The following is a 72,089-nucleotide window of genomic DNA, read 5'->3' as shown; positions in this document are numbered from 1 at the left end:
ACATAGAATATAGACTCTCTCATCATCTGAGGTCAGGATTAACTCATAGAGATGTATAAAAAGAGGAGTGGTACTACTTGACGTAATCCTACAAGAACATATCAACTAATTAGTGCCCCACAGGAGAAGAAGAAGAAGAATCTGAAGAAGAAGAAGAAGAAGAAGAAGAAGAAGAAGAAGAAGAAGAGATGGGTTCGAATACCAGATTGAACATTACAATTCCAATGGGTGAACCTGATCATCAATCCCTCAACTTCACCAAAGATGAATGGAGAGACTACATGAAGGAGAAGATCAATCTGCATGTTCATGATGCATTGGTGTCCAACAAAAGCTGGATGATTTCGAAGCCAAGTTGGATGATTTCGAAGCCTCCCGAAGCATTGTTGGAAGTGAAGCCAGAGGCGTATTACCCTAAATCAGTGACCATCGGTCCATTGTATCAAAATCTTAAGCCTTCCCCCATTAATAATTATAAGGCAATATGTGTGAAGGGAATTCATGGAAAGACATGGTATATCAGCTGTTGGAAAGCTCATTCAATACCTCACCCCTGATCAATCAGATGAACTTGGCCGCATCTATAATCTCAACCTCTCCCAATCTGAGTTTGAGTTGCTCCAATTTCAGGTCACTGTCGATACCGTCTTCATTCATGAGTTCTTACTGTTTCTACTCCAACCTATGGAAAGTGTCTGCAGATACTTTGCCACTTTCCACTTTCTACTCTAATGACCTTACACTCCAAGTGCGAATAAAGAGGAACTTGCTGTTGATAGGCAACCAAATTCCCATGTCATGTCTAAAGAAGATTCCTAACATTCCGGACTGCTCATTGGCTGATCTAGAGGGAACCATGAGGAAGTTTATTGTCCGCAGTAATCCATTCTTCTCTAGTGAAGCTGTAAGGAGTAGATTTTTAGAATTTCTTGATTCAGAATAAAAAAAGATAGCATTGGTCTATACTTGCGAGCATCTACTTGATTCCCTCTACAATTCGTGCACTGTGGAAGAAGAAGAATCCACAAAAAAATCTGCTCATTCATGTTTTTCTTTCCTGAGGAAATTGAGGATGTGCAAAAAGACCAAAAAACAAGAAACTCAGAAAAAGGAATTTGTTAGTCTGCCAACAATGTCCCAACTCAATAAAGCCGGCATTTCATTCAAGGCTTGTGAAGGTAACATATCAGTGATGAAGTATGACAAGAGGAAACTTCAGCTCCATCTTCCACGCCATGTAGTGGATGACAACACAGAGGATGTGCTGAGGAACCTCATTGCACACGAAATAACTTCCAAAAAACGGGGTGAGTTTGCTATGTATGTTATCATCATGGACATGCTCATCGACACTCCAGAGGATCTCGCAAGCTTGACAAAGGCCAAAGTCATAGAGAGAACCACATGGGGAATGATGAGAGGTTCGTCGACATGTGGAACAACATGCCCTACAATGACAAATCCAAAAAAATGGGAGCAGATGATCCATGATATAGTGGCCCACCATTCCTCCCGTAAGCGCCACTGGTATGCAGAGTTTCGTGAAAAGTTCTGTTCTCGGCCATGGTTAACGACATCATTCATTGTGGCGTTTCTACTTCCCTCACCTACAATATACCAGGCAGCCTATTCAGCTATAGGTTATTTACAAACCCAAAATTTAACCTAACCATAAACCCTAGGGTTAAAATGAAGAAGCACAACACAATCGAGTATGGAGCTTTATTATTCATTTGAGATTTCGGTTTGATTTATTAATTTAATTATTTCCTGTTATTTATGTACATATTTATAATCCACATTGCCTTATGAAATTGTGAAGGATTATGTACATATGGTGAATCGTTTGATGATTGATGGATTCATGGAGATAGATATTGTGGGAGTTAAATTAATTGATTGTCGCAATGAAGTACTGAAGCACAATTTATTTTTCTTCTTCATCATCGTCTCCTTCCTGATCCTATGTTCATCAAATTACCTACAAGTTGAACACATTGCAAACATAAACAAAATATCCATAGCATTGAAAATAAGTGACTTGATACATTTGCTGTTTCAATAGCCATTAGAACTTGGTAGAATATGAAACTTTAGTCTTCACGACAAGAAATGGCATCTTCATTGCTTTAGCAAACTCCATTTTACCCTGGCTTACTCACTCTTTTGACTCAATCCAACTTCTAGTCACCATTGATAGCGTCCTCTAATTTCACGAGTGTTAAAACTTCTTCTCACAAATTCTAGCTTTTCATAAGGAATCATTGAGCATCCAAAACCTAAATTTTGCTACGTCTCAATTCCTGGTTTTTTTCCCTGAAAGGTAGCTAGACAGAATCACCTCATCCTGTGAACCCAACAAATGGGTGGTTGGTTGAAACATTTCCAATACAGTATCCCTCCGATTTTTCTCTCTACTAGTTGATAAATAGATAAGAACCAAGAGGCAGCAACTACCATGCATTGTTGTCAGTTTGACCCAAGGGCTAATATGCAGCAGGTTTTATTTGATTATGAAAATATGGTCGGCCATGCTACGTTTGATCCAATATTGCGCTTAAGATAAATCCTCTAGTGATTCATGTATTATTGAGTAATCTGTTACAAGTATCAGATGCAAAAAAGAGGTGAAGACGACAACGACATTCACATGCAAAAAAGAGACATGGAAATCAGTAATTTAAAAGATAAGTATTAACAGGAAACAGAGCACGGCAGTCCAGAAACCCTACTAGCTGGACAAAACAAATCCTAGCTTTCCATCAGAGCTGGACCAGATCAAACCCTAATTGATTGCGTTAGAAGGGCAAACAAAGCCTAATTAACCATAGGTCAAAAGAGCACTTTGGAAAGAGAAGGCCAAAAAAATAGAATTAGATATCTGAAGGATAGACAAGAAGGCGAAGGTAAAGGGCATTTGACGGATGTATGGAACTGTGGCCTTTATTCTCTTCTTGCTTCTGCCTTCCATATAAAGCTATGGCTTTTCTTCCTGTAAATGTACAAGAAGAGTCCGTTATTTTCATACTTAGTTGCTCTCAAACAATTACACCATACAAATCATTGAGGAGCCATTTCATCCCCATTTCTTCTCAAATTATTCTTGCTAATAACTGAGACATAATTCATATCACCCTACAATATGAGTGCAAGAAGGCATGGATGCGTGAAATGCGGAGAGATACTTAATGTGAACAACCTTAATCTACAAGAAAGTATCAAGTTAGTACATACAGAAGATGAAAAAGGCAAAGAGATAGGGTGAGAATTGCACTTGAGATAAACCTTCTAGTGATTCATGTATTACTGAGTAATTTGTTACAAGTATCAGAAATAAATGTAAGCGTTACAAGTACAAGACCTGTTTGTGAATGAAACAGGCGTTAATGCCATGGTTATTAAGATAATGGGGGGTTAAGGAATGAGGAGTGACTCATGGGGATTGACATATTAGATCTTCATTCTCTAATATTAATAGTAAAACTTTTAAGGTCAATTGCAAATAAACTTGAAACACATTTGCACTTTTATCATTGCCGATATGCACGTATTGTTGCAATTTGAACATATATATGCACATGTGTCAAAGAACTACATTAGCCTTTGTGTCCTTTGGACTCCAATAGCTTGTTTTGGTTTTGTGTTATTCCCCCAAACACCTGTGGTCAATTTCTCCCTTTCCCTCTCTAAATGAAACCCCTTTGTCTTCTCTATGGTGAATTTATATAATAAGCTCACCATAACAGAGGGATGATAGTAAAACCCTACATGAGCTCCTATAGTAACCTGATCACTATTCACGCCACATCTAGCTTCTTGGTATATATTTTATACTACGGCCAATGGGTGCATTAAACTAATACAACAAGGAGAACTCAATGATTTAATGGGGAAATCATAAAACACTAGATACATATTGGTCGGGTATTTTAGAATTCTTCAAAGTATGATTTAAAAATCCGGCCATATTTAAATACTTGCACCTTATATCAATGAAAGTACCCTAGGCAAAATGCATACATAAAAATAATAATAATTCAGTAATCAATCAATAAATGTTTTTATTCTAACTGGATTGGCAATTCCATATTAGGAAATATGGTACATAGGTAAAGAAAAAACTTGATCTATTGCTTTATAAGTCTAATATGTAGAAAGTTGAAAGTAAGCTAGCATTGAAATATTGGCCCAAAAGGAATCTATAATATATATCACTAGCCTAGGAATGAAAAGTCATAGAAAAAAACTTCATGCCATAAAATCATGATTTGAGATTACATCTAGGAATGAGAACCGGTAACAAGATCTACATGCCACACATAGATCTTAATTTGGGAAGATGAAAGTTGAAATATTGGAAACACAAGAACAACGAAGAACTACACTAAACAAATTGTTCAAATTCTCATTTGATTTATCCCAATCATTGGTCATTTCTAACTCTATACATGGATGTTCATTTCTATTTAATTCTGAAGATAGGTGATATTATGAAGCTATATCCTTAGGTAGTTTAAAGACGGAGAATCATATCCACAGAAAACATGATGCACACAGTCTCGTTGCAATGCATATGTACTATGATGAATTGAAGCTTAAACAATGTGAATAAGTTTTTTGCAAAGGATAAATATAAGAATCTGTGTTTTATATTGCTTAAATAGATCTTTATATCGTTCTTGTCCATCTAAGTGCTTGTGAGCATTGGGTTAGTTTGATTATGGCCAACATTAGCCTGTTCTTTGCCGAGATTGTGCTCATATAGTTTATTCTCGAGTCTAGTGAAATGTTAAAACTAGGAATAACCAAGACGTTAAAAAAACATAAACATAAATGCATTATGATACATGATTTCTTTCTTATTCAAAACATTACTGTCGATAATGTTTTTTTTTTTCAAAAAAGGAGCTACTTTCCCATTAGTTAAGAGAGATTTGTTCAGAAAGGCCATACAAGGTGGCTTATACAGAAAGGCTACATTGTTGTTAATGTTAGTAAAATTTATAGGATTTACTGTTTCCTTACATTGTTTATGGGTTTTAATTGACACTTGTAATGGCATTGAGTAGTAATTAGAGCTCATAACATGATAAGTAATAGGTATTTCTCTAGTATTTAATGCAACATCCACCAAGAAACCGAACACCGAATTTAATGCCCCCAAAGTCTCTATTATTCTCATACTTATTTCAACTATACCATGTAAATAATCGAGTCGTCATTTCATCTCCTTTTCCTTTTTAGCTAGTTCATACACACACACACATGCTATGCATCAACATGAACCTATCACTCATAGCCATACAAACTCCCCACTTATAACTTCATCACCCCAACTTCCCCGAACATGAGTATTGAAAACAAAGATCAATATTGCTGCTAGTATTTGCAAATACCCCTAGGTTAGAGGAAAGTTCAATGATTTCAAAGCCTCCCCAAAGCATTCTTGGATGTCAACCAAAAATTATATGCCCTTGAAAGTACTTATGTGCACCACGATGCTATCACCATCTATGTACTTTAGCCTTACTATTTTCCTCATTAGGGAAGTCTTGTTCAGGGCATTTTTCCTTTCGTACGAGACAGAGAGTTTATGCCACAACTCATAGGCATTTGTATCACTTGCTACATGTTGTAGGACGCTAATGTCTACACACTATCTCATAGTTGCCACTGCCTTTCTATGTAGAGTTTTTCACTCAGATTCTATTACCCCTACTCGTATATCCTTCCTCTCTATGGGTTCATACAGATCTTTGACAATTAGAAGATCTTCCATTTTAATATTCTAGTCTGAGTAGTTTTGTGAGTTCAGGACAATCATCCCCGGAAAGCCACTCACACTCCCTTCCATCTAGAACCTATGCTCTAATACTAGTTTGATAGATTTAGCACTCAGACGTAAGCCACAAATATACATAGACACAATCAGAATAAAGCAAGTAACACATGATTTACGTGGAAAACCCTGACTTCAGGGAAAAACCACGGTGAACAAAGATTTCCACTATGAGACGAGAAAATACAAGCATAGAATGATAGAACCTGATTAGGTATGGATGTACTCCCAGGTTATTATTTGAAACCACAGTTTTAGCCGAGTGCACCAAAACCTAACTCGTTGGTATCTATCTCTTTTGAAGCTCTCAAAGCTTCTCTGTTCTATCTCTCTCTTTCTTCTCTGTTTCACTCTTCTTTCTTTGCTTCCTCTCACACTCAACTATAGAGCTATGTCTCTCACACAACCACTACTGTGTTAGCTCTCTATCGCTCTCTCACACAACCACTACTGTGTTAGCACTCTCGTGCTCTTCACTGTCAACGTTTTTTTCTCCCGTGCTCACCCACAACACAAGTATTACTTTCGTGCTTTTCTCACTGTTATATTCTCAGTGAGTTATCTCACATACACCCGCAGGCAATACCACTATATATATATATATATATATATATATATATATACTAACCTAACTCATACACATGTATGTGTGTGTATATATATATATTCGTCCATTTGGCCGAGTCTTGTTTCGGCCATCCGACTCTCATTTCGGTTTCTCAGCCGATTTTAGCTTTCCAACCGACTCTCTCGTAAGGAGGGACAACCTTACATAACATAAGAGTCTAGAGGATTTCCTCCAACTACAGAAAGGGGGTCAAGTTTGGTTTTGGCTTGTAACACTAGTAAAAAAGCTAATGGAAAGTTTGTAAGGGTAGGATATCACAAGATCACCCTCATATAACTTATATGCAACAAGGTCCTCCAACAAAACTTTTGGGTGGGTTGTCCGATTCTAGTCATAGGTAATCTTATGCCAAAGATCATAGAACTCTTGACTGTGGTCAACAGAGTGGATGATTGAGAAGGTAATGCATTAGCTATGGTTAGCCATTAGAAAAGGTAATGTATACAAGCAAGAACAAACTGAGTGGAGCAAACTATTGTATCATCTCTCTGTTGCTATCATGCTTAGACACTCTCCTATGTAAATAACATATCGTGCATCCATTGTGCCTCAGTATCATTGTCTACTGATGCTAAATCTTTCATGATGCATTCAAATTCCAAAAATGGCCTACTTATCAAATAAGATTTTTTTGAAGGAAATGATAACAGGTAATAGGAGTTGAAATTGAGATTCATGATTCCTATTGAACACAAACGTGTAATGCTACAAGATTTCACAATGCACTCAAATTCTAAAGTTGGCCTACCTATTTCTGTGTATAGGGGGGTAATTCAAGCTATATAAATCTGGTCCTTGGGGTTTTCCTATTCATTTCTCAAACAAAAACATAGATCAACCTGAAATCTAATTGGAGCCGTTGTATGAAACATGAAAAAGATAACATGATGCTCAACATCTCATAAATCTGGCTTCCACACCAATTGTCCTACAATAGATCGATGTTCATCATCAATCTGCGGAGCTATTGTCATAAATATGTATTTCAAGTCCTACTCTAGATTGATCAATTTGGCTTCCCCGGACATGGAGACAAAGCTCGGAAACGAAGCTGAAAGTTGCTAAGTCTTGAGGCCACAGAAAGAGGTCCGTGCATGTCTTCTTGCAGCGATAATCCCTAATACGATATGGAGAGAAAACCCTAAATCGACCGATTAATTGGTAGATCTCCTCAGTGTTGTAAGAATATATTTCATTTCACTATGATCGTTCTTCAGTTTAGAAAGCCATTAAGATGTCAAAGAACGTACAAAATTCTCCACCAAAAGTAGCAGCTATGGATGTGTGCCGTGATAATACGAAAATTTCCACCAAAAGTAGCTATGGATGTGTGCCGAGATAATACAAAAATTTCCCCAAAAAGTAGCTATGGTTGTATGTCGTGATAATACAAAATTTTCCACCAAAAGTAGCAACTATGGATGGCCATCGAAAAGTAGCTATGGAAATAAAAAATTTAGACAATATATAATTTTAATTTCCAATGATAAACCTCATTCCTAGGACATTGATATAGATTCCTTGTGGGCCAATACTGCAATGCTAGATTACTTTCAACTTAATATATTTTTGTCAATGGTTAAGTTAACTTATTTTCATTGTTTTTAGCTATGATTTCTTTTTCCAATTGTGAGTGCAACTTGTTATACTATAATCACTAGAAATAAAGACTACACCATTATGTGATACACTTTATGTCTTGTCCAGGATGATTCACGTTAATTTGAAGATGTATATGTTTGTTGTGAGAATTTATGCTATTCTCACATAGCTAGAAGAGTAGTAGGCCACTTGTAATTCATAATATATGTTTAGTTGGTGATAGAAACTAAAATATCATGAGACATAAGTAGAAATTCATGTAATTGGACAAGCATATACATAAAATAGATTATATTAGAAGAAGATTATTGCTTATACATGAGCATGAATAGCTTAGATGATATAGGAGAGAAGAGGAATAACATAAGCTAACTCTAGCTTGTGGAGGGTCCTTCTCTATTTTTAGCACACAACTTACATCTATGCATTGCCTTTTATATAGGAGAGGTTATGTCTTTCTAGTTGCATGTCTAATTTGAGTGGTTCTTCTTTTTCATATATTTTTTACTAGTGCTTTGCTCTTTTTCTTCCTTTATGCACAATTCTTTGCTCCACCATAGAATTACTCTTTTACTTTTTATCTTGCTCACTACTTTTAGAGTAAATATATGTTTCTCTTAGCCTGAAACACTGGATTGTTAGCTAAATAAATGCTTGACATGTTATCACAATAGATTATGATTTGTAAATTCTCAATGCATAAATCTTTCATAAGCTTTTTTATCCACATTGCTTCACATATTGCATTTGTCATAGCTCTATATTCTGCTTCTGTTGAGGAAAGAGCTACAGTTGGTTGCTTCTTTGAATTCCATGAAATAGTTGTTGTACCCAACAAGAAAACATACCCCGATGTGCTTCTTCTATCATTCACTGAACCTGTCCAATCTGCATCACTAAATGCACTAATTGTTAAATCATTCACCTTGTCATAAAATAAACCATGATTAATTGTCCCTTTCAAGTATTGTAAAACCTTTCTTCCTACATTCAGATGAACACATGTAGGTGATTGCATAAATTGTGCGAAAACACCTACTACATGAGATATATCTAGTCTTGTTATAGTTGCATACAATAGTGAACCAATTAAGCTTCTATAGTTGAACATTTTCAACTTTCTCACCATTATCTTTTTCTAATTTCACATTGGGCTCCATAGGTTGGCTTAATGGTTTGCATCCAATCATGCCATACTTCTTTAATAAATCTAGAATATATTTTCGTTGTATTAAGTATATACCTTCATTTGTTTTGATTACTTCTATACCCAAGAAATATTTAAGTTCTCCAAGATCTGAAATTTTGAACTCTTCTTTCAACTTTTCCTTTATATCTTGGATATCTTTTCCACAACTACCTCTAAGTATTAAATCATCCACATATATGCATAATAAAACTATATGTTTTCCATTATGCTTTATATATAAAGATGAATCAGAATTCGAAACTATAAAATCACACTTCACCAAATATTCTACCAATTTATTATTCCATGCTCTTGGAGCTTGTTTCAAACCATATAATGCTTTCTTTAATTTGGATATATAATTAGGATATTGTTGATGCATATACCCTTGTGGTTGCTCCATGTACACTTCCTCTTCAAGTTCTCCATTGAGGAATGCATTTTTAACATCAAGTTGATATAAGTTCCACCTTTTGACACTGCAAGTGCTATCAATACTCTAATTGTAGTCATTCAACCCATTGGACTAAATGTTTCTTCATAATCAAAACCATATTTTTGAGCATACCCTTTAGCAACAATTCTAGCTTTATATCTTGCAATAGAACCATCAACATTCCTTTTAATTTTATAAATCCACTTACATCCAATTGGTTGTTTTCCTTCTACCCTTGGAACAAGACTCCATGTGTTATTTTCTATCAATGCTTGCATTTCTTCATCCGTTGCACTTTGCCATTTTTATCTAAGTTTGCTTCTTCAAAACTTAGAGGTTCTTTATCCTTTATTATCTCTATCATATATGCATAATGTTTTGCAACAAAAGAATCATAAGTTAAATGTTCAACAAGATACTTAACTCTACTTGATTGCCTTACACCCGGGGTCTGAATTTCTTAAAACTCATTTCGAGTTAATTCTTCAATCCACAATTGTTTTTCATCTTCTATTAAATTCTCTTTACCTTTTGTTTTGATTGTTTTCTCATCTTGGGATGTTTAGTCTCTTAGTCTTCCCAACCATGGACTCACTTCTTTCTTTGATGAACTAATTGGTGTTTTGCTTTCACTGTGCTCCTTTTTCACTTGTATTTCATCCTCTTGCTCCACTTCTTCTTGAACATACTTTGATTTTCCATACCAAGGAATAAGCTCATCAAAAACAACATCTCTACTCACTTTTAAATCTTTTGTATTAGGATTATAACATCTATATCCGTTTTGTTCTATAGCATAACCAATAAAAACACGTTTTTTAAACTTTGAATCCAACTTTGTTCTTAGTTCATCTGGAACATGCTCATCAAACACATCCAAATATTTTCAAATGTGAGAGATTTGGTTTTCTCTCACTCCATGCTTCTTTTGGAGTTTTCGAGTGAACACTTGCAATTTGACATCTATTACAAATGTACATTGCAGTGTAAACAACATTGGCCCAAAAATATAATGGTAAATTCATTTCATTTAGCATAGCTCGTGCAATTTCTACTATGTGTCTATTTTTCCTTTCTGCTACACCATTTTGTTGTGGTGTATATCTACATGTAAATTGATGTCTAACTCCACAATCATTCAAATAATTAGAGACCTCATGGGAGTAATATTCTCCCCGTCCATTTGACCTTAGAACTTTAATATGTCTATTACATTCATTTTCAACTTGATTCTTGAACTTCTTAAAATTATAAAATACATCAGCTTTACTTTTTATAAAATACACCCATACTTTTCTTGAATAATCTTCTATGAATGTGACAAAATATCTATTACCTCCTATGGAACTTTCTTTTGTAGGTCCCCATACAACATTGTGTACTATCTCAAGTGGATACTGGCTTACATATTTCTCACGTTTAAACAACAATCTAGATTGTTTACCAAATTGACATGCTTCACATAATTGATGGGGATCACCTCCTTTGAAATTTGGTAATCCATGAACAACATTTCCATATTGCATTTGCTTAAGCTTTTGAACATTTACATGACCTAACCTTTTATGCCACAAATCCAATTGCACAATAGATTTAGGAAAGCGCTATTTGCCCCCCCATTTTGGCTATTTGCCCCCCTAAATAGTTAAAACCGCCCGATCAGGTGAAGATTGTAGCCAAGGTTGTTGCTTGGAGGCTAGTACATTCTCTCTAGTCAAAACCTAGAGAATCTGTACTCAGTTGTATTCACTATTGTGTAACTAAGGCTGTTGCCTTGAGGTTTGTACGTTCCTCTAGTCAAAACCTAGAGAGGTCGTACTCAGTTTGTAATATTTGTTATTCTATCCACCCGATTGGGTGAAGGTTGTAACCGAGGCCATTGCCTTGAGGTAGATACACTCCTCTAATGAGGTCGTATTCCATTGTACTCAAAATTATAGTGAAGTTGTTTGGAACCTACGGTTCCCGTAGTTTTTTCCCTACTTTGGGTTTTCCACGTTAAAATTTTTGGTGTACTCTCATTTTCGGCTTGTGGTTTCATCTAGTGCTAATTGTGTTTGAAGTTTAAATATTCCCGATTCAGTCACATATTCCCATCACTTTGCACCTTTATTAAGTGGCGTGGTTCTGTAGTGAGTAGAGGGAGCTGAGGCTCGAGTGATGATGTGTTGTGGTGACCATAAACAAGGATTATTTGAGAAGATGGAAGGAGGAGATGGTTGGTCATATTCGCCTTGCTCCTCCCATGGTGATGGAGGATTTTGGACGTGATTTTCCGAGGTGAGTTTCTGATTTCTGTAGTCATAACTGTTTTCTTGATGTAAAGGGGAAAATTTTGGACTATGTAATGGTTTAGAGGTGGCGCTCGAGTGTGTGGAACTGTACTCAGCATCAGAGAATGTGTGATTTGAGGGGGCTGTTAGGGTGAAGGAGACAGAGGATGGTGTAGGATCAGTGGTAATGGGAACTTGGTGCATATCATGTGAGGAGGGTTCATTGAGGTGTAGCCGCCATTGAGTGACTACCTCCTGATTGTGCTGAATCCTGATTATTTTCTGTTGTTGGTGAAAGTGTTGTAGAACATTTTTGTTGTTGAAGAATTATATCTTCATCAAAGAGGACACTTCCACTAAAAAAGTTCGAACATTTTTGTTGTTGAAGAATTATATCTTCATCAAAGAGGACACTTCCACTAAAAAAGTTCAATGTGTTTGTGTCTGGGTCACATAAGCGGAAGGCTTTATAGCCATGGGCATCACCATAGCCAACAAAAATGGCTTTCTTAGCTTTTGGATCAAGTTTCTTTCTTTTCATATCTGATATGTGAGGAAATGTAGGACAACCAAATATTTTGAAATTTTGGAGATGAGGTTTATGTCTATTCCAAAGTTCAAACGGAGTAAGGAAGCCTTGGGAGTGGTGGTAGATTCGATTTTGAATGTAGCAGGCTGTCGCAATGGCTTCTTCCCAGAACTTCGATTCTAGTTTTGCAGCATGTAACATGCTGTGAGCAGCGTTTAACAGGCTTCTGTTTTTTCTTTCTGCAGTACCGTTTTGTTGAGGTGTGTGTGGAACAGGCCTTCGATGGTGGATTCCTTGTGATTTGCAGAAATTTATGAATTCGTTTGAGTGGTACTCCCCTCCATCCATTTGTAAGAATTGAAGTTTTTGGTTTGTTAGATTTTCAGCAAGAGAGTGATAATTCTTGAATGCAGATAGAGCTTGGGTTTTAGCTTTTAGGAAGGTGATAACGGTGAATTTACTATAGTCATCAATAAAACTTACGAAGTATACTGATCCACTAATTGATTTTGTAGGAAAGGGGCCACAGAGATCGCTATGGACAAGTTGCAGTGGTCGACTGCTTGTGGTTTGTTGGCTTGGAAAAGTATGTTGGGGCATTTTTCCAAGAATGCACCCTTCACAGGTTTTCAGATTTGTGAGATGGGCTTTTGGAAGGCCTAATGCCATGTTATGTAGTTGCATATTTTTTATTGCTTGTAAATGTGTGTGTGCGAGTCGATGGTGCCACAAATTTGTTAAACAAAATTGTTCGTTTGTCGATGTATAGTATGCTTTTAGTGTAGTAGTCGTGGGTGTGCATGGAATGCGGTATAGCCCTTCATCTAGGTGTTTACAAATGTATTTTGTTGTCTGTCCACCAGGAGTTTTATGCTTAAGTTGTGCATATGTTTCTTCGAATTTTATGGATGTACCTTTTTTATTCCAAGAACAAAATAGACATTTTCTATAGTGAGGAGCTGATTTTCTTGTAGGAGAAGGTTGACATCCCCTTTTCCTAACGCATTTAGGCTTCCATTGTTGCCAAATACAACAGGAATTGGTTTTTGTAAGGGTTTATAATTTATAATAGATTGTTTATTATTTGTCATATGATGGGTGGCACCGGTATTGAAGTACCAAGTGTTGTCTAATTTCTGTTTAGCATTGATTCTTGCAGTTAAAGCTTTTGCAAGAAAAGCTTGCATGAGGTTGTCATAGCCATCATTATTTTTTTCATTGTTTGTTTCGGTTGGGTATGAGTCATCTTCCGAAACTTCTTTAGCTAGATGGACTTCTACTCGAGATGATTTAGGTCTTTAATATGATTGTTTATTTCTGATTTGTCTAAACCTACATTGATTGTTTGTGTCCAGATTTCTTGCAGACGGTGCAGAAAAGTTGTGAGAACCTGAGGCCTCCGATTTGTGGTCTAGAGTTTTCAAGATAGCTTCTAGGCCTATATTCTATTCTTTGGTTTTGATAGGGTTGTTTGCTACGATATGCTATCATTGCTGATGTGTGTTGTGTCTGTTCAGGATGGCGTGCCTTTTTCATGGCTTCTTCTTGTCGTGTACAATTAATCAAGTCAATGAGAGTTGTGTTTGTATTGATGTTTTGGGTGGTCACAAAAGTGCTCCAAGATGGTGGTAGTGCACCTAATAAAAGGAGCCTTTGCAACTTCGATTGATTTCTACTCCGGACATGAGATAGTCATCTAATTTGCATTTCCATGAGTTTATAAATGCATTCATTTCATCTTCCTCTTGCATTTTTAAAACGACTAATGAGTTTAGAGTCATGACCTGGTTTTCATCTGTAGTTGGTTCGTATTCGTTCTTCAAGTCGATCTACATGGCGTTTGCAGTGGCACAATTTCTGATCGCGTAGGCTTGCTGGTCTTCCAAATTCGACATGATTTCTAGCTTTGCTGCTAGATCTTTTTCTTCCCATGCAGGGTAGTTTGGGTCTAACGTGTTGGGTTGTATCTCCATGCCCTCAACTACTGCCCATAATTTCAGTTGTTTGAAAAGGAGAGTCAATTTGCTACTCCAAACTCGATAATTTGTGTTATTCAATTTGCTAAAGGCTGTTTTTCTATACAGGAAGTTTTGGGATGAAGATGTTGACTGAGCCATTCGGTACAAAAGATTATTTGTTCAAGAAAAACAGGAGTGTGCAGGCCTTAGAAGGGGTAAAAGGTTTTGGCCTATTCTGAGATATATTATTATTTTGTGCAGAAAGTTTTATCTACAGGTTGTTCTCTGATCATCTCTGATTTGTTGTTGTTTTTGTGTAGAAAGTTTGATCTGCAGGCTCTGATTTTTTCTATGGTAAGAATAGGGAACCTGTTTTGATACCATGTAAAATAACAGAGGCAGAGAGAGAGAGAGAGAGAGAGAGAGAGAGAGAGAGAGAGAGAGATAAAATTGTTTTAATTCAGAAATTGATTCTTTTATCTTCTAATCTGTAGAGAGGCGTGCATGTCTCTTTATAGGACAAGTATGTCCTTTAATTGTTCAGTTGTAACTGTTCGTGGTATGACTATTCATATCATACCACTATTCTTACAATTTATTTATTTTATAATATTATTTTCCTTATATTTTCCAACATTATGGAGGTTTGCTCATTAGATAATTGTAGATAGCAGCAATTTATGATGCAAGTTAAGGAAGTAATTAGTGCAATTTAAGCAAGAGAAGGAATGAAATCCCTGTTTCAAATCTTAAGTGTCTTGTACCGGTAATGGTTAAATCTATTTCTGATACATGTAACAAAGTACTCAATAATACATGCATCACTAGACGATTTATCTTAATAAGCGTCTTGTATTGGTAATGGTTTAGGTTATTTCTGATAGTTGTAACAAAGTACTCAATATTATATAAAACACTAGATGATTTATCTTAAGCGCAAGCAATATTGAATCAGAGCTTTGGATAAAAACTACGCTCAGGATTACAATGATTTCTTATGAGTTAGTTTGCTTTAACAACTTGATCTTCCACAATTACAAGCTCGAGTCATTTATAAATCCCGACATCAAGATCAAAAAGCTCAAAATAAGGAAATAAAGTAAAATGGAGTCTCAAATCCATAAAAGAAAACTCAACACCTTGAGATTGTTTTAATCTTCCTTATTTTTGTGCTGGGAGAACATAACATAAGATTGAAAACAGCGTCTGCAATAATGAAAAGATGAGCAAGAGAATCGCAGCCATGGCTAAGAAAAATACTTCTCATGAAACTCCGCATACAAGTAATGCCAATGGGTCGTAACGCAGTGTTCATGTAGAGCGTCTACGAGGTAGAACCAGCTGCTGTTTTTGATGAAAATGCTGGTGCTCGAGATAGTTCCTTAATACTTTGGCCTGAGTTAAGATTTCGATATCTTCTTGCGCAACAATGAGCATATGCACTTACCTCATCTTCTTTGGAGATTTGTGCATGTTATTGCTCACGATAATGCATGGAAGGTAAAGCTGTTGTTTCCTCCTATTATACTTGATTGATATGCTACCTTCACCCCTGTTTTAGAGAGGTTAGATGCTGTCGGGGGGTGGTCACCGTGTTTCTTCCTCTTTCTCAATCCTTGCTAAAACCAGTCGCAGAAGTTACATGTCGTTGGAAGGGAATCATTTTGCTCCTTGCTCTTTTTGCAGCCCCATAGAAGGTTCAGGAGTTGCATGCATCTACTTGGATTCTTAGATTTTTGCAGCTCCCTAGAATGTTCAAGTGATTCTTTTTGTGTGCACGAAACATATAGGCAATCGAGTAGATGCTCACACTCGAGAAGCTTCGCATTCTCCTCCCAGCTGACGAAGAATGGACCTTTTACCAAAACAAAATAATCCAAGCAATCCAGGAAATCCATAATTGTGAAGTCGGGTGATTCCTTTGGGATGTTTATAAATTTCCTTTAGGAATGACATGGGAATCTGGTTGCCTATTAGTAGCAAGTCCCTCCATATTTGGGATATTGTGATTTCATTGTTGATGAAGGTGTACAAGTACCCACTCTTCTTCTCTTCGGAGTTAGGCCAATCCTCGCTCAGGAACAGAAAGAATTCATGAATGAAGATGGTATCAACGGTGACCAGAAGTCTCAAGGAATCAAAGTTTTAAGCCCTGGTTAGGCCGAAATAGTTGTCACTAAGTTCCTGGGGCTCGGGGATGAATTTTGTGGTGATCTCTCCCACATGTGATATCTTATGGCTTTCCATGAATTTCTGCACACATACGGCCTTGCATCTATCCATAGGGGAAGGCTCGAAGTTATGACACAATATGAGTATGGCTTCGCCTGGAACAGTGCAGGCGGGATAAATCCGATCACTTTAGGTTTTTGGGACGTAGATGTGTGTTCAGCCATAAGCCATACTATCTATCAATAGGCTTAAGAGCAGCAAATTAGATTTCTTTCTCCATGTAGTTTTTCCATTCTTCTGGTTTTTGATTGAGTGGATTAGATTGCTCGACGGACAATTTATAGATAGTAGGGATGGGATTATGTGGATGTAGATGTTCGGCCATTTGTTTCCCATTGGAAGCATTCATCATCATCATCATCTTCTTCTTCTTTTGTTGTTGTTGTTGTTGTTGTTTGATACTTAAAAAATGGTTTAATAGTATGTGAATGGACTTTCCTTTAGGGAGAAGATAGTTCTTAGAGTATGTTTATTATTCATGATCTATTCGTTGGTCTTTATAGGTGCTTTGAAGTGTAGGAAACTCCATGTCTGTGTATGACTAAAAAAGAGCGAAATGCTTTGAAGTATCCCATGATTTTTTGTCTTAACACACACACACACACACACACACACACACAGTTAGGTCACATTTTCGAGCACAATAATAAAATCTACCTATCTAGCTACCCAATCATAGAAGCCACTCAAAATATATATAAACATATGTGTGTCTCATAGAAACTGAGAATTTTTGTTGGTGAGAGGTTCTAAACTATGGCAATATATACATATATGAAGGGATGAAAAAAGAAAAGAAAGTGGGGTAAGAAAGGAAAGAAACAAATAGTTTTTCGGTTACCTTTCTTTTGAACTAAAATGGACAGTTTTTATAGTCATAGAAGAACAGTCATAAGAGAAACAGAATAGGATAGATAGACAGAGAGAGACAAAGACTGTATTTTTTTTTTTTGCTTCAAAGAGACACTTAAGTGATGAAAGGCTATACTTGTAATTAACATAAAGTGAGAGAAAATATGAGCAAAATTTAAAATTATCCAAAACTCTCTCCATACATCAACTTCAACTCCAGAGTCCATCCCTTCATCTTTCCTCTCAAAACCTAATCAAAAACCAAATTCTAGTACTTGTGTGAAAAACAAAAACAAAACTATTTATCAAACATTTATACCTCATCATCTTACATTACATTACCACATTGACATTCATTATGGAGTGATAACTTTTGGGTGCTAAGCATGCTTTTCCCTCAAGTAATAATAGTGAGTTAAGTGTCAGTTGGAACTGCGCTTGAATTGGATTTGCGAAAAACGAATTGCTAATCTAGTAACACGTTTGCGCATTCCACTTTTAGATTCCATTTGTAGTTACACAATTTTAGTCTGTTGTGAAATTGGACGTGCACCAGTATCACATGATCAACCAAAGATGTAGAATTTACTGATTTATTAATACGAAACATCTCTCTACATAGATAACATGCTATTTTGGTGAAAATATATAAATGTATGATATTTATTTTTGCAATGTTTACAAATTTAAGAAGGGTTTAAACACGCTTTCATTTGATACAAATTAATTATTTGAGGCAAGCATTAATAAATGGGGAATCCATTTTCGCAAGGTGTAAAGTGCATGAGGTTTACGATGGTTTAACTATCCCAGAGAGGTATATATGCTATTCGAGAAATTGATATTTACATATTATTGATTACAATAAACTCAAATGAATCCTTAGTAAAGATCTTGTAGGATATAACACCAAATGTATATGTTCGTGAGAACACAAGAAAATTAGAATTATAAAGAGTATTCATAACTATTAGTTTACATGACATTTATCATAAAATAATATACCAAAACATATATGACAATTATTAAGCCATAGACATGCTAAATATTTGGGTACCAAAATAGAGACAACACTCCATTAGTAATGTTGAAGCATGCATTAAAATGTTCATGTGACTATATACCCATAAACCCTAAAACAAGAGGTTAAACACATATATACAAAAGGAGTACTAATAATCTATATAGAACACACATTGAATAGCCCTCCATACTTTCAGTCTAGACAACCATCAACCATAGAAACATGATTGTTGTTGTATATTCCCCTCCGATAAAGCAAATATGTCCCAATATCTATAAATGCCTCGTTCAGTCCCACTATATGTTATTTATCATAGTTATTCTATAAGTATAATAAATATAAAAAGTGAGTTACAATAAACAAACTAGGTAAAAGTTCTACTAACACAATTGGTGGGTAAATATGAAGTCATGTTTATATTATAAATATATATTAAATGGTGACCAGATGTATATTACTATTACCGTTAAGGATGAATATACATTGTATTTGATTTTAGCTACAAAGAAAGATGATAGTCCAACAAATTTAATAAATATGTGCAACAAGAAATAAACATATCAATGAAATAATCAAAACATAATATAGCACCATATAAACAAATAAATTGGATCATATTAACGAATAGAATTGATTAAAAGATAGAACCTCCAATTTCACAAAAAAAATTCATTAGACATCAACAATATATGTCGTAAATACATCAAAAGTAGTTATACGAAATCTATCTACATGGCTAGGAGGGTATCCACATTGTTGGTTTCATTGTCTTTCGGTGAACTATCATCCACATTCAGCGCACTGCTATCCACTCTCGATAGGCTAGCTACTGTGGGGTCCTCCGTTAACTCATCGTCAAGCTCTATGAGCTCCCCAGGTTCACCAACCAAAGGAGGGATGGGTTCATGGGAGACAGGCTGGAAACGTTTGGTATCCGCTATGTTCTTGGCACCTACCTCCTCATCTTGATTGGGGCATTCCCAAAGTGCTCTAAGCCAGGTCTAAGCCTCATGTTGATGAAGTTCACCTGCTCTTCATCCTTCTCCAAGGCAACAGATGTTATTCTCTGACCGGACAAGGCCTAACACAAGGTGTCACGGAGACACTTCACCAAAGGGTGATTACGGCATAGGATTAAGATTCCACGCTTACACCGACTTACGTAGGTTACACAATTAGAGTGCTTTGGTTAATTACACGCGTAAGATATAACCGTAATTACAGAACGGAAATCAAGACAGAAGTATAAACATCATAAGCTCCATTAATTATCCGCTATGATTACAATGGGGTCCGGGCCTTTAAATAGGTTTCCGGCCCGTAGTACAAAACGGTGCCTATCGCACCTATTCGGGATCCGTCCGGATCTGGAACGGCATACCGTTTCCAGTCCGTCCGTCCCCACTATGCTCATTTACAACCATATTTAATTAATTCCTTCACTCCGTATTTTGGACTCCTTGCCGGCCGGTAACACATGGCACGCCCGTGGGACAGTACCTTGTACGTCGAACCCTTCTCGGCCCCTTCATCGTTCACCCCAAACTGTCCAAAATATCTTGTTCCAGAGTTTCCAATTATTCTTCCGGTTGTGGTTGTTGCGGCTGTGCTTGCTGCTGCTGCTGCTGTGGTTGCGGTTGGGACTGAGGCTGTTCCGGCTGCTCTATAGGCGGCTGCTCCGTTTGTTTCTCTGACTCCGGCTGCTCCGTTTGTCTCTCTGACTCCGGCATCTCCGTTTGACTACTTCCGGTCCGGTCTCCTTCCAGTAACGGTTCCTCATCACTGAGGTTAACCGTAACCGGTTCTCGTTCTTTCTCTCCCCGGATCCGGGACCTCTCGTAGCTTTCAAACTAGATCTGCGCCTCCAGCCTGTCGTCGTCCAGCTGAGCTACAAGTTGCCGGACTTGCTCTAGTTGGTCCTCTGCCAAGGCTTGAAAGTCTTCGGCCAGCTCATCTCTTATGCCGGTGAAGTCTTCGGAAGTCAACATATAGCAATCATCTCCCTCCTTCCGCCGGTTCTCTACGTCGGCCCGGAGCAATTGGAGTTCCGCCGCGTTCGTGGCCCACTTGGTCCACCATTTGACGGAACCGTTGTCAATCAAGCTCTTGGTCTGGTTCAACCAGGCCCGCATGATATCCTGGATGCGACTTGCTCCCATTTGTGCTCTGCTTTCCACAACTTGTCGCTCCTCCTTCAACTGCTTGATGAGATTAGCCGTATCCTCCGCCTGCTCTCTGTAGCGCGTCAGCTGCCCTTGATATGTCGTTTGCAGCCTCTGCAGTACCTCCGCCGCTCTTTCTTTTTCCGCCTGCTGTTGCCTGAGGAGATCTGTCCGAACCTTCTCCGCCTCTTCCAACCGTCTTCTGGTTTCCGCTTGTTCCTTGGCGAATGCGGTTGCGGTCCGATCAACTGCTTGCCGGAGCTCATCTGTCCGTTCCTTGTGCTCCGTTTGCAACCGTTTATACTCCCGGTGCAATTGCTCAAATTCCTCTGTTTTTTGTTTGAGCTTGCCGTTGATCTGGCGATGGTTCCGGTCCTCCCGGTCCTTTACCTGCCGGAGTTCCTCTTTTAGGCGCTCTACTTCTGTTTCGGCGTTTCTCCGGAGCCTCTCCTTCTCTTGCAGCATTTTCTCCTTCTCCTCCTTGAGCCGGTCGTACGCTTGGTGGCCTTTTCGTAAGCTCTCCTCGGCCAAGCGTAGCTTCTCAGCAGTCTTTTTGAGTTCTGCCTCCGCTGCCGTTTTCAACTCTCTTTCGCGGCTCCTCAGCGCTTCTTGGGCAGCTAGCTCATCCTCTAAGTCCGCAAGCTCTTGGGCTCGTGCCGCATTTCTCTCCGGAACGGTTTCCGTTTCCGGGGTCTGATTGCTATGTACAGGTTGATCTGCCGCTTTATTCTGTACATTGCCCGGAGTCACCGGTGCTTGGACTTGTGTTGTCAAAGCCAATTGAGCCATTTCCCTTGTGACCCTGTCCAAGTCTTGTTCAAGGCTCCGGATTCTGGACCGGGCCGTCTCTAGATCTACGGTTGTGACGAGCAACCGTTCGTGGTGCGCTCTCTCCTCCGCCTCTATGTACTCGACCACTCCGGCGATTTGCTCGCCTACCCACCGTAGCCACATGCTACTGGTGCCTTGCTGCTGCACTGGTCCTACTCCTTGGCCGCCGTGTGTGCTGGCTGGGCTCGCCGGCTGTTGTGTTCCGGTCCTCGCCGTCTCCGGAGCCGTTGGAATGACTTCTTCTATAGAAGCCGACAAGGCCGGTTCCATACGCGCCGGTTCCGGTTCCTCCCTTGTGGTTTGCTCAGGTTGAGTTGGGGGCGTTTCTTCCTCTTGCGGGTACGAACGCTCCCCCGCTGTCCCGGCGGTCCTACTCCTTGACCGTCGTTGGAGGTGCTCTTCTGGCTCCTCCGTTTCCTCTTCCTGGGTAACGGCCTGATTCTGTGCCGTCAAGGGTTCCGGTTCCTTCTGTCCCGGTCGCCGTATGGTTATCTTAACGGGTCGGACCGGTGACACCTCCTCCGGTTCTGAGAGCCGTTTCTTCCCTTTCGTCGCCTTCGACGCCAGCAGCTGCTGTCGTTTGGACGCCGGCTTCGAGCTGCTTCCTTCCGATACTCTTGGCCGCTTCTTTGGCTGGACGGTCTCGACCGGCGGCACGAGCAATGTTATCCACTGAGCTACGGCGTGCCACAGCTTCCGGCCCTCCTTGCCGTCCTTTCCTCGTACCATGTCGATTGCCGTGCACAAACCGTCTGCAATCAACACCGGCCAGTCCACCTTGATCCCTTCATAGGTGGCTATGATCATCCCTGCCCGATTTTTTGGCATGACAGGGGGTCGGGGGTACACGTGACCGTACTCATGGAGCACTCGAGCTATCTCCCTGAATAGCGGATCTTCGCCGCCCTGCGTCCGATAGCCTTTGCCGGCAACAGAGTACTCACCGAAATATCGGATGAGTTGCTCCGAGGTTGGGTTATCGATCTGGAAGATACCTCCCTCCGGAAGGCCTGTTAGCGCACGGATCGCTTCCTCGGTGATGACCTCTGTGGCGAGCTCCTTGATGACCCGGTCGGCTTCTCTGTGCGGCGGTGCCTCCATGATGGCCAAGAACCCCTCCAGTCCGTGTTGCCTGAACCATTTCCTGGCCGCTTCCGACAACGTTTGTGGTTCCATGTCTGCTTCGAGGTCGAGGGAAGATGGCGAGGTAGAGTGGTGATGAGAGTGAGAGCGAGAAAGAGAGCGTTCCGAACGTGGGGGTTCTTTGCGTGCAGGTTCGCGTTTGCTCAGCTTCCACTGCCTTGGTGCTTCTGTGCTTCTTGGCTCGCGAAATGAAAAGGTCTCCATGCGTTCTGCTTCTTCTTTGTGCGTTTTGGCGCCTTTTTCGAGCATGCACACGTCGTGTACCAATTTAGTATTAAGTAGCGTGGCGGCTCTTAAATGCCCACTTCGTACCTTTTCGCTCCTTGCTTTCACGTCCGTTCACACCTCGATTTTTAATGATTTCTTTATTTATTTATTTATTTATTTATTTTAATGACGGTATGTGACCTTACACATCCGTAGGTCCCTTCGGACCCTTACCGTTTTCCTTACGGTTTGCCGTCTCTTCCTTCACCTCTGCTACGGGTTCCCCGTTGTCTTTTTCTTCCATCCGTACCGTTCCCGGTATAGTGCCGGTGGTCTGCATAAACGGGTTCTTTGGCATCGGTCCTTTATAGGGCTTTAGTCTAAATCCGTTCACCCACTTGCCTAGTACTTCACCGGCAAGTGTCCCTATCTGATAGGACCCGTTGTATTCCCGTGTCAGCCAATACGGGCCTGTCCATCTGAACCGGAGTTTACCCGGCATTTTACCCATCCTCGTTTGGAATACTAGCACCGGCTTTCCGATTTCGAACATCTTTTCATTACCTTTCCGGTGACGGTCAACGAACGCTTTCCGTCGTCGTTGCTCCAGTTCCATGTGTAGGATGCTGGCCAGCCGTTGCTCCTCCAGTTCGCATAGTGCTGCTAGCCGCATTTCCTCCGACTTCTTTTCATTCAGCCGTTCCCGTAGTTGGATCCGTAAGCTTGGTACCTGAAATTCCACCGGCATGACCGCTTCTAAGCCGAATGCTAACCGGAACGGCGTTGTCCGGATACTTGTTTTGTATGCCGTTCGGTACGCCCATAGCGCGCTATGGAGCTTTGTATCCCAGTCCGTCCGGTTTTCATTGACGATTTTGCGGAGAATGTTCTGCAGCGTTTTGTTGGTGGACTCTGCTAACCCGTTCGCTTGTGGGTAGTACGGTGTGCTCCGTTTATGGACCACGGCATAGAACGTTGTTAAGCTTTCCACGACCTGGCCGAGGAAGTGCCCTCCTTGGTCGCTGATTAATTCAATCGGACATCCATATCGGCACCAAATGTTCTCGTACAGGAATTTTGCTGTGGATGACGCGGTATTGTCTCTCAAGGCCTTAGCCTCCACCCATTTGGTGCAATAATCCGTTGCCACGATGACATAACGATTACCCGTTCTCATTGCCGGTGGCTTGAACGGTCCAACAAAATCCAACCCCCACTTTTGGAATGGCTCTAGTGGAAGTACCGGTTGGTGTGGCATCCGTGCTTGCTCCGTAGGCTGGCCCATTCGTTGGCATAGGTCACATTCCTTAGCATACTTGACGGCGTCTTTTAACGTCGTGGGCCACCATAAGCCGCTCTGCCATATTTTTCTTGCCGTCGCTTCCCCGGCATAGTGTCCTCCGGCAACCCCACAGTGTGCTTCCCGTAAGATTACTTGTTTCTCGTCACTACGGACTGCCCGTCTCCATATTCCATCTGCTCCTTTGTGGTAGAGAGTGTCCCGTAACAGACAGAAATTGCGGCTCTGCACCGCCAGTCGTTTCCTCTCGTCCCGGTTCATTTCCTCCGGTGGCAGGCCCGTGCTTAGGAACTGGTGCATGTTTGTTAGCCACCTATCTTCTGATGCCACCGTGTCGTCCGCTGCCGTTTCCGGGGTGATATGGAATAACTCTGCGTCCGGGAATTCATCCGCTGCTCCGTCGCCTGATTCTCCGGACTCTAACCGGCTCAGGTAGTCTGCTACGGCATGCTGGATACCGGGCCTGTGGAAGATCTCGAATTCGAACTCCTGCAACAGCAAGGTCCAACGGGCCAACTTACCGGTCAGGGACGCCTTGGATACTAAGTACAGGAGCGCCGAGTGATCCACATGAAAGGAGAACTTCCTTCCCAATAGGTAATGACGAAACTTTGTTACACTGTAAATCATGCCCAGGGCCTCCCGTTCCGTCGTTGAATAGTTCTTCTCCGCTTGGGACAGCTTCCGGCTGGCGTAATATACCGGCCGGTACCATTTAGGCTCCGTAAGTTGCATTAAGGCGCTGCCGATAGCGATCTCGGAAGCGTCCACGAACACATGAAACTCCTTGCTCCAATCCGGAGGCTGCACGACGGGTGCTTGCGACAAAAGAACCTTCAGGGCATTGTATGCCTTATCCTCCGTATCCGTCCATTGGAACGGTGTCCGATGTACCGCGGTGTGTAATGGTGTAGCCAAGTCAGCCAAGTGACGGAGCATCCGGCTGTGCCACCGGATCTGTCCTAAGAATCGGCTTAGTGCTTTGGCCGTTTTCGGCGCCGGTGCCCCTAGTATCGCGTTTACTTTGTCCGGGTCGACCGCAATGCCCTCCTTACTTACAATGTGTCCCAGCAATATTCCACTTGAAACTCCAAAGATGCATTTTGCTGGGTTTAAGCTTAGCCGGTATAACCTACACTTTTCAAGGCATAACCGTAGGTGCTGCAAATGGTCTTTTCCCCGGCTATAGACTGCAAAATCATCCAGGAAAACCTGCATGAAGGCTGGAATGTATTCGCCGAAGACCTCCATGATGATTCGCTGGAAAGTTGCTGGTGCCGTTTTTAGGCCGAACATCATTACTTCGGCCACAAACACCCCCCATTCGGTGACGAACGCTGTCTTCTCCTGGTCGTCGGGGTGCATCCGGATTTGATTGTATCCGCTGAAGCCGTCTAAAAAACTATAAACTTCATGGCCGGCGACGGCATCCAGTACTCCATCCGTGAACGGAAGAGGGAATGCATCCGTAATTGTGGCTGCATTTAGTTTCCGGTAATCTACACACACACGGATTTTACCGTTCTTCTTTGGGACGACGACGATGGGGCTCAGCCACGTCGCTTTCTTTACCGGCCGGATGAAGCCCACTCTTAGGAGTTTGTCGATTTCCTCCTTCACTTTGGCGGCGTAGTTGGGGTTCATTCGGTAACGTCTTTGCGCCACTGGTTTCGCGTCCTTGCCTAAGTGGATCTGATGCTGATATAATTGAGGGTCTAGCCCTCGCATGTCTTCGTAGGACCAGGCGAATACGTCGCGAAACTCTGTGAGGAGTTTGATCATTGCCGCTTTATCTTCCGGCTTCATTTCTTTGGCGATGTGTACCGGCTTTGATTCGTCCTTGCTTCCTAGGTTCACTTCGTCGAGCTGGGATGTTTTTACCCGTTGGGAAACGGCCATTTCCCGTTCCAATGCTTCCTGTGCTTGCCGTAATTCCCGAATCGCATCTTTGTCTGGTTCGGCTTCGGTGTCGTCCCGCTGCGGCAAGTATGGCGCTACGGCTTCAGCTACGTCAATCTCGAAGAGTGGTACGATCTTCGGGTGTTCCTCTAAGTACTGGGCTTCTTCGTCGTCTGCCAATCCTTCAAGCATGTTCACGCATTCCGCATACAACGGTGTGCATTCCTTACCGTTGCTCGTCCGTGGATGTGTCGGTACCCGGACCTTGGCTTTTCCGCGCCGGAAGGTAATCATATTTTTCCGCCAATTTTGCTTGATGTGTGCTGTTTTCAACCATGGTCTGCCCAGCAACAGCGGATACACGCCTTGCGCCTGTAGCTGCAGCACTACAGCCGAGATCTGAAATGTGTGACCTCCTATGGTGACCTCCAATTTCCGTATTAAGCCCGTCGGCCGTACAGAGCTCGTATCCGCCATCCGTAACCAGAACGGACATGGCTCCCATTCATGTATACCCAAGGCATCACACGTGCGGAGGCTTATTACGTTCACTCCGGAACCTCCATCGATTACGGTGCCGGGAAGTTCGTGCCCTTTGACAATAGCTGTAATCACCGGACTACTAGTGTCCACCACCGTCGGTCCCTCCTCCGGATTCGAGAAAAGCACTGGTGCCGGTGGGGCTATAGCGTCTGTCATGACCGTTTTTAGCCCTTCCGTAAATCGCGGCACGAGCTGTAAGAGTCTTCCTAATGGCAACGTGATCTGACATTCTTGCAGTGCTTGCCAGGTCTCGTTTTCTGGGTGGCCAGCGCCGACACTCCCTATGGTATTCGCTTTTTGCCGTTCCGTGTCCGCGACGTTCCTTTCATTGGCTTCCTTCACCCATTCCGTCGCCTGTTTTCATATGGCCTCTTGTGTTTCCCACTCCTTGGCCATGCCTTTCGACCGTGTGGTTACTTGCTGTATATCCGCCACTTCCGGAACTACCATATTAACTGCTGGTCGTTTCTCGTAGCTCTTTACCGGGCACTGGTTACTGTAGTGGCCTTCCTGCCTGCAGTAATAGCAGTACTCTTTACGGGTATTGCTGGATTCAGCTTTGCTCGTATCCGGAGTCGGTCCCGTAGCGAGTGGTGCGTTCTGTGCCGGTTGGCTCCTTGGGGTTCCCTGTTCCGGGTCCCTAGTGTGACCACCTTTCTTGAAATTACGTTTCTTATTATTCTTATTTTTATTTCGGTAGTCCGGGCGTGGTGGATCGTAAAATCGGCCGTAGTCCTCCTGGTGCCTTCGGTAACCAGGGGAATGGTCTCTGTCGTATTGCTCGTGTCGTCTGTTGGGCTCCCGATAACGGTCCGATCGCTCATACCGGTCGTAGTTATCACGCCGATTCCCGTACCGGCCATCATTCTCTTGCCTGTCTCCGTACCGGACGTCCTGTGCCGGTGGGTACCGGTTCATTCTTTGCCAACGATCGTCATCTTCGTCTCGGCTGCTTCTTGGCTCGATCCGTCGGACGGGTGGTGCTTGTCGGTTTAACAGGTTATACTCGCACCGGTCCGTTGTATGACTCTTGGATTGACAAATCACACACTGGGTTCGCATGGTGCACTCCACTACCGAGTGTCCGGCATTCAAGCAGATTGTGCATTGAATTGCCTGCCGGAACCGGAGATCTTCATCTGTGGGTAACGCCCGTTGCAGTGCTCCTAGTGTAAGCCATGAGCTTGACTTTTCCATTTCTCTGACCCGGTCAATGACCTGGTCGATGGTGCATCCTCGAAAGTCGATCACCGTACACACCGTGCGTAACGGTTCCCGGAGTGCGTTTAAAAATATCGTCCGTAATTCCTCCTCCGGGGGTGCACGGGCAAGCTGGCTATGCATTCGTTGGAAACGGATGACGAATTGGGGAATGCTTTCCCCTGCTTCCTGTCGGATCGTATAAAACAGGCCCACCATTGTCGTCTGGTCGACCTCCTTGTGGAAAAAATGCAAGAATTTTGCTTTTAATTCTGCAAAGGTTGTTATGGTCGCCGGGTCCTGCGTCCGCCGCCATCGTGTCGCTGGTCCCTCCAACGTGACTCCGAATTCCGCTATCTTCGAGCGTTCTTCTTCCTCCGGTGTCATTCGCTGGGACGTGTGATTTGCTTCCCATGTCTGCTCGAAGTCATGAACATGCGCTTCCGCGTCCGGATCATCGCGATACTTTGAGTATTGGAACGGCATGTCGTCGTCCAATATTAGGCCGCGGTTTAGTGGCGTTTGTTGATATCTTTCCGGTTTTCTTTCCGGCTCCACTTCCGGTTCTTTTGCCGGTGCTTTTTCTGGTTCCTTTTCCGGTTCTTTTTCCGGTTCCTTCGCCGGCTCTTCTTCCGGTACCTTTGCCGGCTCTTTTGTTGGTGTCGGTGGCTTTGCTTCTTCCACTTCCGGTGTTGGTGGGTTGACGGCTTCCGTTTGCGGTTCCGGATAGCCCTGGTTGAGCAGTTCCGGTTCTGGAGTCGGCACGGTATCCGACCCGTCGTCCTCCGGGCCGCCGGGGGTATCGTTGCTGCTCCGGTAGTTCGTGTGCACGCTGTATCCCCCTTCGGAATCCGATTCGTAGGCTGAAAAGGCTTCTGCCTCGTTTTCTCCGCTTGCCAGCGCCTCGAGGAGGCGTTCGGTTTCCCGGAGACTACTTAGACTGCTTCCGTCGTCCTGGTCGCGAGTTTGCCGTAACCGGAGAGATTCCTCCGCGACTCTCCGGATCTCGTTGGAGAACGAACGATCCGAGCGAATTTCCTGCGCTGCTTGCTGGAAAGTCTCACGCCGTCTTTGCCGTTCGGCGAGGCGTCGAGCTCGGTCTGTAACCAAGTCGTGCGTTGGTCTAGTCATCCATTACCGTCGTTCGCTGCGAGAAAGCAGGAATCGTGGTCGCCAAAACTGTGTTATTCTCTGACCGGACAAGGCCTAACACAAGGTGTCACCGAGACACTTCACCAAAGGGTGATTACGACATAGGATTAAGATTCCACGCTTACACCGACTTACGTAGGTTACACGATTAGAGTGCTTTGGTTAATTACACGCGTAAGATATAACCGTAATTACAGAACGGAAATCAAGACAGAAGTATAAACATCATAAGCTCCATTAATTATCCGCTGTGATTACAATGGGGTCCGGGCCTTTAAATAGGTTTCCGAACCGTAGTACAAAACGGTGCCTATCGCACCTATTCGGGATCCGTCCGGATCTGGAACGGCATACCGTTTCCAGTCCGTCCGTCCCCACTATGCTCATTTACAACCATATTTAATTAATTCCTTCACTCCGTATTTTGGACTCCTTGCCGGCCGGTAACAACAGAGTTCCGGAAAAGTTTCAAAGCACATGCCGAAGTAGTACCTAAAAACAATTAAAAAGAAATAAACATTTTAATAATAGGTCTAAAGTATAAATCAACCCTTCGACCCATTGGGAAAATGAATAGAAAATATACCTGTGCCAGAAAACAAATCCAATATCCAATCATCTTCGTTAGAAAACATCTCCACAAGGCGCATCATTAAATGTTGTGGCTTCTGATAGGGATTGACAAGCCCACACTTAGTCGTGGTCACATGTCTTAGCTTACGTGTCACGGCTGGGTATACGAGCAGGTTTGAGCAACCCACCTCATTCGATGCTCCTTGATTCTTTGCTTCTTGATCTCGTCATAATAACCAACTGTTATATATTTCATTGCATTGACGAACCGAAAAGTTAGTCCCCTGTTTACGTTGGTTTTAATCTTGCTCATTGAAAAAAGAAGTTATAAGTAATTCAAATTGAAATGATTAATTCCTATTGAAATCGTATGCATTCGATAAAATCCTTACCAAGCAAGGTTCTCTATTCCATGGCAACGAGACCTCGGTGCTTGAGCCACGGAATATCCCAGATCCATGCTATGAAATATCACAATTCTCCACAGGGAAACGGTGGTCAATTCGGCGAAATCTTTCACCATTTTCTCTAACTACTTGAACCTAAAAGGTTCGTCATCATAAATTGATCCAGCCATACGGAAACCGTATGGAATATCTGCTACCATTAACGTATAGTCTTTCTTTGGTAGCTTCTGGATCATGTCAACCACATCACCACAATAAACATTATAATAGAGATCTCTGATGATGTCTTTCTTATGGCTAAATTTCTTGAAGGTGTCATCGTCTTCCACATCGAACACTTTTACCAAGCGTTGGTCCTTCTCTTTTCGAGCCCTTTCAAGATGTGTAAGAAAGGATGTTGGGAAATCATGTATGTCCTTAATTTCCCCAGGTCTCTTACCCCGACATGATTTCTAGATAAAACAAGACATAGACAGAGTTATTATCGGCTAAACATATTATTAAATTGGAGTGTCTTGATGGCTTGAACATTTAGGCACCTGAGTCAATGATGCCATAATATTGTTTGTTCGATATTACTCTCACTTTTTGCAATATGTGCTTCTATCTTTTGGGGTGTAGGAATGTATGGAATAGGGTAGCGACCACCCTCACTTTGATTGCAATTATATTTGATTTGTTCTCCATTTGGTAATGTGTACTTAATTTGGGCATAGTTTCTTTTAAATTCTATGGTTGCACCGCTTTCTGTTGCTTGTCCGACAAATAAAAGCTTCTTTGTGATTCCAATAACAAAATAGACATTACCAAATTTTAATTGTTTATCATTTGCAATTTTGAAGCTGATCTCTCCTTTTCCTAGTGCTTCTTTAGTTCCATCGCTCCCAAAACGGACTTTGACAGGTGTTGCTAGCGGAGTATAGTTAGAAAGGCAATCTTTGTTGTTTGTTAAATGGTGTGTAGCTCCAGTATCAAAATACCATGTGTTATTTTCTTGAGTTAAAGTTTGTATCCTACAAGGAATGCTTCCACAGAAAAGGATTGGATAAGATCATTATATCCCTCTTCTTCATCATCATATCCTTTATCATAATAGGTCGAGCAATCTTTATTTTCTTCACCTTCTTGGTAATCTTCAACTATGGGTGGTTGTACCGATATTGTGATGGTTTGTTTCTAAATTTTTTGTTATTGTTGCATTCGTCTCTTGTGTGACCTGGTTTATGACATTGATGACAAATTATATTTGAGAATCTCATACCTCCTGCTTTGGTTGAGTAAATTTGATGAATCTTGAGTTGTAGTCGGGTCGTGGACGATGAAATGTTTGCTTTGTTTTGTATGCTATCATCATTGATGTGTTTTAAGAGGCATCATGTTGGCGTACTTTTCTCATTGCATCTTCTTGTCGGATGGAGTTTATTTAGTCATTTAAGTTTATATTATGATTTGAATTTTGAGCAGTGACAAAGTTACTCCAAGAATTCGGTAGGGCACCAAGAAGTAACAATTATTGAAGTTTTTGGTTGATATCAACTCTTGTTGTAAGACAATGAAGTTTTCTCTTCCATGTATTAATGAATTTGGCCATTTCATCATCGTCTTTCATTTTTAGGGTTACAATTATATTTGATGTCATAACTTGATTTCCATCTGTTTTTTATTCAAACTCATTTTGTAGATCTGTCCACATTTCATGTGGTGTTTCAAATTTTTGAATTGTGTCGGCTTGTTGATCGTCAAGGTGAGATATAACCTCCAATTGTGTTGCTATGTCTTTCTCTTCCCGTGCTTCAAATGTTGGGTCACGAACATTGGGTTTGGCTTCTATTCCTCCTATTGTTTGTCGAAATAAAATTATCATTCTACTGCTCCATACATAATAGTTTGTCTTTGAAAGTTTGTTGATATTTGCTTTTCTATTTCTAAAATTTAGGGTTGTAGCAAACAATGAGGATGATGCATGGGCCATGGCTGTAAATGGCGATTCACATCAACATTAGATAGGGATAGCGCAGGATTTTGAATGGGAATTGTTTAATTATACTCCTTAATCTGATACCATGTAGGAGTATAGGAATAGAGTATATAACAAATTTGTATAGATTTAGTTGTATTGATTCCACTCAAATGAAACAAAGTGTACAATGATGCAACAAGTAGTTGCCAACAATGTCTGTGTCTTTCCAATGAGGCACAATGCCTCTTCATGTGTCTCTTAGATGAGACACCATATATATTGTGGTGTGCATGAGTTCCTTATGTGCATTTCACAATATTATTATTTATTATTGTTTATTTGTTTTTATTGTTTTATTATTTTCTAGTCCAACAAATATAAATTTAATATCAAGAAGAAAGCATCAAGAGAAGAAGAAAGAAGAAGTTTAAGAGAATATCAACAAGGAAATCAAGCTTACTCATCAAATGGATCAATCTGAATCCATTTTTGAAGAAGAAAAATGGAGAAAAGACATGATAATAAGGATAAATAAGGCCACTGATGCTATGGATGATGATACACGGCTATTCATGGATATTTCGAAGCCTTCAAAAGCATTAGTGGATGTCAAGCCACAATCATATAGTCCTTAGATCTTGACCATTGGACCATTGCATGAAATGCTTAGTGAGAGCCATGTTCTTTATGATGTTAAGGCATCATGTGTGAATAAATTCATGAAAGCACATCACATCAGATGTGGAAGAACTCATGCAACACCCCTTCAATGACCATTTTGATCTTCACAATCATTATCCAAACCTTCCCGAAATACAATTCTAAGACCCTCCAACTTTCGGTCATTGTCGATACCATAGTCATTCGTGAATTCCTTCGGTTTATTCCAACTCCATGGGTTTCCATACTCGAGGAACACACCTAGTTCTGCAAAATCGGCAACAATAACATCACATTCAACCAAGCAACCAGGGATTTGTTCTTTATGGGCAACCAAATTCCCATGCCATTTCTAAAGAAGCTGATTGAAGCATTTCCATAGAAATCCAAAATTGAAGGTGATGAACTTCAGCAAGAATTGTTTTATGTTGTTGCAACAATTGATCCATTCTTTGTCATCCAGAGTTTTACTATAGAGTTTGTAGAGAGTTTTCAAATTCCCGATTTTCGCCTTTGCAATCATCTACTTGATTGCCTATATGTTTGGGTCTGTAGGGAGCCATTACAAAAGAATGGGAGTGAAGCTATGAATGCATGTAGCATCCCACAACTATGTAATCTTTTCTGGAGGAAACAAGAACCTCAAAAGAAAACTATCTTTGGTGATCGTCTACCAACAACATCTTGGCTCTCAAAAGCTGGCATTCAGTTTAGGGTGATTGTAGGCAGCATATTAGTGATGAAATACAACAAAACAAACCTTCAATTTGATCTTCCACGGCTAATTGTGAATGACCGAACAGAGGATGTGCTGAGGAATCTCCTTGCACATGAACAAACCTTCCAAAGTAGCGCGATAAGAAAAATAACCAATGTAACCACCTATTAATGTGACTTTTGTTCACACAACTTTTAGTTACAAAGTTACATTCATGTGAGTTTTAATCATAATGAACATTCCCATTACAAACTTCCCTATGGTCTCTATTGCCTATAAAATGTAACATCTACCATGAATACAATGTAATCTCTTTCTGTCTTCATAATATTATGTCATATGTATCAACTTGTTATCCTTTGTTAGATAGTACTTTAAATTCCTACATGGTATAAGAGCCTTCAAATAGGAATTAAGGGACAACCATCAAGAAGATCGATCTGGAATATCTACGAAGATGGAGTCTAACACAAGTCCAACAAACAAAACAATGTCAATGACACGAAAATACTCCATGGAGAAACTCAATGACAAAAATGATAGAATGTGGAAACTAAGGATGACTCTAATCCTTGAAAGAGCACAATTAATTGACATTGTGAAAGGTATAATACCAAAACTTACAACCATCTCAGAATCAATAGAATGAAAAAATAAAGATTTAGATGCACGCATGGAATTAGTTATGCATCTAATTGATGAACAAATAGATTTAGTAAAAGATTTAGAAACATCAAAAGAAATATGGGATGCCTTAAAGGAACGCCACGAACCCTTAGACAGAACAACAAAGATCAACACCTTGAGACACCTTGTCACATTGGAAACGGAAGAAAGTGAAGGAATTGATGCATTTATCAGGAAATGGCAATTAGCCCTCGAGCAAGCATTATCGGCAGGTAATAAAATTGATGAAGATATGAAATTTGATTTAATTTTGGGTGCTTTACTAGATTCGTTGGACATCTTTGTCACCACACATGGAAATGACGATACTTCGAACATGAAGAATATGTTCCTAAAAATTAAAAGAGATGAGATTTGAAGAATTAAGGGCAAGGCGAAACACAACGATGGATCAATGGCAATGAGCGCGATTACAAGATTTCAAAAATACAACTTCTCAAAGCCAAGATTTCAAAAGTTTCAAAGATCATACAAGCCAAATCAACCATCAAAGCAAGGAGCACTCAATGTTTCCACAATCATATGTAGATATTGCAACAAACCGGGACACATGGAAAAAGAATGTCACTGGAAGCAATATGATCAAAGAAACAAAGGTAAAAAGTTCAATGCCCAAACACATTCTGCATTAATACCTAATGAAGAAGAAAACACATCCTTCATACAAGTATTCACATTAGAAGTACAAACTCACAAAACTCAAATGGAAAGATTATGGTACTTTGAACCGGAGCCACCCACCATCTCACCCATAGTCGAGAATGGTTACATAATTACAATCCACTTCATCGCCCACTTGAAGTACGCTTCGGAGATAATGGTACCAAGTTAGCTCTTGGAAAAGCTACAATTTATCTATCAATCAATAATAAATCCAAAATTACAATCTCGAATGTTTACTTTGTCCTTGATTTAGCAAAGAACTATCTGTAAGTGAGGCTACATCAAATGGAATGATAATTGAACTTCATTACAATTGTGCTATAATTCGTTACAAGTTACCCATTGGAGATATAATTAAAACAACATGTCCGAAGATTGGAAAATTATACCCACTAAAGGTGATGGATCATTCGCCAGTTGAAGCATATATAGCTTCAAGCCATCAACAAGATGATCAAATGTTGATATGGCACCATCAACTAGGCCACCTACATCCCAAATCAATAAAGACAATTCAAACACATAAACTTGTTGAAGATATACCAACTAAACCATTTCAATATTTATGTATTTGTGAAGGATGTATTTATGGCAAGCAAAGTGAAAGAAAATTCCCTCACCATATTTATCAAAACGAGAGGCCACTCCAAATCATCCATTCCAACTTATGCGGGATGCTACAAATACCTTCAATAACTGGTAATCGATATTTCATTACCTTTATTGATGACTTCACAAGATTCACCATAATTTACTTCATGAAGAGTAAAGCTGGTGCTTTCAATGCCTTCAAAACGTATAAAGCACTTGTTGAAAACCAATGTCAACCTCAAATTAAAACAATTAGAACAAATAATGATGGAGAATATTGTTTAACAGAATGGAAGACATTTTGTAAGACACAAGGAATAAGACACGACTTTACAACTTCCTATAATCCACAACAAAATGGTGTGGCGGAGTGGAAGAATAGGACACTACTAGATGCAAGCTAGAGTATGCTTGAAGTGGTTGGTCTACACAACGGATTTTGGCAAGAAACTATCTCTATGGTGTGTTATTTACAAAACTGATCTCCCCACAAGGTACTCAGATTGAATACACCTTTTTACCTATAGTTTGGTAGGAAACCTAATGTTGGACACTTAAAGATATTTGAGGCAATTGCTTATAGTCACATCACTACCAAGTTAAGAAAAAAATTAGACCCCCATAGTATTAAATGTATAATGGTAGGATATGGCGAATCCGAGGGGATTAAGGGATATTAATTATTTAAATCACAAAATAAGAAATTTATATATAGTCGATCCGTCATTTTTTATGAACAAATACTATCCCCAGAATACCCCATATACCGTATGTAAATAATCGTGAATATGGGAAGGAGCATATCAACAACATGAGAGAATCATTACAATTAGAAGAGTTCAAAGAAGAAGAGGAGAGCCAAAAGGTACATAAAATCAAGATCATTAAGAATCTACCAAATAGAAATATAATGCACATATCCACAAGCATAGTAGAAGAAGTGGATGGTGATGCTAGAGAGGTTGGTGGTGGCATCATAATAGAAGGCAACATAGAGGTGGAACGTCATAACAACAACAACGGTGATGGTACAATGGAGCTAAGAGAAAAAGAAAGGAATGATACTCCCACTCCAAGCATAAACAACTACTCTTATAGCTTTTCATCTCCGCCAATCCTTGGCAAACCCCAACCGAAAATTCTGATTTTTCCCCCACTTTTCTAAATTTCTACCCCTTTCAAACCAACTTTTCTAAATTCAAAATTTTCAAATTCTACCCCTTCAAAACCAACTTTTCTAAATTCAAATTCTACCCATTCAAAATCCACCCTTCCATAATCCATTTTTCCAAATTCCTCAAATCAAACCTTAGGATTTCTACACCATTCAACTCAAGCTTTAGGATTGTGAAAGTGTTTTTAGAATTCAAGGTATTGAAGTCTACAAAAATATAAGGTATGGAGCATTCACACCCGAAGGCCAAGAACACGAGCTAAGGTTTCAAGTATAAGTCAAACTAAAACCAAGAAAGATGGAGAAAAGTAAAAGAAGGAAAAAGCAGACCACCAAAAAGCAGTCAGAAACAAACGCTCATAACTCTCTCGTTTGACACCCAAATATCACGTGTAAATATGGGTTAGAAAGTGTGTGGCGAGAGCTATCCGTAGCTTTTTAAAACTCTAAATTTGGAGCATGGATGAGGGAGATATGACGATTAGAAGATCGTTGTGTCATAGCTAAGAATAGGAGATGGAAATGCTCTAAAAAAAGCGTGGAAAAGAAAGCAAACGAAACGTATCTACTAGAGGAGAACTTCATATAAAGCAAGAAGAGTGAGGTGGTGAGGAGAGCTTTTTTCTTGTGGGTTTTTTCTTGCCTATTCATGTAGTGCGTTTTTCTAGTGATCAATTCATCCTTGTAGGCTTGAGTTTATGTATCTTCTTTCTCTTGTTTCTATGATCATCACTCCTTATTAATATATCTTTGTAGATTTGGGTTTCTATATCTTCCTTCTCTCTCGTTTCTATCATCATCTCTCTTTTCATTTTGGCGCTCCAGGGAGGGCCGATCCTTTCCGTATAACGGGAGGAACGGTTGTCCACTCATTGATGGTTGGATCTACCGATTCATCATCAAACTAATGGCAAGATATGGAGTTCGCGATGCGACAGATCTACGAAGAGAACTTTTCCAATTGCGTAGATCTGTCTTTCTCCTTTGGAACAACCACAATAAGTGAGACAAACTTCAAATTCTCCAACTTGATGTGGTGCTTGATGCCTTCTACTCTTATCTATGAATAGTCATTTATGAATAACTTTGTAAACTTAAAAAAGAGAGAAATAAACCTTAGATCCTCTTCTCCTTTGGTGAGTATATTGTTGTAGCTCTTACCGCAAAAGAAGGCCTTTGGATAAAGACAATCATTGAAGAACTTGATATTTTTGAACTAAAAGAAATCACGGTGTTTTGTTACAATTAATCAACCATAAAACTTGCAACAAATCCAAAGATAATTGATCAAAACAAACATATTTGAGCGCGTCATCATTTTATTAGAGACTTGGTCGAAGCAAAAGAAATGTCATTTGTGTTTGGTTTGAGAAATTTTCATCGGTTGTAGGCTCCTTTGGTTTCATTTTATAAATTTTTAATGATTAAGTATCTTAGAATTCCTCCTCTGGTTTCTCTTTCACTTTTTGAGCATTAGGGGCCATTACCATGTCTTGTATTAGTATGTGTGAATTTTGTGAACGTAAAGGGCATTGACCGATGTACAAAACTGTGGCATTTATCCTCTTCTTCTAGTAAATGTACAAGAAGAATCCGGTGTTATTTTCATACTTAGTTGCTTTCAAACAATTACACCATGCAAATAATTGAGGAGCCATTTCAGCCCCATTTCTTCTCAAATTATTCCTGCTAATAACTGAGACCTTATTTATATCACCATACAGTGTGAGGGCAAGAAGCCATGGATGCATGAAATGGGGAGAGGTACTTAATGTGAATGACCTTAATCTACAAGAAAGTATCAAGTTAGTACATACAGAAGAAGAAGGTAAAGAGATGGGGTGACAATATATTCAATAAGGAGATCAATCTTCCAAATAGCATATTCGACCATGTTTTTATGAGTCCATAGAACTCATATTCCTTGTCACTACAAATGGAAAAATAACAAAAATAACATACAATGAAATCCCAAATGAATGAAAAATAACAGAAATAACGAAGCTTCTTAATTTTTGCCCTAGGCTTTGATGAAGGTTCGGTTGTCAAATTAGGGCTAAAATTGGTAATAGCCTGCGATAGTATAGTCTATTTGCAATAATGAGAATAGGAGCAGTAGAAACGCCACAAGGAGTGAAATCGTTAGCCATGGTCGAGAAAAATACTTTTCACGAAACTCCACATACATGGGACGCCAAGGGTTCTCATAGTGGTGCAATATATCGCGTATCATGTTGTCCCATCTCTCGCATGGTCGATTCTAGACAGTTATGGACATGTCATTCCACATCTTGACCAACCTCTCATCACTGCCCAAGTGATTCTCTATCACCCCCTCTATCACCCCCGCCTTTGTCAAGATCGCTACATCCTCTGGTGTGTCGATGAGCGAGTCCATGATGACCACATACTTAGTGAACTCACCTCTGATTGTGGAGGTTTGTTCATGGGCAAGGAGGTTCCTTAGCACATCCTCCGTGCCATTGTACATGACAAGCCATGGAAGATTGAATCGATGCTTACTTTCATTGTAGTCCATCATTGATACGACACCTTCAATTGCCTTGAACCGGATCCCGGCTCTAGACATCTGAGATGCTGTGTTACGGGCATGACCATATAATATCCCGTGGTGAGAATTTACCGTAGTATTCTATACACGTGGATAAGTGTGAGGGTTAAACGAGAGTGTAAAAAAGGGAAGGATTACTTTTAAATCCTCGGGATTGAGACAACCCATTAGGCCAAGTGTGAACATGGCTGGGGGCCTTGGGTATCGCTATAAATAGGGGCCTAGCTACCCTCATTTCATCATCTTGTCGACTACGTCGAGACTCTGTCTTGTGGTGGGTCAACTCTTGTAGCGAGTGCGCCAACACCAGGTACGACTCGACGCCACGACGATGGTATGGGACGCCGATCGAGGCTCGAGTCCATCTCGATCCCTTCGCTTGGGGGTGGTCGGGTGGATCGACACCCTTCTTTCTCTCTCCTTTCTTTATATCTACCTAGATCTATCCTTATCTAATGCTTACTTTAGTATTTGTCTCTAATATTTGGTATCCGAGCCTATGTACTAATGTTTCTTTTGTTGGTCTTATCTTCTCAATGGATGGCGATCGATCGTTGTGCGGTTGGCCTTCATGCAGACAAGGATCAACAAGGAACTTCGGTAAATTCTCACCACGGGATATTATATGGTCATGCCCGTAACATGTTGTTGGCAGGTGATCATAAAACTTAGTTTTCTTTCGAGGTGATTTTTTCGTCCCGAAAAGATTCCATAGTCGTGGGAATCTACTAGGATTGATGCCGTTACTCCCATTCTTTTGTAATCGTTCCCTGACTACCCAAACATATAGGCAATCAAGTAGATGATTGCAATTGACAAACTCAGGAGTTTCAAAAATCTGGACAATCTCTGTTAGGGTCGAACTGTGGCTGATAAGGAATGGATCATTTGTTGCAACAACATAAAACAATCCTTCCTGAAGTTTATTCCATTTGAATTCGTGTTTCTTTGGAAACACTTCAATCATCTCCACTAGAAATGACATGGGAATTTGGTTGCCCATCACAAACAAGTCCCTCCCCACTTGCTTGTATGTGATGTCATTGTTGCAGAGTGTGCAGAACTAGGTGTGTTCCTTGAGTATGGGATCCCATTCAATTGGCATAAACCGTAAGAATTCGCGAATGAAGATGGTATCCACTGTGACCAAAAGTTGAAGGGACTCAGAACTATATTTGGGAATGCCTGAATAATGGATGTGAAGATCAGAAGGGTCATAGCAAAGGCGTTGCATGAGCTCTTCCACATCTGATATCTCATGTCCTCTCATGAATTTATTCACACACAATGCCTTACAATCATAAAGAATAGGGCTCCCACTAAGCATTTCATGTAATAGTCCGATCGTCAAGATTTGAGGCCGATATGACTCTGGCTTGACATCCACTAATGCTTCTGGAGGCTTCGAAATCTCTATGTACACGTGTATCAGCATTAGTATTAGTCTCGTTGATCCTTATTATCATGTCTGCTCTCCATTGGTCTTCTTTAGTACAGGATTTAGATTGATCCATTTCACGTGTAAGGTTAATTTCCTTGTTCATATTCTCTTAAGCTTCTTCTTCGAATTTCTTCTTCGGTGGGCACAAACTTGATGCTTTCTTGTACGAGTACCAGCCCTAGTCTTTTATTGTAGGAGATAAGAAAAGAGAGAAAAACGTGTATGAGAAAGGGAGATAAGAATGCCAGAATCATATGTATGGAGAGAGAGAAACTACAATCATGCCATTTTATACATAGAAAGCAAATACTCCCTTCCGTTTTTTATTCAATTCTTCTATGATTTCAGACATCTCATGGTTGTGATCAGTCCAGATCAGTCCACAGAGCGGGATGCACTAACAACATGGGCTCAAAAGCTCCCTCTCCATCACAAAAAAAAGACTTCACCTCTCAAATCAAGAAGCATACAAGAATTGATTAGTTAGAATTGAATGGGGCATGTGCTTCCTCTTAAAAATGACATGATTCTTAGGTCCACATATGCTCGAGACATCACAGATTCTGATTCATATCTCTCTCTTCCTCTCTCCTTATCATAGATAGATAAATAGATAGAATATAGACTTTGTAATCATCTGGGGAAGGAACTCATAGAGATGTATAAAAAGAAGAGTGGTACTATTTGACCTAATCCTACAAGAAGGTATCAACTTAGTGCCCGACAGAAGAAGAAGAAGAGATCAATCTTACAATTCCAATGAATGAACCCACCCCAGTCGTGCAACTTCATGATCAACCCAACTTTACTAAAGATGAATAGGGACACTACATGAAGGAGATGATCAATGTGCATGTTGATGCAGTTGTTTTCAATGAAAGTTGGATGAGTTTGAAGCCTCCCCAATCATTGGTGGAAGTGAAGCCACAGTCTTATCACCCTAAAATACTGACCATTGGTCCATTGTATCAAAATCTTGGGCCTTCCCCCATTGATAATTGTAAGGCATTATGTGTGAACAAATTCATGGAAAGACATGGGATATCCGCAGTGGAAGACCTCATACAAGACCTCACCTCTCATCAACAGGATGAACTTAGCCACATCTATAATCTCAACCTCCCCCAATCTGATTTCAACTGGCTCCAACTTCTAGTCACTGTCGATTCAAGAATTCTTGCTGTTTCTATCGATACCCCAACCTATAATCCATTCTTCTCTAGCCAAGTTCCAGAGAGGATATTAATGAACTCTTCTCAGTTGAAAAACACAACGTTGATCAATATTTGCAAGCATCTACTTGGCTCTCTCTATTTTTCATGCACTGAAACATGATGAGACAATCTCATTCTGATCAGATTTTACATATGTTGTACAAGTGTGACCACATTACTATAATTGGTATTGTGCTTCACAAATGTGTTTTATGATCACTGCCGTTAATCACAACTTGTCATTAATCACATTGTTATTAACCGGCCCAGCACATGGTCCACAGAGAGGGAGGCACTAGCAAGTTGGACTATAAAGCTCCTTATCACTGAAAAAAAATTTCATCTCTCAAAATCAAGAAGGTTACCTGTATCAGAGTCCGCGGTCACTCATTGAAGTGGTACGAGAATTAACTAAAAATGGGATAGATCATTTGCTTCCTACCAAATATGGCATTCATTATGGTCTCTCTTTCCCCTATTTTTCACTCTATTCTTATATCCTATATTTTTGTTGGTTGAGCAACTGCCATGCATTGTTGTCAGTTTGACCCATCTACCTCTGTATTTGGTTGAGGCCCAAGGGCTAATATGCAGCAGGTTTTAATTACTGAAGGCCTTGAGTTCAACAGTAACTAATTATCACAATATTGATTTCCAAAACAATTTCCTTTGATAACCCTTTCTGTGAGAATGGCAACTCATTTTGCAGCGCTCCCTATAAAATTGGGAATTGTTACACTGGGAATCATGTAATGCATTCTCTTCTTCATAGTTAAGATGGCAGCACGCACAGCTATCTTCCCAAAGGTTGCTGCTTCTGCAGAACCATGGTGTATATCAATCATGTACATAATGATCTCGAGGAGGGTTTCTTCCTCTTCCCTTAACTCATGCCACAGAGATGATCTTCTATCGTCCGAAAAAGGCCGGATGAGACTGACTCTTACAAAGATCTCATGCCCGTTCGGCCTCCTAATTCTGCGACGTTCTTGTGCCTGGAAACCCTAAAATCTTTCTTCCTGAGTAATTCCTTCATCTTTTTTCTTCTCCTCCTCCTGCAGATAAGGACCTGTGAGGATGAAGGCAAAAAAAGGGATGGATGAAACAAGACAAAAACAAAATTCTGATGTAGACAAAGTGCAGACAAAGTGCAGACAGAGAAGAGAAAGAGAAGAAGAGATCAAAGGTCTCCAGAAGAGAGAAAATCTGATTGATGAATGATTATGAGAGATAGATGAGATAAAGAAACAATACCAGGGAAACTAACACACAAACAAAAGAAGATAAGACATTGGGATGGGATGGAGTGAAAGACAAGACATTGGGATGGAGTGAAACAGAGCATAGAGATCATATGCATAGGTGAGACTCAAGCGTGGGTTCAAGATTACGAGAAGAATCTAAGGGAAAAAGGTTTCGTGAGCAAACGGAAAGGAATGTCGGAGTCTCAACCCAATAATACTTTGTCGAGCTTATCCTTTTCTATGTTGGGTTTCATTGGAAACTCTTCAACCAGCTTCATTAGAAAAGACATAGGAATTTGGTTGCCCATCAAGAATAGGTCCCTAAAAATTGGTTGGTTGTGATTTAATTGTTGCAGAATGTGTAGATTTAGTAGTTGTATTCCTTCAGTTGGGATTTGGATTCTTAAGTTTTGGATTGACATTCAATCCATAGACATAGCAACAATTCATAAATGAAAATGGTATCAATAGTGATCATAAGTTCAAAGGCTTGAATAATGGATTTCAAGATTAGAAGGGTCATCCAAGATGTGTTTCATGAGTTGTTTCCATGAATTTCAACACACACGTAGCCTTACAATGATCAACATAAGAAATCTTTGAACTTTCATTGGACACATTTGTATGAGCATCAATAGCATTATTGATTCTTATTATCATGTCTTCTCTCCATTTTTCTTCTTTAGTATAGTACTTAGATTGATCCATTCAACATATAAGGTTGATTTACTTGTTAATATTCTCTTAAACTTCTTCTTCAGACTTCTTCTTCTTGGTGGGCACAAACTTGAGGCTTTCTTCCACTAGTCAAGCACCAACCCTAGTTTTGCCTTGCAGGAAATAGGAATAGAGAGAAAATTGAGAGAAGGGGGGGGGGGGGGGGGGAGATAAGAATGGCATAATCATAAAAATTCTACTAATTACATTAATAACAATAATCATGTGTGAAGGAATTCATGGGAAGACAGGGGATATCAAATATGGAAGAGCTAAAGCCATATAACCTCATCCGTGACCACAATGGGACCAATAATCATTTCATTTCCCATAAAGATCAAATGTTGTCTTGCATATTTCTTGATCAATTCTTGAATGGTTTGGCTCGAGAGCTCATCTTCTTTTATTTTTGTGTATTTGACTAAGTATTTGAGTAGGTAGGTAAGCTACTAGGAAATAGTTATGTACGTGAAGTCAACAATCACAGCAAGAGATACTAATTAAACTAGTGTATATGTTACAAAGACAAATATGTCATGATCTGGTGGGTCTACTACGAAATGTTGATCTTGATATGGTGTTGTTATCATCGTTGTGGTGTTACCATTGATGGATTTATGAGACTTCATAAAAGTATGTTGTGTGTGTAACTAACTAGCATCCTTGACGGGAATTAGGCTCCGAATTGTTAATATATGTAAGCAAACACGTATAAGGGAGTCGCCTATGCATGGGAGGTTGATTTGCACATATCTATAATCAATTCTTTTTGCCAATCAAATTCTAAAGGCCTCCATTCATATGAGTGGATTAAAATGTGGTACTACATTAAAAATTAAATTATTATTTAGTAGCATTATGAATCAGATGATGTAGCGCTACATTAAAAATATAAGTCTTGTATTCTTATTAATGCCACTTACTTGTCAAAGCCGCATTTTTTAATCTTTGCCATTTACTCCCACATAGTTATTGCCCATCAAGAACTTTACAAACACACTTCGATATTTTAAAGATTAATGTTTAAGAAAGCCAACAAAGGATCCCTTTTCCTAATGTTGGGGATCCCAAAAAGAGCAAAAAGTATTAAAAAATGTTGGCCCTCAAGGAATGGTATTCAGGATTTCAATCATGAGTTGCCAACATAGTTGCATTACATAATGCTAACGAGAAATAATATTCAGTGTTAAAAATATGAAAGTAACTCCAGAATTAACATTACACCACAAGGAATTTGTATCACAGACCTAGGAATGAACAATAGTAGAAAAATCCATAATATGTCACATAATCATGATTTGAGATTACTTTATTAGTAATAGTGAAAATTAACATAAAATCTATATGCCCCAAAACTATTATTTGGGAAGATGGAAGTTGAATTGAAGACTTGTGCACAAGAAACATCCTTCTCAAGACTAATAAACCCATTAACCCAATTTTTTAGCTATAGATATGGTACTTTGACCATTACAAAGCAATCTAGGTACAAGTTGACTATGCCAATGTCATAATCTAGTCTTGAAATCCATATGGTTAGTGCCACCCAAACATAGACGCTGATCCTTAGTGCCATTTAGGTATCTATATATCATCTTGAATGTTTCCCAATGTTTTTTTACCAAGTTATGATAAGAATCTATCCACAACTCCCACTTCAAATGCATTGTGTAGTGTATCGTTATCCATTTTCCCACATCATTTAATTGGTATTTCGCTGGTTCCATGGTCATATGTGTTTATCCCTAGTTTGCCTCATGTCTCAAGCCTACTACCCATGCTTTCGAGTGCCCAACATGCATTCCATCTTGGTGATGTTCCAAAGCCCCGAACAACTCCATGTCAAGCTTGTGTCCACGACTTCTCTAGTGCTTGTCCCAAACGAAGATGCCCATCAATGTTGTCCACTTGTCTTGGTACACATGTTATTCCATAGCTTGAGCAACTTCTCATCACTCCCCAAGTGATTCTCCATCACCCCTGCCTTTCTCAAGATGGCTACATACTCTAATGTTTCTATGAGAGAGTCCATGATGGCCCCATATGCAGTGAACTCACCTCCATCTTTGGAGGTTTGTTCATACGTAGTAAAAAAATAAGGAGTCAATTCATCCCCTTATCTTCTCAAATTATTAATCTTAGTTTGATCTCATATAAGTTGTGCAAAGGTGATCAATGTTGTGGTTTGCAAATGTGTTGTGATCATTCCAAAGAAAGGGATGAACTAACCATTAGGGCCCCATCTCTCAAATCCAATTAGAATCCATTGATTAGAATCGAATTGTTTCCTAAGGGAAATGGCATGTCTCTTGGCTCCACATATATGGTGATCATGCAACGGTTTCCCCACATCTCATTCTTATATATCTCTCTCTCTCTTTCTATCATACAATAGAATATAGACTTTCTTATCATTTGGTACCACTTGTCTAATCATATAACAAAGTAGTCAAACTTATTGCCCCACAGAATCAAAAGAAGAAGAAGAAGAAAAAGAAGAAGAAGTAGAGATGGGCACGAATATCCGATTCAACATTACAATTCCAATGGATGAATTTGATCATCAACCCCCCCAACTTCACCAAAAATGAATGGAGACTCTATATGAAGGACAAGATCAATATGCATGTTGATGATGTACCTGTGTACACTCAAAGTTGGATGACTTTGAAGCCTCCCCAAGCATTGTTGGAAGTGAAGCCGCAGTCTTATTACCCAAAAACAATGACCATCGGTCCATTGTATCAGAATCGTAAGCCTTCCCCTATTGATGATTATAAGGCACTATGTGTGAACGAATTCATGGAAAGACATGCGATATCAGATGTGGAGGATCTCATACCAGACCTTATCTCTACTCAACCAGATGAACTTAGCCAAATCTATTATCTTAACCTCCCCAAATTTGAATATGAGTGTGTTGAGTGTCAACCTTGATGTTATCCAAAGAACCTCCCTCTTAGATTATGTGCAATCTTTGTCTCAATCACGATAATTGTCAAAGGGGTTATTTAATAATTTGATGATTATCCTAAATCAATATCCAACATCATAGTAACCCAATATAGTTAGTAATATCATGCATTACAAAAGAATCTAAAATATCGTTATCTTAAATGCATGCCTATTTTCAAATTAAATCCAATTATTCACAAACTTTCATGATTGATGAAATCTATGGCAATATGATATCTAGTCACTATTTCTCGTAACAAATAGTTACTAAGGAGTTTTGTGAGTCATTCCTCTAGAAATTTTTTCTAGGATATGTGCTCACCAAGAAAACTGTCACCCATGGCATTATGGTTTGATTTAAGGCACATGTTGTTGGTAGTGAATTTTCACAAATTTCGGACAAAGATTTTAAAGATACATTTGCACCTACCTTAAAGATGGTGGCTCTACCTGTAGTGTTCTCTACCTACATTTGCACCTACCTTAACCTTGAACTTCATCATCTTGACATTGAAACCACTTTTCTACATGGAGAAGTGGAGGAGGAGATTTATATGGAGTAACCAACACTTTTTTTAAATCCACAATTCCCACATTATGTTTGCAAACATCACAAATCATTATATTGTCTAAAACAATCTCTGCATACGTTGTCGTGAAGATTTTCGGCAATGGTATGAAAATCGCATAAAACATACGAAATCGAGTGTGATTCTTCTCACAAAAATATAAAAATAATAGTGAAGATACTAACTTTAAATAAGTTTAAAATCTTGGTACGGGAAGATGGAGATCTTCAAGAGCTTTCGAATGCACTTTACTATATAAGAAACTGACAACTTAGTGTCAAGTAATGTGAGTGTGAAGTTTGAGAAGAAGAAGAGAAAAACAAAAACTGTGAGATATCCCACATAGATAGGACAAATCAGGATCCCACATTATATAAGCAGAGCCAGAACTTATTATTTTTTGTCTATGTGTGGAGAATAGAATGTTCAAGGTGACTTGGGCTAAACTACTCGTAATGGTTTTGGGGAACCGGAACCAGGACCGAAACGCGACAAAAACGGAATCGGGACCGGAACCCGACGGAAACAGAACCGGGACCGGTTGGCGACGGAACATGACAGAAATGGAACTGGGACCGGACAACGACGGAACCGAAAAAAGAACCGGACCAGATGGACCAGATCACCGGGTTGGATGCAAACCGGATGGACCGGAAAGACCGATCGGTCGAATAGGTTGATCGCGAAGCACGGTGTCTTGAAGATTTCGGTGTGAAACGAAAAGGCCGAGTCATTTCTTTAAGTTATATTTTTATCATTATACTTTCACATGTAAATTCTCATACATGAGAGCTTGAATGAGTGACATGGTTATCATGCAACACATGTAATGCATGAGCGCCAAATGGCAAACATGCATCTCATGCATTTTATGCATTACATGCATGTCTTGCACCCTCACATGCATCATATGCATGGGGGCATCTATAAAAGAGTGGATAAAGATAAAAAAAAAGGGGGGGGGCTAGGGATTAATCAAGCAAGCTTTGTACTTTATATCAAAATTAATATTAAGAAGAAGATTCCTTATCCAATTGATGATATATCTTGTTCCTCAAATCTAAAGTAAAGGGTTCAATCTTAAGCTCTCTTTCCATTTCAATCTTTCTCAATCAAAAGTCAAGTGTTCTATCTTATCCATAGTTCTAGCCATATGTCTCAAACGTGTCATACTCATACGTGAATATTCGTATCATACTCATACGTGAAATGGCTCCAAGTATGATTGGAATCCATTCGTCTATATTTATATATTTTTTTATTTTTATTACTCTAAAAAAAATTTAAAAATATGAAAAATAAAAAATAATCAAGATTTTTATAAACAAAAATCAAGACCATAAATTCATTGAAAACTAACAAAATAGCATCCAAAATTCTAAACATGAACCAAAATTTATCCAAAGTTCAAACTTCAAACATGAACATTAACCTAGAAAGTAGCTCTAAATTCATAGTACTAATAGTTAATCTCATCTCTCTACTCTTGAGGTGCATTGTCAATGTTAACATCTTGCCCATCATCATTATCTTCTTCGAAATCCTCATTAACCATAGTTGCATGTTGTCTTTGCAATACCAAAAGCCTATCATCATCTTCTTCTTTATTAATCATATCCAAAGTCACTTCTATACGGCATGAATCTCTTTCTTTGACTTTCTTTAATAGACGATGGTTTGTATGCAAGTATACCAGCTTCTCTATATGATCATGACTCAACCTATTTCTCCTCTTAGTATGTATCAATGAAAAGGTACTCCAATTTCTCTCACATAGAGATGCACAAGTACCTTGAGAAAGCACTCGTATCGCAAGTTTACTTAAATTTGGGGTTTCTCCTCCAAATAATTCCCACCACTTAACACCTTCTTTCATTCTAGTAGGATCATTTGAAGGTGGAAGTTGAAAAATACCCTTCTCTTTAGTTTTATAAGCATGATACTCATCTAATAAATTACCTTGCATCTTAATGTCACCATTTGCATATCGCATAATGGTGTCTATCCAACTAGCATTCACCACATTATCAAAAACTTGAGAATTTTCCCACCAAATTGGATGTAAGAGATATCCAATTGCATGTAATGGTGAATGTAACATTTTGCATCTATCCATGCATAATCCTCTAATTTCATCAAGCAACATGTTATTGATTCCTTGCATTTTATTTATTTCTTCTACCATTCGTCGTGTACATTCATATATCAACCCCGTTGTTGCACCTTCTCTATCCGCCAATCGCAACACTTTTAAAATTGGTGAGCATATTTCCACTATCATCTTTACATTTGACCAAAAGGAAGCATTCAATATTATCGAAACTACTTCTTCTGCTTGTTGCGTTTTAGATCCCTTCCATTGGCACCATTCTTCGCTAACTACCATTCTTCTTAAACCACTATACACTCTATCATCCAACAAATTTGATAGCACAATGAAACTATAAGCAAACCTTGTAGTAGAAGGCTTCAACAATTCCTTTTTACTAAACTTGCGAAACATTGCAAGCACATATAGCTTTCTTGTGATGAACGTAGTAACCTTCATACCTAATCTCAAAGCATCATTAACCCAAGCACATTTTCCTATATCCTCAAACAACAAATCAAGGCAATGACATGTGCATCGAGTAAAAAATATCATGGGCCACTCTTTCTCTATCATATGTCCCGCTGCCACACAATTTGATGCATTATCCATGCATACTTGCATAACATTTGTTGGGCCAATTTCAAGAATGGTAGCTTTTAGAATATTAAAGATATACTCCCCCGTTTTACATTCTCCACTTGTATCCACAGACCTCAAAAACATTGAACCAAACATTGATGAAGCTAGAACATTAATTATTGGCCTATTTCTAGTATCTGACCAACCATCACTGACTATAGTGCATCCATATATTTTCCATTTCTCTTTGATGCATGAAAGTTTATCTTCAACAATTTTTACTTCTTCATCTAAGTGCCTCTTTCCCAATTGGAAAGAACTTGGTGGCTTATATGACGAACCAGCCTTTGTAATTGCTTGAACCATATCATGAAAAAAGGAACTATCAACCTTAAGATGTGGAATATCCTCTACAAAAAAGAATCTTCTCACTGATTCATCGGCATTTTTATTCAAACTTTTTTGCCAAGAGATTTGTAGGGATCTAGTAGAATTCTCAATTGTCCTCTTCTTACATGATGAAGATGACATGTCAACTACAGATGCACAAGTAGATGGCACAACATTGGCATTAGATGTACTTACATCGACATTATTCTCACTTTCTGTAATAGAATTTTCATTAGCATTAATATTTTCATGAGCATCCACATCCGATACTAATTTTTGTATCTCATCTTTTATTGCTCCAGTGACTTTGCGGCATTTATCCACGCCTTGTCCTTTTAGCCCCAAAAGATGGGCTTTAATTCGGTGTGGACCACCAGCAAACACGTGTTTGCAATATTTGCATTCATTTATATGCATTCCTTTATTGTTTCTCTTCACGACAGTAATGTGGTCCCATAAAAAGCTCTTTTGTTTGTCCATACTACAATCACATTAATTTATAAATCAACAATTTAGGAAGTGAGTTAACAAATCTACAATCACGTTGATATGAATATATAAAAGAACATTAGAAAACTATAATTACATTGATTTAATAAAACTACAATCCTTTTGAGGTGTTTTTCCTTCTCAGAGTTTATTAAGTTCTATTCGATTTCGGGCAACATTGCCTCAATATAATTCATTTCTATGTCACTTTCTATGTTACTTTCTATCTTATGTTTCAAATTTCAATATCAAAAATTTCTATGGCTAAAAGCCAAAAGGTTCAATGGTGATTATCTCTCTCCAAAGGCCAAATTTCAATTAGATGAAAACATGAACAACTAGTTAAATTCTCTACATTATTACGAATCCTATATGGCCAAGAGGTATTACTTTTCAGCACATTAAGACCTTCTCAATCCCATGCAAGACAAATCACAAACCTAAGACAAAGATGCATCATGCAATTTGTTGTTTCTCTTCCTCTTTCAATTATTCGATTAAAAAAACCAAAAAAATGGGTAGTGAAGGGGCGGGGAAGGGCGACATGTCTAGTTTTCTTATCCCTTGCATCCATTATTTGAGGAAAACATGCATTTGTAGTATGTACAACCTGAAATTAAAGCTGATTTGCACATACAAACATCCATAATTCCATAATCTCATTTAGTGTTTTATGAGTTCTTGGGTTTTTGTTAAGATTTTGAGGGTTTTTTCCCAAATTTTCGTTTTAGGGTTTGATCTCATGCTCATTGAATGATTTAACAATTGTATAGACATTAGAAATACATGAATTCAAGATAACAATTTACCTTTACGCTTCCAAGAAGAATCAAACGAGACAAATCGGTAAGGCGGCAGGTTGTAGGCGGCCCGCGGGTGAGCGGGAATCAGGATTCGGGATTCGGGATTCGGGATTTGGGAATCAGAAATTAGAAATTAGAAATCAGCCTGTTCGTTTTGTCCTTCATAGAAATCTGATTTTCACGATTTTCTCCTCACAGAAATCTGATTTTCACTCAAAGCTCTCGATTCTCTACGGTCGACTGAGGACTCTCGATTCTCAGACTCTCAGACTCTCAAACTCTCAGAGACTCAGACTCATCACTCGTCACTGCTCAGTGCTCAATGCTCACAACGCAACGACACATCAGAAAAAACCCCCCAAAAAAACACCCAAAAAAACCCCCCAGAAAAAAAAAACCCAAACGAATATCGCGTATCATACGCGTACGTTTGCAAACGTTCGCGTACGTCCAATAAATTGGACGTACGCGAATATTAGGAACTATGATCTTATCTCAATCTCGCTCTCTCTCAATCTATCTTAAATCCTTTCTCGCTAAAGCTAGTGCAAACTTCGAATCCTTTCGGTCCAGGACCCTGACAGTTCCACCTCACGATCCGCACGTAGTGACGGATCTTCACGACATAATTAAGTGGTGAACCCGACGTGAAAGAGGCGGTAGAAAGGATCAAGTTGAAACCGATACTTGGAGATGGCATCCTTAAGCAACCAAGCGGGAGAGTTCGAAAGGATGATGGCAATTGTCGAACAAATGATGAGATCTCGGGACAACGATGCGAGCGTGGAGAAGGCCGTCGATCGTGTCGTGGAGCTCGAGGGTCAATTTGATGGAAGGAACATTATGAAGTTCTTGGATGTATACAAAAGGGAGATGAATCAAAGGGATGTGTCCGAAGCACGTCAAACCTCGAGTTTCAAGCGAGTTGCCGCCAACAACATCCAAAGGCGCGCCATCGAGCTTCAAGAAGGCAAGGCAACATGGTCCGAGTTTGAGAAAGCGAATTAGCGGAGGTTGCGATAGAAGATTTGTCGTGGATGACTCGACATGCCTTTAATGAAGTGGATAGAAAAGAAGAATAAGAAGATGAGCGCCTCGAGGGTGTACGACGAATTCGACCAGATGCATATTCGTCTCCCTACCACGGACCAAGTGCTGCTTGAGGAGGACAAGACTTTGTACTTCTTGAAAGCGGTGGATATGAAGGATAGACGAGAATTGGGGACTCTCCTCGAAGATGATACCCAACCAAATGGGCTTGTGGCAGACTAGATTGTGGCAAAGCGAGCGTGCAATAGGCTCGGCAAGCGTCGTCAGTGGGTTGATGACACCGACTTGGCAGGATTGACTGTGGAGAAACTAAGACAACTGAAAGCCGTTGAACTAGCCAAACAAAGCAACTCGGAAGAAAAGAAGATTGATGATGACATCATTGAAGAACTGGTGAAGAAGTTTGAGACTGTCACACTAGCGAACATGAATCGTTGGGGCCCGAAAGGAAAATAACCCTTTATATGTGTGTTGTGTGACAACTTGGACCACATGAGAAGGGAGTGCGTGAGTCTTCGAGAGGTCATCCGACAAAATATTGTATACATGGATGACAACATGATCTGCTCGAGTGAAACTCGAAGACCCTTGTGGGTGAATTTCGGAAGAGGAGGAATGAAGAAAATTATGGAAGATGTTGAGGCGACTCATGTGGATGCGATGCACTATGATGCATCGGCTGGAATTAAAGTCGAAAAAGATAAAAATGAAGTTGCTAGAACGGGAACAAAGTTTTGGTCTTTTGTTCTCGAGTGTAAGAAGAAGGGTAAAGTTACTTCGGATGATGTAGAGCTTGCAGACCGAAGTGTACAAAGTATCACCGGATGGTCGGATCCGATAGACGACAACACCATATTCGCAGAAGTGATGTGTGACAACCACGAGGTGTTCGTGGATGAAAAGAGAAAAAGAATGGAAGGGCAAGATAGCCCATCAAAAAGACATGAAACAAGGAGCACGAAAAAGAAAGAAGATACAGAAGCAACTCAAGCTTTACGAACGGAGGATGAAGACTCAAGTCGAAAAAGGGAGTCAAGCAAACGAGTCAAAGAATCAGTTCAGCCGATGAGGGTTGATGTCGAAAACCCCGTTCGAAAGACGAGAACTATGCTTACCTATAAATTAAGGTCGGACATAGAACAAACGACATACTTGAAGAAAATCCTCAAGGAACGTGTTCTTGATAGCCACGTGACCTTGTCCTTTAGGGAATTTCTTGGCATTACGAAGGAGTTCCATGACATGATCGTGGATCTTGTAAAGAGAAAGAGGCAACAATCGAACGAGGAAGAAGAGAAGCCACAAAAAGCAAAAAAAAATGCCATAAGGATGACAAGGGACGAAGTCGATGAAGATATGGTGGACAACCACTATACTCGACCTCATTAGGCACGAGCAACAACGGAGACGCCGAAAAAAGAGACTGAGGTAGCTTTAATCGACCATGGGTTCGAAATCAACCTTATGTCGACTGAGGTCTACAGAAAGGGAAGATGGCCCATAAATACGAATCATGGACCGTGGAAGATTTGTGCTGCTATGAAAGCTACCAAAGACTTGTATGGGGCATGTCCTAACATCCCCATCATGATTAGCGATGTCGAGATAGATCAACATTTTTTTGTTCAAGACACGGCGTCCCATCCCATCATTCTTGGGCAACCGTACATAACATTATCACGAATGGAAACCAAAATGTTCGACAATGGTGAGGCATTTTCTTGAGTAAGGAGTCTTGATGGGAAGAAGGTCGTACAATTCTTGACTGTACGTGCCAACCATGAAAGGAATCGGGTGGGTCATCAATCAAGAAGGAGAAGATAATGCGTCGTATGCCATCCGGTTCGGAGCAAAGGTTCTTAGCGAACGACAACGAGGATACGCCTAAGTCAAGCAGGAACTTTGGGGTATTGTGTCGGTAGTGAAGGCGGACAAAGACTACCTGATCAGGTTGGAAGTAATAATTGAGACAGATTGTCGCCCAATCCTCGAGATGATCTCAGGATGTGCAACACCGGATCTAGCTATGCTAAGGTGGATCACTTGTATCAAATTTGAGAATGAAGGTGACATGGTTTTGGAAGATGATGACGTCACCCTCGACTTCTTCAAGATGGTTCGACTATCGGCAGAAGACGAGGGCACACTAAGCCTCCACGCCTTCAACGAGGACGAGTACGAAGGAGAGTGGTTACTGATCGACAGATTCTTAAAAACAATGATGACGGATGCTTCGTTGACGAAGGAGGAGGCTCTATGAATCCGGAAGAAAGATTACCAATACTTCTTGAAGGGAGGATTCCTCTAGCGACACCCAAAAAGAAGGACAGGAATACCACGTCGAGTGGTGGTGAAGAAAGAAGAGCAAGTGACGTTTATGACCGAATTCCACGAGAGTGCTTGGGCAGGTCATAGAGGAACATGGGCAACGTTCGAAAAGTTGAAGGAGAAGTACTAGTGTCCAAGCATGTACAAAGATGTACTCCATTTTGTGTCCACGTGTGAAACTTGCCAAGTACATTCGAATATACGTCATCGTGATCAGTTACGGCCGACATACTCGTTCACCATACACTTCAAATGGATGGTGGATCTAGTCTCGATGCCAATGGGAGTGGGAGAAATGAAATACTTAGTTTTGGCAAGAGAAGACTTGACAAATCAAGTGGAAGAACGGGCTTTGACAAATAAGACGACGTTAGTTGTTTGCAAACTTCTGTGTTAGTAACATGCGGCTACATAGAGTACAACAATGTCTACTTAGCGGAGATCACATGCTCAATTGTAAAGAGGTTCCAAGTATGAAAGGTGCAATTGGAAGACATGCTATTGGTTGGATGAAAAGTTACTTTCAGTTAAATTGTGAAGTAATGCCCACTACAGGTAGGATGCACTTTGCTGATAATTACACACGTCGGGAAGTTTATGATGTCTATCGATTCGATATGGTGGGCTCACGTAATAAGTCTATCACAGATAGCCAATTCATAAGATTATGGAGAACTCGGTTTTCAAATGTTATTATTCCACGTAAAGTACACATGGGTGGGGTATTGCTCGATTTGTGCAAATCTTAAAAGTTTGGCTAAAGGTGCAAAGACATCAATGGAAAAGGATATGAGTAAGAAGTTACTACAAGAGCATCGTGAGGCACAATCGTTAGAACGAAAGAAGGTGATGCATCATAGAGAGAAGAGGCCTGAACAATACATGTGCTTAATGATAGATGGCATGGACCAGAAGAAGACGTGCTTACCGCATATGCGGAGGCTCCCCAAAGACGTCAATGATGAGTGCCTTGTTCAAATGCACTTGGTGGGATGCTTAGCTTATAATAGGTCTGTTGGACCTCACGTCTTCATTACATACGCCAATGTTCACAATGACCCTAACCTAACACTTATAGTGATTCACCGAGTTTTGATGTCTTGGGGCCAACCCTTCCCCCCTGTTCTATACATTCAATTGGACAATACTGCTAGAGAGAACAAAATTTCAACTGTGTTTGGCTATCTAAGTATGTTGGTCAACCAAGGATTATTTAGGAAAGTGAAAGTCAATTTTCTTTTGATTGGCCACACACATGATCATATAGATCAGATGTTTAGCACATTCTCCAGACAGTTGTCTCGGCATGATGCTTTCACATTACCTAAACTATTTGATGTAATTTGTGATGCATATACACCACGCCCAAAAGTGTTACACTTGAAGGAGGTATATGACTTTAAGAGATATATATCAGATGGGGATGTTGGGAATGTTAAAGTGCTTGCCCAGTTAAACAATATAAGCTTCAATCACATTTTTATGATAAAGAAAAAGGAAATAAGTGGTTCTACACTTTTGTATGCTAAACAATATTCATCTTCTACAACATGGGAAACTGAAGGTGGTTGCCAGTTATTACTTTGTATGCCGAGTACAATTGTCCATGGAGCTAAGCAAATGCCAATTGAGAAGAAAGGACAGTTGTAGAGTGACTTGGTATCAGAACAAAAACGATTATGGCTCCAAGCCTTAGAAGAAAAAAGAAAGCATATTGAGGCCGCCAAGAAATACGCCGCACAACAAGACACATCATGGTGGGATCTATTTTATAGTGATCAGAAAGGAATTATAGACAATTGTGTATTTGGTGATAATTGGAATTTGGAAATGTCATTCACATGGTCGCTGCAACATGATCGTGTAAATAGAACTCTGGAGCAACCAGCAAATGCGATTAATGACAATTTGGTCCATCCACAACAAAGAGACATTTATGTGGGACCAAGGATGACCAAAGCAGTCGAAGCTAGATGGCAAGGCAATTTGCAAGAGCTCACAGCGGGGATGTTGATTGCAACGCCGGCTGATGAGAATTCACATGGCCACCAATTTTGGGTTGGTAAAATTCTAGAAGTGCTAATGCATGAAATAGAAAACACTATCAACTCTATAAATGTTCATTGGTACAACACTAGAAGTGCAAATGCTTTTACAGGTAAGTATACATTGGAGATGATTGAATGCCCAACAAGAAGGGGAGGTAGGCAGAGGAAGCAAAACATTCGTAACACCTCGACCCTTGATATCTCTCATGTGGATATCATCGTGTACGACTTCACACTTACAAAAGCCGGACGATTAAGGAAGTCAACAATAGATATAATAAAAGAAAAATTACCAGGTCTACAAGGTGGCGGAGAGGAGGGACTTGACCTTGTTGATGTCGACTAGACTTTCACCACCAATGACCAGATCGTCCACATATAGGATGATGACAATTAAGCTTCTAGAGTCGTGTCGTACGTAGAGGGAGTTGTCGGACTTCGACATTCGAAAGCCGATTTGATGAAGATATTGCGTAATCTTCGAATGCCAAGCACGCGGTGCTTGCTTAAGGCCATAGAGAGGCTTCTTGAGTTGACATACGACTTTTGGATGAATGCGCGATTCGAAGCCGGGTGGTTGTACCATGTAGACCTCCTCGTCTAATTCGCCTTGGAGAAAGGCATTCTTGACGTCCATTTGGTGGAGGTGCCACCCTTTTGCTGCTGCAAGTGCCGTCTATCTCATGAATCGGTGTACGACATTGGGTGTGCACGAACTTACTCCGCACGAGAAGTTCTTCGAAAAGAAGCCGGACCTATCACATGTTCGGATATTCGGCTCCATTGCATACATGCACATCCCCGACGAGAAGTGTCAAAAGTTTGAGCCGAAGTCGTAGAAATGTATCCTCGTAGGATACTCACTGGAGCAAAAGGGGTACAAATGCTACAACCCCTCAACTCAAAAATCTCGCATAAGTCGAGATGTCGTTTTCGACGAGTCCGCATCCTGGTACGCACCAGAGACAACTTCGACTTCGATTTCGCTCGACCCAGATTCCGCCGAAATAGAGATAGAAGTTGAAGATCGACTCACGCGCATGTTCGAAGAAAGCCCAATTACGATCGAGGATGACGAGGAGGAATCGTCATTGTATATTACTTATAGTAGTGATTCTCCGTAAAGGAATGATCATGAATGTATTTTTGGCTATTAAGTGTAAATACATTCCGCTTGTAACAAATTGAGTAATATAAAAGCATGTGTTTTGAATTCTTATGATTTCTAAAAAATCGTTTCTTATAAAATAACATTGGTTGTAAAGTTTGTGATATAAATTGAGAATGTAACTTTTTGAAATTCCTCTTTTTTTAGTTACTTCTAAATCACGAAAATAGTGGATTTTTAACCTTTTTCATAGTATGTTTGAACATGTATGATACTGGTATTAATGTGTTTTGTAAAATCATTGAAAAAGCCCTAAAATCAACCAAAATTTTCCTTATCCTTCCATTTATGCGCGATCCTTCCACTCGTGAACGCGAACGTGTTCCATGTAAACCATGGTTACTTTGAGGATAATTATGGTTAGTTTATCAAAACCACTAGCTTTGTGTCATGCACAAAACCATGGGCTTCCAACATTGAACCCATGGTTTTTGTGTTTGTATTTTTTTTTTTTTCCAAAATGAAGCTACTTTCCCGTTAGTTAGGAATGATTATTACATAGAGAGTCTACAAGGAGACTTATACACACATCGGGGAGTCTTCCTCCGATCAAGTAAAAGAAGATGAGCCTACTTACAATGCCTTGCGGCCTAACTTAATGTAAGAAGCTACCTATATCTAGTACGAGTCGGCTCTTGGGGCCTACAACGAAGAGAGGGTGCCAGGTGAGTAGGAAACAACCAATGTGGGGGTTGGTAGTTCCACCTCGGGCCACTCCCGCCTTGCGTCACCATAGGTGTGTTCCACCATTTTTGCCAAAAGCGTTATTCCTTGAAGGCGCAAGGTTCAAATCTTGCCTTGCATGATCTCATCTTTGTGGCATGTTTAGCTTATTGGTATTATTATTATTATTATTATTATTGTTATTATTATTATTATTATTATTCTATCCATGGTGGTTTCACTCTATGCGACGAAAACATCATGATAGCGGTTCATTATATACCATATAGTTTCACTTAGAACATTTCCCATGTAATGCTTAGTTCAATAAACAATATATAATTAGACGTAATTACCCTTGTTTTTTTCCACATGCCATGAAACTCCAAACATTGTTTTTTTGCATGTTGAGTGTCACCCTTGATGTTTTATCCAAACAACCTTCCTCTTAGATTATGTGCCATCTTTGTCTCAATCATGGTAATAGTGAACGGGGTTATTTAATAATTTGATGATTATCCTAAATCAGTATCCAACATCGTAATAACCCAACATAGTTACTAATATCATGCATTACAAAAGAATTTAAAAGATCGTTATCTTAAATGCATGACTATTTTCAAATTAAATCCAATTATTCACAAACTTTCATGATTGATGAAATCTATGGCAATATGATATCTGGTCACTATTTCTCTAGTAACAATTAGTTACTAATGATTTTTGTGAGTCATCCGTCTAGAAATATTATTCAAGGTTATGTGCTCACCAAGAAAACTGACTCCCTTGGCATTATGGTTTGATTTAAGGCACGTGTTGTTGGTACAGGATTTTCATAAATTTCGGGCATAGATTTTAAAGATACATTTGCACCTACCTTAAAGATGGTGACTCTACTTGTAGTGTTCTCTACCTACATCCGCAGCTACCTTAACCTCAAACTCCATCACCTTGACATTGAAACCAATTTTCTACATGAAGAAGTGCATGACAAGATTTATATGGAGCAACCAACACATTTTTTAAATCCACAATTCCCATATTATGTTTGCAGACATCACAAATCATTATATTGTCTAAAACAATCTCTACATATGTGGCATTTTAAATTACATACTTATCGTGTTTCCTTTAGCTTCAATGTCTTCAACCCGAGCCAAATATCTCTATTGATATGGACGGCTATATGTATGTAGTTATTGGTGTTTATGTTGATGATTTGCCAATTGCTTCCAATTAAAGAGCTTCATAATGAAAGACAATCAATCAATTAAAGGAGGATTTCCCCGTGAAAGATGTTGGACCTCTCGAAAATTAGTCTTGGAATCCAGGTAACTTGTAATAGTATAGAAGGAGCTCTAACAAACCTTGACACTATGAAAACTTGTGGATATTCTTCAAAAGTTTTGAGAATCAGATGATTGATTGCAAGCCAAAAACTCATGACTCCTACGATGGTAACCAAATACTCAATAATACACTAATTACCAATTAATTATCATATATAACTGCAATATGGGATTACAACTACCATGTCCATACACTCTTCCCTTATTTCTTGTGACTTATTTAACTTCTTCTATCATTTAACTTTTGCTACTACTTGGTACATCTTCCTAAGAGTTAAATAACTTATGAGCTCCCAATAGAAAAATAAGAGAAATAACGTACAATGAAATCCCAAATGAATGAAAAATAACATAACAAAGCTTCCAGATAATTTTTCCCTTAAGGTTTCGATGATGAAGGTAGGGTGGTGAATTTAGGGCTAAGAATGGTAATAGCCTGCAGTCTTTTCCCTTAAGGTTTCGATGATGAAGGTCAGGTGGTGAATTTAGGGTTCAGAATGGTAATAGCCTGCGACTGTGTAGCCTGTCTGGAGTAATGAAAATAGGAGAAGCACAAATGCGGCAAGCAGGGACATCGTTAGCCATGGCCGAGAAAAATACTTCTCGCGAAACTCCATGTACATGGCACGCCCGCCATTCTCGTAGTCGTCAAGTACATCCTGTGTCATCTTTTCGCGTTTCTCACATTTTTGAATGTGGATATAGGTGCACATGTTGTTCCACATCTCGATCAACTTATCATCACTCCCCAAGTGATTCTCTATCACCTGCGCCTTTGTCAAGATCGCTACATCCTCCGCTGTGTCGATGAGCGAGTCCATGATGACCACATAATTAGTGAGCTGACCCCCATCTTTGGAGTGTTGTTCATAGGCAAGGAGGTTCCTCAGTATTGCCTCCGTTCGATTTTTCACTACAGCCGTGGAAGATCGAGCTGAAGCATTGCCTTGTGGTAGTGAATGTCTGAAATGCCAACATCTTCAATCGCCTTGAACACGATGCCAGCTTTGGAGAGCTGAGAAGCCGTTGGCAGGCGATTGCGGAAACGATTTTTCTTTTGATGCTCTTGTTTCATCCCGAAAAGATCCAATATCAATGGTGGGAATCTGCAAGGATTCATGTCTTCGGTCGCATTCTTTGGGGATTCTTCTCTGATTACCCAAACATATAGGCAATCAAGTAGATGAGTGCGAGTATCAAATTTCCCACTTTTAAATGAATTCTGGCTGGTAGAGAATGGATCAATTATTGCAACAGCAGCATTCAATCCTTCATTTAGTTCATCCCTCTCCGAGACGTGTTTCTTTGGAAACTCTTTAATCAGCTTCGTTAGAAATGACATGGGAATCTGGTTGCCCATCACAAACAAGTCCCTGACTGCTTGTTTGAATGTGATGTTATTGTTGCAAATTTTGTAGAACTGGGTGTGTTCCTCGAGTATGGAATCCCCTTCCAACTGTATAAACTGCAAGAATTCACGAATGAAGATGGTATCCACAGTGACTAAAAGTTGGAGGAACTCAGATCTGTAATTGGGAAGGCCCGAATAATGATTTTGAAGATCAGAAGGGTCATTGAAGAGGCGTTTCCTGAGCTCTTCCACATCTGATATGGCATGTGCTCCCATGAAATTTTTCAAACACAATGCCTTACATGAATAAAGGGGAGAGCTAACACCAAGCTCTTGATACAATGGACCGATGGTCACTTCCTTAGGGGAATATGGCTCTGTCTTGCCATTCATTAATGCTTCCGGAGGCTTCGAAATCTTCGATCTTTCATTGGATACAGCATCAGTATGGCTATTGATAATGATTGTCATCTGTTCTCTCCATTCGTCTTCTTCTTCAGAAAAGGATTTGGATCGATCCATTTGACGTGTAAGGTTGATTTCCTTGTTCATATTCTCTTAAACTTCTTCTTCTTCTGTGACCACAAACTCTAGTTGCTTTCCTGGGGATCCGTGATGGTGCAGCCAAACGCAGGGATGGATGAAACAAAAACAAAAACAATATTCTGATGCAGACAAAATGTAGATAGAGAAGAGAAAGAGAAAGAGAAGAAGCTATAAAAGGTCTCCAGAAGAATAAATCAGATTTGATGAATGATTATGAGATATAGACTATATATAAAGAAACAATACCCTAGGGAATCTTGGCATATAAACAAAGGAAGACAAGACATTGTGTTCATATGAGAGAATATTATGTTCGTATGTCCTTCACTATGAGAAATCCACTCACTTGAGACTTGGCAACAATGAAACTATTTAATGCGGAACTTGGTCATGATGGAATGACAAAAGTTGTGGAAGAAATTGAAAGAAGAAATTTTGGAGCTACCTACTATTCATCATCGATAGGGATTCGTGTTGGATAGGATACCACTAGGCAATACTTGAAGGTGAATTTTAGCTGACACAATCTTTAGAGAATTTTGGAAAGGCCAGCTCCGAAGGGATGAGGTAGATAGAAGTTGAGAAAGAAAGATATACTAACCTCTTCTAATACTGAAATTGTCGCATGAGACAATTAGCTTACAACAAAACGGGGTGTGTACCCAATCATTGAAAATAAAAATAAAGTAAAAGAAAACTTAGATAAAAGAGTTGTAGTATTCTACAAAACATCTTATGGTTTAACATACTCTATAAAGGAAATGCCATTGTGCTAGGCCTAGTTTCGTGATGGCATGACAAAAGTTGTGGAAGAAATTGAAAGAAGAAATTTTGGAGCTACCTACTATTCATCATCGATAGGCATTCGTGTTGGATAGGATACCACTAGGCAATACTTGAAGGTGAATTTTAGCTGACACAATCTTTAGAGAATTTTGGAAAGGCCAGCTCCGAAGGGATGAGGTAGATAGAAGTTGAGAAAGAAAGATATACTAACCTCTTCTAATACTGAAATTGTCGCATGAGACAATTAGCTTACAACAAAACGGGGTGTGTACCCAATCATTGAAAATAAAAATAAAGTAAAAGAAAACTTAGATAAAAGAGTTGTAGTATTCTACAAAACATCTTATGGTTTAACATACTCTATAAAGGAAATGCCATTGTGCTAGGCCTAGTTTCGTGATGGCATGACAAAAGTTGTGGAAGAAATTGAACGAAGAAATGTTGGAGCTACCTACTATTCATCATCGATAGGGATTCATGTTGGGTGTTGTGATCAGTCCACAGAGAGGAATGCACTAACAACATGGGCTCAAAAGCTCCCTCTCCATCACAAAAAAAAAGACTTCACCTCTCAAATCCAGAAGCATACAAGAATTGATTAGTTCGAATTGAGTGGGGCATGTGCTTCCTCTTAAAAATGACAGGATTCTTACGTCCACATATGCTCGAGACGTCATAGATTCTTAGGGATTTGTGTTGGATGGGATGGTACTAGGCGATAGGTGGAGATGAAATTTGGCAACACAATCATTAGAGAATTTTGGAAAGGGGCAATAGCTCCAAAGGGATGAGGTAGATAGAAGTTGAGAAAGAAAGATATACTAACATCTTCTAATACCAAAATTGTCCCATGAGACAATTGGTTTACAACAAAATGGGGTGTATACCCAATCATGAGAAAAAAATAAATTTAATCAATAATAAATGACGTTGTGCTAGGCCCAGTTTTGTGATTGCATGACAAAAGTTGTGGATGAAATTGAAAGCAGAAATGTTGGAGCTACCTACTATTCATCATCGACATGGATTCGTGTTGGATGGATACCACTAGAAGATAGGTGAAGGTGACTCTCGGCCAACAAAACCTTTAGAGAATTTTGGAAAGGGGCAGTAGCTCCAAAGGGATGACGTAGATAGAAGTTGAGAAAGAAAGATATACTAACATCTTCTAATACCAAAATTGTCCCATGAGACAAAAGGGGGTGTGTACCCAATCGTTGAAAATAAAAATAAAGTAAAAGAAAACTTAGATGAAAGAGTTGTAGTATTCTACAAAACATCTTATGGTTTAACATACTCTATAAAGGAAATGCCATTGTGCTAGGCCTAGTTTCGTGATGGCATGACAAAAGTTGTGGAAGAAATTGAACAAAGAAATGATGGAGCTACCTACTATTCATCATCGATAGGGATTCGTGTTGGATGGGATGGTACTAGGCGATAGGTGGAGGTGAATTTTGGCAACACAATCATTAGAGAATTTTGGAAAGGGGCAGTAGCTCCAAAGGGATGACGTAGATAGAAGTTGAGAAAGAAAGATATACTAACATCTTCTAATACCAAAATTGTCCCATGAGACAAAAGGGGGTGTGTACCCAATCGTTGAAAATAAAAATAAAGTAAAAGAAAACTTAGATGAAAGAGTTGTAGTATTCTACAAAACATCTTATGGTTTAACATACTCTATAAAGGAAATGCCATTGTGCTAGGCCTAGTTTCGTGATGGCATGACAAAAGTTGTGGAAGAAATTGAACAAAGAAATGATGGAGCTACCTACTATTCATCATCGATAGGGATTCGTGGTGGATGGGATGGTACTAGGCGATAGGTGGAGGTGAATTTTGGCAACACAATCATTAGAGAATTTTGGAAAGGGGCAGTAGCTCCAAAGGGATGACGTAGATAGAAGTTGAGAAAGAAAGATATACTAACATCTTCTAATACCAAAATTGTCCCATGAGACAAAAGGGGGTGTGTACCCAATCGTTGAAAATAAAAATAAAGTAAAAGAAAACTTAGATGAAAGAGTTGTAGTATTCTACAAAACATCTTATGGTTTAACATACTCTATAAAGGAAATGCCATTGTGCTAGGCCTAGTTTCGTGATGGCATGACAAAAGTTGTGGAAGAAATTGAACAAAGAAATGATGGAGCTACCTACTATTCATCATCGATAGGGATTCGTGTTGGATGGGATGGTACTAGGCGATAGGCGGAGGTGAATTTTGGCAACACAATCATTAGAGAATTTTGGAAAGGGGCAGTAGCTCCAAAGGGATGACGTAGATAGAAGTTGAGAAAGAAAGATATACTAACATCTTCTAATACCAAAATTGTCCCATGAGACAAAAGGGGGTGTGTACCCAATTATTGAAAATAAAAATAAAGTAAAAGAAAACTTAGATAAAAGAGTTGTAGTATTCTACAAAACATCTTATGGTTTAACATACTCTATAAAGGAAATGCCATTGTGCTAGGCCTAGTTTCGTTATGGCATGACAAAAGTTGTGGAAGAAATTGAACAAAGAAATGTTGGAGCTACCTACTATTCATCATCGATAAGGATTCGTGTTGGATGGGATGGTACTAGGCGATAGGTGGAGATTAATTTTGGCAACACAATCGTTAGAGAATTTTGGAAAGGGGCGTACATTGGCGTTGTAAAAATGCCTTATTTATAGAGGAATCTAGTGATGCATCATGAAGTAAGTATCTTGCATCCCATCTACCAAACCATTTTTCCGTATCTTGCATCCCATCAGAACACAATTTTGGTTTTCTGCATCGTTTGGATATTTTTGCTTGCTTCCCATGCAATTCGAGGAAGTTGATGTGGAGGACTTTTTTGAACCTTAAGCATGTATTCAACAACCCTTTCCATGGCCATGATTGTTATGTACACATAACGTTGGTGAGGGTAGGTCACTAATATTTACATTAGTGAAGGGTGTCTTCACTAATGTTAAAAAGTTGGCTAATGTGATTGGATAGAAGGAATGATAGGTGCATGCACTATCATGATTTGGGCAACCAATGAATGGAGACAAAGGGATGATGTAGATAGAAGTTGAGAAAGAAAGATATACTAACATCTTCTAATACCAAAATTGTCCCATGAGACATTTGGTTTGCAACAAAATGGGGTGTATACCCAATCATGAAAAAAAAAAAACAATAATAAATGACGTTGTGCTAGGCCCAGTTTCGTGATTGCATGATAGAAGTTGTGGATGAAATTGAAAGCAGAAATGTTGGAGCTACCTACTATTCATCATCGACATGGATTCGTGTTGGATGGATACCACTAGGCGATAGGTGAAGGTGACTTTTGGCCAACAAAATCTTTAGAGAATTTTGGAGAGGGGAAGCTCTGAAGGGATGAGGTAGATAGACGTTTAGAAAGAAAGATATATTAACACCTTCTAATACCAAAACTGTCCCATGAGATAATTGGTTTACAACAAAATAGGGTGTGTACCCAATCATCGAAAATATAAATAAATAAAAGTGTGCCTAATCATCTTCGAACTTATAGAGTGATCGAGATGCCTGAAAAGCTTGATGAGATATTCTAATGCATACATGAGGGAAGGACTCAATAATGAGTCGAAGAGCCACCCCTTAGTTCTTGGCTCTTGAAAGTATGCCTAGTGGCATTGTATCTCTAAGAGTGAGAGGGATGCATATCCCCTCGTTTTGGCACAAGGGTGAATGCTTCACAACCAAAAATCCGTAGCTTCTCATAATTCAGCTTCTTGGTGCTCCAAAGCTCTTGAAGGAATTTGAAGTCCTCAAGGCCTACTCGATGACATAATGATTATGTGCATGATAGTGAGTAGCACCTTTGCCGAGAAACTATTCGAATGTTCGGCATGTTGCAGCATAATGACAACTCGTTCCTAAATTGTTTGATTCAATCTTTATCCAACATTGTTCTATTTCGGACTATAGGGGGCCGTATCCTCTCATTTGATGTCTTGTTATTAGCAAAATCTGACAAATTCATCCGATTTAAATTCTCCACCATTATCCAACCACGAGCATTTTAGCTTTGAGCTGGTTTAGTTCTCGACCATGGCGAGCCATTGTGAAAAGATCGTGAACACCCGATCTTTGGACTGGTTGGATATGCCAACACCTTTTTGGTCACATTGTCAATAAATGTTAAGAAGTACGATGCACCACCGAGAGACTGATGTAGCATCAAGCCACATATGTGTGAATGGACCAAGTCAAGTGGGCTCAACTCTCTCGACACTCTGGTTGGATGTGAATTCACTGTGACTGTTTGTTTGCCGTACTGGCAGTGCTTGCAAAACTAATGGTTGGAGTATGAGAGCTTGGGAATGTAGTTAACTCTAGATAAATGCGTTATGCTAGCTTTGCTTAGGTGGTTGAGTCGATTCTGCCTTAGAGATGACACTAGGATAGCTACCAAGAACAACTCACCTTCTCTAAGAGTGGTGTACAATAGGTATAGTGAATGCACCTTTGGTCCTCAAGCAAACAGGAGGTTCCCCTTGTGGAGTGTCCACCATCCAGACAACAAGCCGACAGGGATGTCGTCTTCATCCAACTAAGATTAACAGTCTTGTGAGCTCATGTATGTGTCAGACACTGTGTAGTACTGACACATTCTAAACTTGAACCTCTAACCTATAACACAACCAATACATAGTGTTAGATAAACCATATTTAAACCCTTAAGTTACATGTGAACTTGTATATGGTTTAATATTGTATAGTCTCTAAGCATATAATACATTCAGAATATTCTAGTCTTTAGTATATTCTAGAAATATTCTAGGGTATATTCTAGAGATATTTCTCACATGTATATTCTAGAGATATTCAATCTTAGAACTTGTATAAATGTGTGTGTTCACCTAGATTATAATCCAGGTGAACAACACCAGTTACGAAGTATTTCAATTAATAAACTCATCCATTTGATTATCTTCTAGTCTCTTGTACATATTATCTATCCGTTGTTGAGGAAATCCATGGCTTGCAGGCCGGCTCAGGCAGGATCTTTAGGGATCTCAGACCAAGGAGCTTAAGAATGAGCGGGAATCGGGCTTGTAGAACTGTATCGGAATTGGCTCCATCACCGGATTCCGGAAGATGAGCACGTGGGCTTGTAGACACAAGTTGGTAAGTGCAGACCGGAAGAGGAAAGAAACTACACCTTCCCAGACACAAAAGATAGAGAGTTGATTGTTAACACCCAAAAATATGGATAGACTGGTTCAAAGATCCCACACAACACACAACACACCAGATACATGTCCTATTATTCCTACCCTCCTTTCGAGGGCCTTTAAGTACTAATAAAAGAAATCTTATCTCGTACTTATTAATATTACGTTATTCACAATTGTTTGTACATAGAAGCAAGCTAAGCCTAGGACGACCAGTTGCTTTGGACTACTAATAATATTGAAGGATTTAACACATGCCAAATCATCTAAAGACTACTCGTATGGGCTCGGTCTCCAAAAGTAATAGGGAATCCATCAATGACTATTGCGGAAGCTGGATGATCCCCTTGTCATAGCCAACGAATCTTATTGATGGTTGTCCTTACACTATCCGTATCTCCAAAACATGCTTTGAATTCCTCAATAAAAGCTTCAAAATCATGTAACAATGAAGATTTTTATTCTAATAATGGTGCAAACAAAGGAAATGCTAAATCTCTTAATAAAGTGCCTAATAGTCCCACTCGGGATGCCTGAGTTGGATAACGTGTTGGGTGCATCAAACCTTGTTGGAAGGATTATCTTAGGTTCTTAAAAATGTCTTTGGTTTCACCTGCTTGTTGTTGTGAGGAAGCTAGCGCCGTCTCTAATTGTTGAACTAGCTTCGCATATTGTCATACTCATTGTGTCAATTCTTCATCTTGTTGTCACTTTTCCATTGTGACTTGTTGTAGATCTCCAAGTAGACGTTGATTCTCTTGTTCAAGAGCCACAAACTTGCCTTTCAAGCATTCAAGCTCTGATAGGAAAAATTGATGTTCCTCAAGGTTAATGAAAGCCATTAGTGTTAGAGATATGATCTAATGTAAGCATATGATAAGGATAAAAGATAGATAGATAGAAATGAGAGAGAGAAAGAACGGTGTCGATCCACCCCGACCACCCCCCAGCGAAGTGATCGAGACGGACTCGAGCCTCGATCGGCGTCCCATACCACCACCATGGCGTCAAGTTGTACCTAGTGCTGGCGCGCTCATTACAAGAGTTGACCCACCACAAAACAAAGTCTCGCCGTAGTCAAGAGATTGTTATTTAGCCGACAACCGATTTTGTTTCCGGCACATAGTAGAGTTTGAACGTTCTACCAACAAATTGTGGTGTACAAATGGATGCTAAATTAGTGTAATGCTATCAATGTTACATAGACATCAAGATCGTTACTTACGTAATACAGTTATAGCAGCAAGGAAATAGATTAATCAGCAATTAAGAAGTTTGCACATAGAGACTTTCCTAAACTAAACTTTATATTACTAAATAAAGGATAGATTTTACAATGCCTTCGGTTCCTTTTTATAGGCAACCGGAAGGACTTTCTCATCAAGAAATACATACACCAAGATCTACAAAACTTGTAACCAACTATATTTTTCGATATTAACTATTCGTTACAATTGTTGATTCATCGATCCTCGTTGTCGATCCGACTTCGATTTCGACTCCGAACCTCCGACTTCGTCGCTTCCACTCTGACGCTTTCCCACTCTGTCCGTCCGACCCCTACGTCCGGGTAACACTTGGCACGCCCGTGGACCAAGGCCTTGCCCGGCGAACCAACGGTACCCCTTCATGCCTGTTGGTCGGCGGGAAGGTCTTCGTCTAACTCATCCTCCGCATCGTCCTGCAAAATGACAAATAAAGATGGTTCATGTTGTGCATCGTCGTTGTCATTGTCATCATAGTTGCCTGGATCTGCATGTTGACGTGGTTCCTCGATCGATGGTGGTGGTGGCAATGCTACTGGTTGTGGTGCACCGAGGCCTGGAGTTTGGCTTTGTCTCTCGGCTTCATATGCGTCTACCTAGACAATTGTGTCGATCTCATGTCTGTCGAATTCCTGCATGAGTCGACTATCTTCTTCATAGTGGCAAGCGGCCATGTCATACAAGTCCTTAGCAATATCTTCTTGAACTGTCGATATTGCTTCCTCCGACATTTTACAAAAGCCTTGTCCTTGTGCTTTCCTATTGTCGTTGTCGGCTCAGAGTAGTTGAAGTTCGGTTGCTTGTGTGGACCAGGTTTTCCATCCCTTATCCATAGATTCGGTGACCATCTTTAGGGTGTTGAGTTTATGGTGTTTCAAGATAGCTCGTATTTTCTCTTCGCCCATACTCATCTTGTACTGTGCTTCTGCCAATGCCTTCCGTAAATCATTGATTTGGCCATTGGTTGCACCTTCCGACTGCATCAGTTTTGCTTGAGCGACTAATAGGTCAAGTCGTCATTGTTCAGAGACTGCTTTTCCAGATTCGATCTAGTTGTTGCCCATTCGTCATGTTCCCGACCATATTTTTTGGTCAATTCGGTAAACAAGGTTTCCTTTCCGACTAGTTGTTCCGCGAAGTATGTCTCTTACACTTGGACATACTCTTCGAGCTCCTCTACCTGCTTGACATGTTGGCACATTTGTTCCTATTGTTGAGCTAACTGTCGGTGCAGCCTCTGAATCAAATCATCCTTTGCATCTAGCCATTTGCCGACTTCTATCCTTGCTAATTGTAACCAATCCTCGAGTTTCTTGGATCGGGTCCTTGTCCATTTTTTGGAAGCATCGAAACCTTCCCATTTTAATTCCAAAGCACGACGTACTTGTTTATTAGTGATTTTAGAGACGTCGATATGCTGCAAAGGTTCTACAGCCCGAGGATGAGGTTCTGCTTCAGCAACCTTGATGAAACCCTGCAGGTTTCTGTTGACGAGCCACTAGCGCAGGTTGTTAGAAACAAGAATAGGCATGTTTTCTTCTTCGAGTGAAGAATCAAAGGTTTGTGGTGGAGGCGAAGAAAGCTTCAGACTATGGCGAGGAAGAGCAAAAAACTTTTCAACACGAATATGCTTTTGTCTCTATGGTGAAACAAACGATGCAGAAATAGGTTTTAAGGAAATAACTCATTGCATGATGCCTAGGGAATAGGAAAAGATACTATTAATGTAAGTAATAGTTTAGGAATTGCAATAATGATAGCACTTCTCGTGTATTGTGTATGCCTCCACTACCCCTTTACTTATAGTCTATCTAAGACTTTTCCAAGATTTCCCTTTTTTGACAATTAGTGTTCACCAAGATAATAATTAGTTAGTTACTATTTTTTTTTAAATTACATTTGTGGCCTTCTACCATGTCACTGGTCATGAGAAAGGAAGGGATTTACTGTCATCTCTCCATGGTACGGTTTGAGTCGGAAACCATTCATCCATTTTGGTAATCTTTCTCCTGACAAATTACCAACCCGCCATTCCTATTGTCAATTATCCAATATGGCCCTGTCCATCGAAATCGTAATTTTCTCGGCATCGACCCCATTTTGGTTTGGAATACTAACACTGGTTTTCCAATTTCGAACTATTTTTCGGTCTGTCGTCGGTGATGATTTACAAATGCTTTTGTTTGCCTTTGCTTTTGTTCCAAGGCTATCATGGTCTGTATTAGTTCTTCTTCTAGCAGCAATAAGGCTTCTTTTCGAATTTCTTCTGATTGTAGTTCATCTATTTTTTCGGTTGACTATACTCAGAGCGTCAGAATCTAAAATTCTACTAGCATTACGACTTCTAAACCGAAAGCCATTCGGAAAGGAGTTGATTTGATAGATGTTTTGTACGACATCCGATACGTCCATAAGGCACTATGAAGCTTTTGGTCCCAATCTATATGATTCTCATTTACTATCTTTTTTAGTATTGTCTGTAGTGTTTTATTTGTTGACTCCGCTGATCCATTTGTTTGAGGGTAGTAAGGAGTATTTTTCTTATGAACTACTGCATAGTAAGTGGATAGTTCATGTACCATTTTATTGATGAAGTGTGTACCTTGGTCACTTACCAGTTCTATCGGACAACCGAATCGGCACCATATAGTTTCATAGAGGAATTTGGTTGTTGAGGCTGTCGTATTGTCTCATAGAGGTTTAGCCTCTACCCATATCATACAATAACCAGTGGCGACTATTATATATCGATTCCTAGTCTTTACTGTTGCCGATTTAAATGGGCCGACAAAGTCTAATCCCCATTTTTGGAATGGCTCCAAAGGTTAGACCGGT

The 72,089-nt window shown here is 39.8% G+C and overlaps 1 protein-coding gene and 1 long non-coding RNA gene across 2 annotated transcripts; one reads left to right on the top strand and one right to left on the bottom strand.

The window, feature by feature from the left end:
- The first annotated feature begins 40,472 nt into the window (after positions 1-40,472).
- Positions 40,473-63,398, top strand: LOC147865891 (uncharacterized). The gene is made up of 3 exons (XR_015529447.1): positions 40,473-40,530; positions 61,989-62,031; positions 63,284-63,398. It is a non-coding gene; the product is annotated as an uncharacterized LOC147865891 (long non-coding RNA).
- On the bottom strand, positions 48,526-50,196 carry LOC147865892 (uncharacterized). Its single transcript, XM_087317482.1, has one exon. It carries the CDS (start codon positions 50,179-50,181, stop codon positions 48,625-48,627), a length of 1,557 nt encoding a protein of 518 aa, XP_087173608.1. The 5' UTR covers positions 50,182-50,196; the 3' UTR covers positions 48,526-48,624.
- Positions 63,399-72,089: the final 8,691 nt, after the last annotated feature.

The sequence above is a fragment of the Azolla caroliniana genome, unplaced genomic scaffold (genome assembly GCF_043228905.1).
Source record: "Azolla caroliniana isolate FFs.n. ecotype wild unplaced genomic scaffold, voAzoCaro1.0.p SCAF_3, whole genome shotgun sequence".
Taxonomy (NCBI): Eukaryota; Viridiplantae; Streptophyta; class Polypodiopsida; order Salviniales; family Salviniaceae; genus Azolla; species Azolla caroliniana.
Note: the sequence above shows the minus strand (reverse complement) of the source record. Positions and strands in the feature narration are given on the sequence as shown.

What these genes read in the sequence shown, in the direction of transcription:
- LOC147865892 (XM_087317482.1), bottom strand. Translation starts at nt 50,181, where the DNA reads ATGGTTCAAGCAATTACAAAGGCTGGTTCGTCATATAAGCCACCAAGT.